The sequence below is a fragment of the Electrona antarctica genome (genome assembly GCF_951216825.1).
Source record: "Electrona antarctica genome assembly, chromosome: 5".
Classification (NCBI taxonomy): Eukaryota; Metazoa; Chordata; class Actinopteri; order Myctophiformes; family Myctophidae; genus Electrona; species Electrona antarctica.
In genome coordinates, this window is record NC_136810.1 from 59,945,998 (window position 1) to 60,018,086 (window position 72,089).

The following is a 72,089-nucleotide window of genomic DNA, read 5'->3' on the forward strand; positions in this document are numbered from 1 at the left end:
GTTTATTCGAACGCACCCTATATTCTGACAACTCATGAAAAGACACACTGATTGGCCAGTAGTCACTTTGAGTGGCAGAGTGCCATCCTCACTTCCGCTCTGTTGTTTTTTACAGGTCGCTCCAATGAACTAGGTTTTTATGTCTATGCCTTTAACCGCATGCCACTATAGTCCCTATTCTGGTGGAACACACAAAAATAGCACATCTACAGTGATGTAAATAGGGTGCGTTTTGCGTCCCAAAACGCACTTTATAGTTTTGGGCCGCACTTCAAAAAAACCTCTGCGTCCACGGGATGCACTACTGTACTCAGCGTACAGTAATAATAATCCACGTGGAAAATAAATCGCGGAGAAAATAAATGCGGTAAAACAAATAATCTACGGACACGATCATTTTGCATGGCCGCATGCGACCTCATCCTACGTTATAAACTATAAAATCCACGTAGGACTCGTTGTAGAACCACTAGTTAACAACAACAGTCTGACGGGCGCCGCCATCTTGCTCAGAGACGAGCGCTGAGCGGAGCGCAGCCTGGAGACCAGAGCCGTTTAGAGAGAGAGAGTGACGACAACATACCGTTCAGTGACTCATGAAGCTCCGTGAATAAACAGTGAACGGGGTTGTCGCAACTCTCTCATCTACACGGCGCTGCCTCCGACAGAAAGACAGGCGAACATTTTTGAGCATGACAAACAGTAGACCCGATTGAATGGGAAACACACATTTTGTGTACTGTAACAAACGCCGATACTGTTGTATGTTGTGGACCGGTGCCACCACACATTAACATGCCCCCCCCACCCCCCCAAAAAATAAGTGCCAAAGCCAACTGCAGGGCAACAAAACATATTAGCAACCCTATTTTCTAAATCTAACATGTGTGCTGCTGTGCACAGCCTACCTCCTCCATGACTGCTTCTACTTAATCTCCAGGTTAGTTTTGTAGCATTCATTTTTATTTTGTATGTATTGTGTAACGTGTCATAAAAACATTATTTACAGTTAAAACTGGCAGAATTATTATAGATTTCATATAGCCAAAATCATATGAAATATGTATGTAGTATGAATGTAGAGCTTTCTTTTTTAAATTCTAATTTATTTTGCTAGCTTTAGTTATAATAATAATTTCTTCTTCGTTTTCTACATGAATATAACCACATTATAACCATATAAGATGAAATGGGAGTTAAATGCTGCAATTTGTAAAAATGGCAAAATATGACTCTTAAACGTCGCTGAAGCGGGACTCATCAAATGTCCCTGGGACTCATCTAAAAGACCACCCCTGCATCCCGGGACTCATTACATTGAAAACCTATTTACATCACTGCATCTACAATCTCACACATGCACCTTTGCGACATGTGAGCTTGTAATTTGGCTATTTTCTGTGAAGATATTTTGTATAACTGATAGTAGAGATCATGGGAATCAGTGGTTAGAAAGTATCTTTGATTATCAGACAGCTGGTTTTTATATTCCTTGCTTTTTTAACAAAAGTAATTACAGATCTATTTCTTGATTGGAATTCCCACATGGTTATCATCAGCACTGTCCTGTCTGGAGTAGATTATCAATGAATAAAGCATGCAATGTTGTGCAGTTATTTGAATCAAATTCTAACTCATGTTCTTTTCTTGGTATGTAGACCACATATATCATAAGACACAGGAGGGTGGTGGCACTCAAAGGACTGCAGTTCTTTCTCAAGGAAAAGGATCCAATTGTTCAGACCTGTCAGGTAAATCAGCATTTCAGCAATCAATGAAAATCCACCTCATTGTCATTTTGGGATATTTCTTAATGTTCATTTTTTGTTAATGTGCTCCAATCTAGAGAGACGATGTGGACATGCACACCAGTGGCGTCCGTATGGCTATTCTGGAGATCGTGGCGCTTCCAGGAGGCCCAGACTCGGCGCTACAAGCTGCGGTGGTATTGGAGGATTAAGTGGTCGTTGACGGCCTTCCAGATGTTCCAAGTGCCTTCGCTGTTCTCTTTGGCCTTATTTATGCGCTCCACATCGAGTATCCACCAGGTTGGAAGTTCTTCTTTGAGGCTGTGCAAAAGCTGTTCCTCTCTCTGGATGCCGAGAAATGTTCAGCACGCGTTGAGACACTGAGAAACTTATTGTCTCAGTAATAGACAATGTTTTAGATCCGATTGTTTTGAAGTTGAATCTCAGACTTCCAACTATGTCTCATCATAGACCTTTTTTTCTTCTTCTTTTTGCCAAATGGATCTGCATAAGGGGTACGGGCGTTGCACAAGATGGGGTCTACATCTAACTATGTCTCAGATATAGACTTTTTTCTTTCTTTTGCCAAATGGATCTGCATAAGGTGTTGCACAAGATTGACTTTAGAACCAAACTGTCTCGAGTATCCACCACGTTGGAAGTTCTTCTTTGAGGCTGTGCAAAAGCGAGAAATGTTCAACACACGTTGAGACACTGAGAAACATATTGTCTCAGTAATACACAATGTTTCAAATCTTAACTATGTCTCTACTAAACTAAAACTAAAGGCCACATTTAACTTTTTTACTTTTTACATATTGTTACAGACTTCAGAACTTTAAGACAGTGGTTCTCAAAATGGGGTCCTGAAGGGAATTCTCAACAATTACTTACAATGGCATAAAAATCAACCTTTATCATATACTTTGGCTGTTTGAAGGTAGCTGATCTACAAGCTCAAAAGGCATTGTGGTGCGTTGTGAGCATGTAGATCGGATATTTTCTAAAACAGTTGAATAATTGTGGGATTTGAACTAATATTGTGAACATTTTAATACAAATGGGGGGGGGGGGGGGGTAATTTGTTTCAATTTGGGATCCTGACTGTCACAAACTAAAAGATCAACTTCCCCTCCACTCCACAAGGAGACTCCACAGTGGTTCAGGAAGTACCTGTGGCAGTGCCTCACTGCCTCCCTCACTTCCTCCCCCTCATTTCCCTTCAATAAAGCAGGCCTGGATGCTCACTTGTCCCTTTATCCCCAACCACACAGCCACCCTTGTTTGCTGTGTGCATGACCAGATGATTGCCTATGCGTCTTTGAACTTGTTTCAATGTAAGTCACCTCCATGATGTGGGTTATATATATATATTGATATTCTTATTATTATTTTTTTTACATGACAAATTGCTTTATTACAAAACACGTTTAAAACCAACAGAACTTAAAACGGAATGAACATTTAAATCAGTAACAGTACAGGCGTTCTCCAGGGCTGCTCAGCGGCGGGAGCCTGATGCTCTAGGCAGACGTGACGCTCGCTCCTCCTCCACAGCAGCCTGCAGAGCCTCCACAGCAGCTTGCAGACTGCTGGAATATTCCTGCACACATCTCGAGTAGTCCAGCAGATCAGGGAGGGCAACCGCCACGTCATACGAGATGTGCCTCATTGGTTCAAGAACCTCACTGGCTCTCTGAGATACTTCCTGAACCACTGTGGAGTCTCCTTGTGGAGTGGAGGGGAAGTTGATCTTTTAGTTTGTGACAGCCGCCCCCGGATTTGTGCAGCAAATACGCTCAGTTGGTTTCTTCTGGGATTTCAGGGAGTGGGATTAGTCTGGATACAGGGCGTATGTATCCTCGGCCTTTGATAATGACTTTAGCACTGCGGACTCTTCCGTCCTTTCCAGGGTAGGTTTCAGTGATCCTTCCAATAGGCCATGATGCTCGGGGCAGTTGAGGGTCAACTAGCATCACAACCTGACCTGAATCCAAATTCACCTTGTCAGTCTCCCATTTTTGCCTGGCTTGAAGGGTCGGTAGGTAGAATTTGATGAAGGCTGACCAAAATTGGTCAGCTAGGATCTGACTGTGACGCCATTTTCTTTTGCCAAGGAGTTCACTTGAACAATAGATTGCCTGGGGAAGAGAGGAATCAGGCCGCCCCATCAACAACATGTTTGGTGTGACAGGGTCAGGGTCAGCAAGGTCAGAGGAGATGTATGCAAGGGGTTTTGAGTTCAGAGTACCTTCCACTTCGATCAGGACGGTGTGTAGGACTGTTTCTGTTGTTGGTTGGTTCCCTAGAACAACACGGAGGGCCATTTTTATTGATTTGATTTCTCGTTCCCAGCTTCCACCGAAATGTGGGGCAGATGGAGGATTGAATTGGAAGTTGACTTGAGTACGGGCCAATTGCTGCTTTAAGTCTGGTGCCATGGCCTGGTAGGCATTTCGCAGCTCTGCCTCTCCTGCTTTGAAATTAGTTCCACAATCAGATAAAAGTTACCTCTGCGTGAGACAAATCTTCTGAAGGCCATTAGGAATGTATCTGCATCCATACTGCTGAGCAGCTCAAGGTGTATACAGCGTGTCGTTAGACATTTAAAGAGCAATCCCCACCTTTTCTCTGTGCGGCGACCGATTTTGACAGTGAAAGGCCCGAAGCAATCTATGCCTGTGGACCAAAAGGGGGGCTTGAACAGTCTAAGACGGGCTGGAGGAAGGTCTGCCATTTTGGGAATTACTGGATTTGCTCTCCATCTCTGACAGTCTCGACATTGGTGCTGATGTTGGCGAATGGCTTGGCGGCCACGCAGGATCCAGTACCTGCGTCTAACTTCTCCCAGAACGCGCTCAGAGCCTGGGTGGAACAGTTTCTCATCATAATGTTTAATAATGAGTTTTGTTATGGGATGTTTAGGATCCAGTATAATTGGATGGATGCTGTCATGGTCGAGGGACTCTGCCCTTCGAAGTCTACCTCCCACTCTAATGAGACCAAGATCAGGGTCATATTCAGGAGACAGGGGGAGTAGTTTGCTACTTTTTGGAATGGGTTTGTTTGTTTTGAGGGCATTGAACTCCTCGGGAAAACGCTCTGTTTGGGCCCTTTGCAGAAGATGCTTCTCTGAGTTTATGTAGTGTTGGGCCACGTTTGAGTTATGATCTGCCGCCCCATGAAGCATATTGTTTGTTTCCTCCATGAGCTCATCCCAGCTGCTGTACTTGTTAGGATCAGGGAGGTTTGTATTGTCAGACAACATCACTGTGCCACAGAACATTGATTGCCTAAGTTCCTCCACAGGTTCTGATTCAGTGAGCACAGCTGGATTGGCTGGCCAGCAGTCGGAAGTCATCAAGAGGAATGGAGGGCCTTGATTCCATCTGTGTGGCTGAGACAGTTCAAGGAGGGTTTTGCCACGTGTTAAGTCATCAGCTGGATTACTTTTTGAGTCGACATATCTCCAGCTCTTTGTGTCAGTCATTGTCTGAATCTCAGCTACTCTTGTGCCGACAAATACCTTGTAGCGACATGAGTCAGATGTTAGCCATGTTAGGACAGTTGTGGAATCTGTCCAAAGGGTCACTGACTGTAGTGGGATAGTGAGTTCAGAACTGAGGAGGTTAGCCAGTTGTGCACCTGATAGGGCTGCACACAATTCGAGGCGGGGGATAGATAACTGGCATTTAGGGGCTATACGAGACCTGGCCATGATGAAGCTGACATGGGTGTGGTGATGTTTGTCTGTAGTCTGGAGGTAGGCGACTGCACCATAGATGCGCTCGGAGGCATCACAGAAAACATGCAGGTGAGATTCTGATGTGGCTGCATTCATAGAGGGGGGTAGATAACAGCGAGGAAAGTGAATGTCAGGGAGATTTTGCAGTTCCATTTCCCATTCTTGCCATTTCTTCAGTAAACTTTCCGTTTTAATGATGTTATCCCATTCTCTTTCCTGCTTCCATAGATCCTGCACTATAATCTTTGCACGAGCTGTGAAAGCGGTCAGATAGCCCAGGGGATCATATTGGCTTGCCAGTACCTTATATATGTTCCTCATTGTAGGCTGATGGTAAATAATGCACTTGTTCTTGTAACTCAGCATGTCGGTAGAGCAGTTCCATTTGAGGCCTAGTGTCAGCTCTTTGGGGTCTCCATTTTCTGATAGCCACAGTTCACTTGTTTTGGATTTAGCGTCTGGTGGGAGATGGTGGATTACAGCTGGGTCATTGCTAGCCCATTGTCTGATGTCAAACCCACCATCAGCAAGCAGGGGTCTCATTTTGTCGATGAGGGCTTTGGCTTCATGAGAGGAAGGGAAACTTTGAAGGCAGTTATCGACATAGAAGCAATGTTGGACAGAGTTAAGGATATCCTCATTGCCCTCGGAATGCTCTTGAACATGTTTTTGAACTGCATAAGTGGCACAGCATGGGCTACATGTTGTTCCAAAAGGCAAAACTTGCCATTCAAAGACAGTGGGTTCCTGGTCCAGCTGCATTCCTCTCCATATGAAACGCAGTAATGGCTTGTCATCATTTAGAAGGCGCACCTGATGGAACATACCTTTAATATCTCCGCAAATGGCAATGGCATGTTGACGGAATCTAAGAAGAACCCCAAGGAGAGAAGGACCCAAAGTTGGGCCGGGCAGGAGACATTTGTTCAGATTTTGGCCCATGTATTCAAAGGAACAGTCGAATACAATTCTGTGCTTGTTATTGTGTTCAACAATGTGATGTGGGAAATACCAGGTTTCATGTGATTGGTCCACCTGGTTACTGGGAATCCTTTGAACATATCCAGCCTGTACAAGCTTATCCAGTTCCTCTTGGTATTTATCAGACAGGTTGGGATCTTTGGACAGGCGTCTTTCTGTAGCGCAGAGACGGGGCAGGACAGCTTCCTTTGGAGCTTTAAAGACAGGAATGTTGGGAGCTCTTAGCAGTGGAGTGGCATAGCGCATTACACCGTCTACCTCTACCCTAACTGTCTTAGAATGGAGGAGATCTAGAGCCAGCGTGTCTTGCTTTGACCTTATTGCTGTCTTTTCATTTGCGTTGGGAAACGTGTCAATCTGCCAGAGTCTCTCCACATTACGAAACAATTCACTTTTGAAACAGGTGGCAGTGAAACACAGAGTTGTAATGGGGCCCCCTGGTGGCCCAATGGCCATACTTAAAAAGAAAGTTTGAGAACCACTACAAGAATTGTTAAGCTTGTCATAAGCCATATAAGTCAGACAATGATTTATTTTACATGCGGTTATAGAATGTATGTTGCCAATGGTTGCACTTGCACTGAACATGGTGACAGTATTTTGATGCCATATGATGGCACATTTGCACTGACGAATATTGTGGAGATATTGAACATTGTTGTTCCCAATGTTATTGGTACTTGCACAGAAGGCATTTGCACTGAACATGGTGACAGTATTTTGATGCCATATGATGGCACTTTTGCACTGAATTTATAGTTTACTGTGACAAGTATTGTGAAGATAGTGAATATGTTCCCAATGTTATTGGTACTTTTAAATAAATAGTACATTTAATTCAATCAATTATGTTGTAATGTAAAATAATTTGTTTTAATGTCTAAATAACCAGTACTAGTTGACTGAGTGTATTACACAAGTGGCGATAACTAAATTGTGTCAATTGGCTGAATTAATAAGCCAACATAGAGTTTTGTTCAGTCAACATTTTAAACTGAAATTGCAATTGGCTGAATTAATGGCCAATGAAAAGTTTTTCGTTATGTCAACATTTTAAAATGGAGAATTGCAATTGACTGAATTAATAGCCAATGAAAGGTTCTTCGTTCTGTCAACATTTTATTCTGGAAAATTGCAATTGGCTGAATTAATGGCCAATAAAGTTCTTCGTTCTGTCAACATTTTAAACTGGAAATTTGCAATTGGCTGAATGAATAAGCCAATGGAAAGTTTTTTGTTCTGTCAACGATTTAAGCTACAACATTGACTCAACTCAAAAAACGAATTGCAACAAGTTGCTATATAATAATCAATTGGATGAATTCTATTTTTTTTCAGTGTATTGTTGGTAGCTCCTTGCTGAAGTGATGAGTGTTGTCTCTGCTGTGATTGAAAGAGAAGTGGAATTTCTGCCGAACTGTATAGCTGGTGTCATAGGGTGATGGTCGACACCCCCCAGGGGTGGGCTCACCAGCATCCCATGCTAGTCACCAGCATCCCATGCTGGTGACCAGCATCCCAGCATCCCATACCAGCATCCCATGCTGTTCCAGCATCCCAGCATCCCATCCCAGCATCCCATGCTGTTCCAGCATCCCAGCATCCCATGCTAGTCACCAGCATACCAGCATCCCAGCATCCCATGCTGGTCATCAGCATACCAGCACCAAAACACAACATATGCTGGTTTTGCTGGTATGCTGGTATGCTGGTTATGCTGGTCATACATGCTGGTTTTTCCAGCAGGGATGCGGATGAATGTCGGACTAATGCCCTGTCTGAAAAGCGTCCACCTCCCATGTCCCCACCTCATACATATGAAATATGTTGGGTGGAGAGATAGTCTCTTCACTCAGAGAACAAAGCTTACAAAGTAAACAAACGTTCTCTATCGTATCGAGACTATCTCTCCATCCAACATATTTCATATGTATGAGGTGGGGACATTCCCCATACATGTATGAAATATATGTATGGGGCAGTAAATAACTGGCAGTACAGCGACAGATGCGCTGGTATGGCCATGTCAAAAGACTCCCCCCCCCCCCCCCCTGAACATCCCACTCACACTATCCTTCACTTTGATCCAAAATCAAGAGTCAAAGTGTAATGCCTCAACTCATACAACTACAAGTACTTTTCAGGGTGGGGTGGGCCCCACTTCAAATACCATTATTTTGAGCAGCTTGACAAAGTTGAGAACCACTGTGTTAGAAGACCTCAAGTTTGTCAAGCTCAATAACCATTTCAATCTCCTAAAACATACCCTTCTTCCTCTTTTGTCCTCCAAACAGGGGTTCAGTGGGTCTTCGAGATGGCAAGTGTCCCATAGACATGCCTGTGTGACGGCTGTTATGTAAATTTAAGGATTATATATTTAATAATGTTAATAAGGACTGTATTACTGTATTACTACTTCGATAGCCAGAGCTGAAACTCCGGAACTATAAAGTAATCAGAGTACAAATAAATACTCAGCACCAAAGATCTAGGCAGAGAGCCTCTAACAATTTACAATTTTGTTTAAACCTTTTAGATTATAAAGTTAATAATTAGCTTTAACAGGAATCTTTTTTTAAGGAGAATGATCAATATCCAAATGTTACCTTAAGCAGGAAATACTGCTTACGTCCAGTCAGGAGCATATATGATTTTAGCCCATTCATTTTAGTTAGGAGAGCACAGAACAGATCCACATACAGCCAATTACAAAATGTCTCTCTTCCGTGCCACAAAATGGACACGGTATATATATCATTTTAATCAAGATTTGAGAACACTACACAGAGCATACGTGTCAAAACCAGAGAAGTTCATACAATCACATCCTGTCAAAACCAAGGAAGCTCTGAGAAGGAAGGGAAGTGGTCACGTGACTGGGCTGCGCCATGACACTTTCATGGACACTTTCATGGGAGCCAAACTCACACCGGAAGTGCAATGAATACATGGCAGTGAATGGAGCCGGCTGGACCAGCTCATAACAAACATTATTTATGAACAATTGAGACGTTTTGTAAAGTAATCACTTCTGGAAAATAACAGAAGACATATCACAGGTTGTTTTCTAATCACTTACTTTTCGATGTGCACAGAGTGCACAGTATATAATTTTATCTGAGGATCTAAACAGCAGCAGGTATCGTTTCTGGCTCCGAGGTATCGCGATATTTGGCTGCCAGGCAGGAAACGGTGGGAAGTCTCGCGATACTTGGTGCGTTCAGAAAGGTACTTTGTGCTCTTTAGATACCATACCTCTATAAAAATTACACAGTGTACACATCGAATAACAACAGCAGACAATAATGTGTTACATGTCTTCTGTTATTTTCCAGAAGTGATTACTTTACAAAAGGTCTCAATTGTTCATAAATAATGTTTGTTCATGAGCTGGTCACTGAGCTCTCATTGACTCCAGTGCATTCTGCCAAACCTCCGGGTAGTTTGGCTCCCATGAAAGGGTCCATGAAAGTGTCATGGCGCAGCCCAGTCAAGTGACCACTTCCCTTCCTTCTCAGAGCTTCCTTGGTCAAAACCAAGGACAGTCTAAGAAGGATGAGACGCGAAGACCGTACGGGCGACGCCATGTTGCTTTGGAAGGAAAGAAACATGCGCAATGGGCTATATGCAGCCAACACTTCCGCGTTCAGCTTCCTTGGTCTCAACTGCGCATGTTTCTTTCCTTCCAAAGCAACATGGCGTCGCCCGTACGGTCTTCGCGTCTCATCCTTCTTAGACTGTCCTTGGTCAAAACCAGGAAGCATAATGCATGGGATATGTAGTTTAAGGGTGACTTTGTAGTCCATAACTGGGTTCTAGTCAAGTTAGTTGGAGACTAGTAAAGTTAAAGGGAGACTGCTTGTCTGCTACGGGAGCATACAAACTCAAGGGCAAAAACATGTTTTCCAAACGGGAGGAGATCAACGGGAATCAACAATTCTATATCTTACTCGCTGACTGGGGGAAGATTTAAAATCAGTAGGACACAGGGCATGAAGATACAAAGGCATAGGACACATGTACCGATTCATAATTATGCAGGGCATGGGGCATAAGATTTATAATTAAGCAGGACACATGTAATACGACATCCGCAAAACAACAAATCTACAAATAAGTCCCAAAAAACCTATCAACGGCCCTGCCTCCTCTGCGTCCCTGTAGGCTAGCCGGCAGCCTGGGTGATTAGGGCAGAGTGGAGCAGGCCGTCAGGCCAACTGTGTACACCTGAGTGGGGTGTGGTTTGGGAGAGTATATAAGGGCCTCTCCTTCCATGCTCTCAAGCGAGCACTCTTTCTTTCCTTTGAACAGTCCACACACTGGATACATGATTGATTTTGGCATGTCATGTATTACCCTAGAGTGCATGACACCTGTGACAGGTTGTACAAACTAAAAATTACCAGAGTGAAGAAGGCTTATAGTGAGCAGGCCACGCAGCGAAAATAGCCAATCTACAATCTTGTAAACAGATCACTCACACAGCATACTCAAACATATCAATTCATAAAAAGCAGAATTTGCCTGACTTGTAACAATGTGCAAGTAGACCCTTTTCATTTTATCAATGAAGACTTTGATTGGATCCTCCGCTCAACTACAAATGTAGGTTAGGATCTCTGCCTCTAAGTTACGTCCTTTGGGTTTCTTTGACACAAACAAAATTGGGTTGTAGCCAATTTGATGAAACGTTTTGAGCTACAAATTCACAAAACAAACAACAAGTTAACACTTACACATTGACAACACAAACAACACACACAAACAACACAAACTTTGCAGCTATTGCTATCCCAAATAAGTTAAAGCTAATGTCCCACTATTTGTCACATACATAGCTGTATGTTTTTTTTTTCCCACATTTGACCCATCTCTTGGAGCAGTGAGCTGCAGCCGTGCCACGCTCGTCGCTCAAGAATAATTTGTTGATCTAACCCCCCAATCCAACCCTTGATGCTGAGTGCCAAGCAGGGAGGCATTGGGTCCCATTCAATATACACTCTTTGCTAGGACCTGGCTGGGAATTGAACCCGACCTCCTAATCTCAGCTGTACACTGCCACAAGGCCACTGACCCTGAGGAAAGGCAGTGTGGCCGAACGTTGGTTATCACCATAGAGTATATAAAAGGATAGAGACTGATCTGGCGCGAAGCTCCGCCCCCTCCGCTATTCATGTCAGTGGAAGTTGCTCAGTGGCGTTTTGAAGCACCCGGAAGACTGCCGGAAGTCCCTCCTCCGGACCTCAACTTTGAGGTCCGGGGTGACGTAGGGCAACCGAGCGCTCAATGTTAAAGCCCAGCTGCACGGGGTTTCCCGGTCATGAATCCACGGGTCCGCCTGTAGTCCCTCCTCCTACCACTAGGACCCAGAGCTTCACCGTTGAATAGCCTCACTGGCCCCTTGGTTATCACTCAGTCAATTAAAAAATCACTTGTGAAGTGAGGGGCGCTCTTACATCATCATTTATCATTCATACCTCACATTCCGTGCTCAGTCAATCAGCTGAGCACATTCCGTGCTCACAGACAGATACACATACAAAGCTGTGCATAGGAGGGTCAAGTTTCCATCGTGGTTACAAGTGTGCGACCTCTCTCCTTTTCATATGTATTGGGCCGTGGCCAGCACCTCAATGCTGGTGTTCTCTCCTACTCCTGTGTTTGCTTATAATTGGAAACTGACCTAGGCTATACTAACCTATGAGTAATTACCTTTCTTCAAGCACCTTAACTATTGTCAAAAGTAACTATTCTCACAAACATGGAGGGGGGAACAGAGGCAAAACAGCCAAATCGTATGATCTTACATCTTCTATATTATGATAAAAACTTAGATAGTAGAGTGAAATAACTAAACCAAGGCTAGAGCAAGTATTTGAATATGACTCCTCCTTAAATCCTCTTAGCAGACCTTGTATTTAACTTTTTTATGCAAAATATTAAAGTAAATTGATAAAGTATTTAATCAATCAATATTAGTTGTCCCTACTTCATCTGTCCCCCAGCTAAGGGGTCCATTGCCTGAAAAACCTTGAAGACACCTGTATAGCATGCTATTGGATTCGGAACGTTCGTTTACTTTGTAACCTTTGTTCTCTGAGTGAAGAGACTATCTCTCCACCCAACATATTTCATATGTATGGGGAATGACCCCACCTCACTTGTGACGTGGATATCTCTTTAAACTCCAGTGGATAAACCTTAATATATATATAACTGAGGGGGACACCTCCGGTTACTTAAATGATACACTGGTTGAGGCGGACAATATGGACTTAATTCCCATCAAAGAATTAGGCTCCGGAGAAGGGATATCTTCAGCAGATGTATTATGCTGCAATGGTGGGAATGGGATACTGTATGTATAGGTATGTGTGTGGTCTGAAATAAACAATAAACAGAAATAAAATACAGAATTAGCATGAACTTGAATCAAATTGAACATCAACTTAAATATCCACAGCAGGATGATGCAATCACTAAACAACAGATATGCACAGTATATTGAAAGGCCATATCAAACACTGGTACACAATTATTTAACCCAAACTATCCAAATCTTGCTGCATGGTAAACCTGAACAATACAAATTGTCTGCACAGTATAGGCACAGGATAAGGAAAACAACACTCCATGTGGTATATAACTATTAAGGCCAAAAACAGTCCAAATGTTGATAAACACATAAATATATCAAATACTGTAACACAGAGTAACATAAACAGAATACAAACGGACTACAGGCAGTAGGGAGCTAAACAAACCAAACAACCATGTGCTGTCAATTAACCAAACAAACTCTCAAAAACATAATATACAAAATATTTGAATAAACAATATAGGAGCATACTTTGTTACAAAGCATAGCAAAATTGCACCATTCTGAAGATCAGAAATCGGAAAGGGAAGGGTGAGGTGGCGGTGAACACAAAGTGTCTTGAAAAAGACAGTTAAGTTTAGGCGGTTGAGTGAAGGCAGAAATCCTGCATGTATCCGTAGATAATAGTACTTCAGTTCTGTCATCCTGAGATGGCATTGACCAAAAGCATGAGCTGTCGGATTGTAAATCGGGTCATGCAGAAAGCGCGTCCGCTGGTGTTGGTCCTTGACAAAAGGCCTTGATGTCGCGAAGAGCACCTGCGTCATGTAATGACGTGAGTACCATTGCGCGGCCGTCGCGGTTTGAGGGATACTCCTTGATTACGAACATATGTTGAAATCTGTTCATAGTGAGAATCCAGCGGGCTACCGTCATCTATAATGGACAGGAGATCCGCGAGTGGCGCGGGACAGGAGATGTTCTGATTGACACGGACATAGTTAGCTGGTCTAACTCGTTTGGCGTCTTCATAAACGCCCTGGGTCCTCTTGAGAATTAATGTCTTCCACATTCGTGTGAACTTATCTTGTGCTATCGGTATATCATTAGCAGTTAGCTGAACCATCTGCTCGTAGGTGGCAGTTGGTATAGTGTCCTGAGCATCAATGCCAACAGTGACATTGTGTACGGAGTAATCCGACTGCAGACGACCAAAATCGAGTGAGTAACGTGGTGGGAGTGCCCACCTGGAAGAACCGCCCTGAGGCTTGGTAAAGCTGTCTCCAAGGGTCGCAGTCGGTAAGTGCGCTGGTGCGCTTGCTTGATCCGACATCTTGTAAGACGGGCAGAATTCTGAGACCTAAGTTCCCTATACACGCACGTGTTAAGTGGGTGTCAATTGAAGGTAATGAACCTGGCAGCTGATGCGACCATCTCTAATGGTGCGTAGGTCTTCACCTGAAGATTATAATTATGTATAGCTCTTAATAGTCGCTAAAGAGGTCAATTGCAACGTAAATATATTGGTTTATATATCCTTAAATGAGGGTAGAACTTAAATGAGGGACCTTGGTGAGTCAGGAGCTTGTCAGAAGTTAAAGTATGTCCAGAAATCCATCACACGTGGGTGAGTGACGTGACACCCCAAAAAAGTGTTTTTTAAAAACCTTTAAATAACAGGAATAAAATGATTTACTTTTGTTCTACTCACTCTCATCTTTATGGAAATATATTTTGTTTTTAGATATTTTATTGGAATCAAAATGTATTCAGTATTTTGTTGTACTTGTGCCTAAAATCGTCAAATGGTGTGACATGAAAATAATTGTTTATACAATTAAAATGGAGTACACCTTTCTTAAGTTACTCACTTTATCAAAGTCCTTTATCATAACTAACCTGTAATCCACTATAGTTTTGTGAAAATGTATTATCTGTATATCATTTTCGTAATCAACACTTAATGTGAGGCCCATGTTGTCAGTCTTTCAACATATTTTGTATTTATTGTGACAAAACTTTCTCTAAAATTACACAAATATTTGTGACTCTTCCTGATACTATTTGCTATGTAATCCATGAACATTAATGGTTTCATCATTAATAAAGGTATGATTTTTTCACTATTTGGAACGTCACACCAAATGATTTAGTGTCACACCGTATGATCATATCTTCATTTTTCAAAGCAAACTGTGTTTTAACCTACCTATTAGTGAGTACTGAACTTTACAGATTGATTAAACAATTACTCAGGAAAAACGGCAACAGGAAAATTGCTTTAACATTGAATAACATGGCAATGACTGAATAAAACTAAATTAAACACATTTTATTGTGGATAGTTGCAGATTTTAGGTGAAGCTGTTTAAAACAAATGTTTAAATGGACAAAAGAAACATGGGTCTTTGTTATGTATTGTTATATCTGTAGGAAAATACAGTTTGTATCATATGGTGAGACAAAAAAGTCATAAGGCGTGACAGGCAGACAGTCACACCATTATGATATAGTGTCACACCATATTATGTTTTCTGCACTTAACATAACCTTGAGGCTACTAGCTACACATTAGCATGCTAACAACATGCTAGCTATAACAAAGCAACATAGATTTACATGTAATTATGACCAAAAAATCTAATAACTTAAATAAAAATCTGCCCTAAAATAGCTTTTTTAATGAAAAAGGTGTCACACCCACAGACACTCGGAAGAGTCACATTGGTCAGTGTTCCAACAAGATCGTATTTCATGAAAATGTTAAAATGATAATTCACCAAAGACACCTGTCATGCTATTGTAATGCAAGTGCTGAACAGCCTTACTGAAGAAGTACCTCTCTATCCCAATGGGTGTCCAAACAATTGCCTGTTGAAATTTCCCAAAATGGTGTCACACAATATGATTTTGGTTTGGGGGACAAAATATTTTTGATCAGAAATGACTGAAAACATTATGCTTGGACTTTGAAAAGATTAGGCTCACAAATAGACATATTATATTTATGGAATTTTTAAAAATAATTTTAGCATTTTTTCCCTTAGTTTTATTCAAGTTCCTATTTTGAGAAACAGGGAGACAGTCGCACCATATGAGTTTTGCTATGTTTGGTTGAAAATTCTGAAGAAATGAGGAATGGAATGTTTTAATCTTGAGTATGTTCACATGAAGCATAATGTCCTGCACAATATTCAGAAGGTTTTTGACAAATATATTTTTTATATTTATTTTATATAGCTCTACTGACTGACCTACACAGAGACAATCAGTGACTATATTGTAAACAGTAAAACCATTCAGTGATTTGGTAACAAGAAGGTGTGTCCTCATTTTGGGCATGTCTTTATCCATTACTACAGTGTGTTTTCACGCACAGTTAAAGTGTGTGTGTGTGTGTGTGTGTGTGTGTGTGTGTGTGTGTAGGACGTTTCAAAAAATCAGGGCAGAAAATCAGGTTCAAACTGCTCAAAATGGCGGAAAATCTGAGGGCGGAGCTTACTTGTCAAAGTGACAGATGTGTTCCCCATGAGTCAAGGAACATGTGGAAACAAATGCCATGAATTTTGGCCAAACGAGACATTGAGTTATGACTGTTCAAAGGTTTCATTTTCATTGGCTCATAAAAACTTCATTTTTTCACTTAACAAAAATGTGCTACGATAGTCAAGGAACATGTGGAAACAAATGCCATGAATTTTGGCCAAACGAGACATTGAGTTATGACTGTTCAAAGGTTTCATTTTCATTGGCTCATAAAAACTTCATTTTTTCACTTAACAAAAATGTGCTACGATTATTTGTCCGTATAGGTCCAAAGTTCACGTGTAGAAGTTTTCATGCATTTTGAGCAAAGATTCTGGGAGGAGTTACATTTGAACTGTTTTTCATATAATTCAAAATGGCGGGTGATCTAAAGGTCAGAGGTCAAAAGTCAGAACACGAAAGTTGTTCGGCATGAGGAGACACATATGTGTATCAAAGTGTCATTGCCAACGGTCAAACGGTTCATGAGATATGCACGTTCAAAGTTTGCAAGTTTGCAAGTTTTGCATCAATTGAGTGCTATAACGCCACCATTTGGCCAATCATGATGGGCTTCGCATAGTCACAGTTTGGCATGGTCCTCTATCACAGGGGTTCTCAACGTTTTTGGCCGGGGACCCCCGGAAATGCTTTGGCAATGTCTCGGGACCCCCGCCCCGCCCCCTCCCGACCCCCAATATAAATTGACTGCTACAATAACCTTAAACCATTTTGGGCGGGAACCCCTTTTGGTGTTTTAAGCATTGTTATAATTTAGCTATTGAAAAAGCTACGAGCTTGTAGGTCTGCTATTTTTGAAAAATCGTGAAAATAAAATGTATTTATTTTTTAAATAATTTGGCGACCCCCCGAGGGGTCGTGACCCACGGGTTGAGAACCCCTGCTCTATCATGTTGACAAGTTTTGCGAAAACCGACTGCACGGTTCAGTCAGAACAGCTATTTTTGGCGGAAGGAGGAGAAGAAGTACTGATCATATAATTCAAAATGGCGGGTGATCTAAAGGTCAGAGGTCAAAAGTCAGAACACGAAAGTTGTTCAGCATGAGGATCATGGGTATCAAAGTGTCATTGCCAACGGTCAAACGGTTCATGAGCTATGCACGTTCAAAGTTAGCATTTTCAATTGAGCGCTATAGCGCCACCATTTGGCCAATCGTCTTGGGCTTCGCATATTCACCGTTTGGCATGGCCCTCTACCAGATTACCGCGTTTCGCGAAAACCGACTGCACCATTCAGTCAGAACAGTGAGGGAAAAAAAGGGGTGGGCGGTGGGGGGGATTCACGTTCAGCTCCGTTCATTTGTTTGTTTTCCTTGGAGGAGCTGCGTTGGGTCCCCAAGTCGGCTCCGTGGCCGTACCTTGAGTTGGCTGTGTGGCCGTGACCGTCTCTTGTGTTGTCCTTGCGTTGGGTCCCCAAGTCGGCTCCGTGGCCGTACCTTGAGTTGGCTGTGTGGCCGTGACCGTCTCTTGTGTTGTCCTTGCGTTGGGTCCCCAAGTCAGCTCAGTAGCCATACCTTGAGTTGGCTGTGTGGCCGCGACCGTCTCTTGTGTTTTCCTTGCGTCCGTGTTTGAGGGATTCCGATTTTACAGGGGCCAGTTTCGAATTGCAGCCGTCCGTAGGTGCCCTTTGAGAGCGGTTTTGAAGGAGTCAAGGGATTTGCATGTCTTAATGACTGTTGGTAGGGCGTTCCACATTTTGGTGGCATAGGAGCGAAAATAATTTAGTCCCTTGTTTGTGCCGAATCTGGGTTGTACATGGTTCGTTGCACTCCCTCTGGTGTTGTGGGTGTGGACTTCGTTAACATTAAGGAAGTATCTAGACAGGTACATGGGTATCTTGGTGGTGTATCGAATCTTGTGGACCAGACCCATTGCAAGATGCTGTACTCTGTCGTCGACCCTAAGCCATTCCAGCCTGTCGAAGTGGGCAGGGGTGAGGTGGGTTCGGGGGGCGAGGTCAAGTAGGAGCCTGACCAGTTTGTTTTGGGAAGTCTGGAGCCTGGTTTTAAGGGCCTTTGAGGTGCTGTGGTACCAGGAGGTGCATGCATAGTCAAAGAAACCCTGTACAAGGGCTCCTGTTAAGGTCTTCAAGGTGTTTTTGTTGACCAGTGAGGAGATCCTGTAAAGGAATCTTGTTCTATGGTTGACCTTTTTGATTACGTTGGTGGCCATTTTATCACCGGAAAGATTAGCCTCCAGGATGGAACCTAGGTAGGTAATTTCATCTTTACGTGTGATAACATTGTCACCCACTCTAACCAAGAAGCCATTTGCCTTGCTGAGATTACTATTAGAGCCAAAGAGAATGGATTCAGTTTTTCCCAGGTGTAAAGATAGTTTGTTATCAGCGAGCCAGGTGCAGATTCTACCGAGTTCAGAGCTGAGGGCCTTTTCAACCTGCAGTTTGTTCCTGTCCGAGACTAGCAGTGCCGAGTCATCTGCGAACAGGAACAAGTTGCAGTCACAAGCTGGTGACAGGAGACACCTTCACAACAATCGCCTACAACTACAGGGTTGGACTTTCCACCGTCTGTGGAGTTGTAGATGAGTGACCGAGGCAATTTGGGAAGCTCTTCAACCACAGTTCATGCCTGTGCCCACAACGGAGGACTGGCTCTCAATTACAGAGGATTTCCAGAGTAAATGGAATTTCCCCAACTGCATAGGAGCACTGGATGGGAAACATGTGGTTCTGCAGGCACCACCAAATGCAGGATCTTCTCATTACAATTACAAAGGCACCCATTCAATTGTATTGATGGCTCTGGTAGATGCCAACTACATGTTCAGAGTCATTGACGAGGGGGCCTATGGTCGGAATAGTGACGGTGGTGTCCTATCCAACTCCCCACTTGGAAGAGGTCTGAGGGAGGGGACACTGGGAATTCCAGAAGACATCCCATTACCGGGAGCTGAACAAATGGGACCAATGCCATTTGTGATTGTGGGAGATGAGGCCGTCCCACTGAAAAGGCATCTGATGCGACCATATCCTGGCCGGTACCTACCCAGAGAGGAGCGCATTTATAATTACAGGCTCTCTCGTGCCCGGCGAATTGTTGGCCGGGCACGCATTTGGCATCCTGACCACCCAGTGGCGCCTCTACCACATGGTCCTGGGAATTACCCCCGACAAGGCAGAGAAAGTGGTGAAAGCTACTACCTGAGGAGGAATGGGGAAGTGGAAGACCCAGACAAGGTCACCATGAGCGCGCCAGGTGCAACAGCTGGCATACAGCTCATTGGCAGGTTCGGCGCCAACAACGGCAGTGAAGAGGCGTTGTACTTTACAGACAATTTATGCGAGTACTTCTCCTCTACAGCTGGACAATTTGCATGGCAACATAATGTAGTTTAGTTATCCAACCCTTGATGCTGAGTGCCAAGCAGGGAGGCACTGTGTCCCATTTTTAGTCTTTGTGACTTCAAACCAAACTTATTCAGATTAGTCAAAGACTACTTAAAACTGTCAGATTGCAACAACAGAGTGGCATTTTTGTATCAGCATTCAGCACACAAACCAGTCTGCCGACAGTCCCCCATGCAAATTGCAAAAAGCAGCCTGCAGTGCTTGTTTGCAGTGTTGCCAGTTCTGCTTAATATAAGCGACTTTGGGCTAGTTTTCCTGTAGTTGCCCGTTGCTTTAGTTTGGGCTTATTTCTGAAGTGTAGTTGCTTATTTGGACTTGCTTTCATGATTATTCTTGACAATAGCTGATGTAATAGGGCTCAAGTGGTGAAACTGGTTGCTTCTTTTGGGTTTGTTTTCATAGACCTGGTCGCTTGTTTCAATCACAGAATCTGGCAACATGGAGCTTTTCACCAAAACAAAACACAGATGAGATTTTGTTTCTGCTAGCTTTGCTTTGGGGTTGATCTGGAGTTGATTGATTGGTATATTAATTGAGAGTTGAGATTGAGAATATATGGTCTAGGTGCCTGAACCACTAGGCTGGCCCGGGCCGGTTCTTAATGTGTTACCAACAGCAGGATGCGTCCACCACATTGTTCCATCCACATTCCACAGGCTGTTGATTTTATGTTTCATTTATGGTATTAATTTGCAGTTTTCCTTACATGTTGGCTGTTGTCTTATCGTTTTTTATGTGGAAAAGGGAGGGGTACATCTCCTTGTGCTGCAGTGAGTGCTGAGTCTGCGTGAATGGTCTGTCTGTCTGTTCTTCCCCCTCGTTTTTTAATTTATTTTTCCTCTTCAAATAACGCAGTATTTTTCTGACTGCTACATGAGGGTACACAGACTGATTTGCCTACATTATAGCCTATTGTAAATGGACTGAAATGACAGTGGGCGATTCACTATTACAATGCAATGTCACTGTAGACTAGTTCTCAAACATTTTGGGTTTAGGTCACCCCTGTAAATAACTTTTCAATCCACGGCTGACAGCAATGTAATTTGACATTGTTACAACTGAATGCACCTTATGTCATTAATGGTATGTAAATATATACATGTTGTTTAGTTATACTATAATAAAACCATTTTCTTTGAAAAGTTATATATTGTATTGGCACGCAAATATTCAAAAATATTTCAAAAATATTCTCGTAGATGTATTACGAAGACCACTCTAAACACACACACACACACACACACACACACACACACACACACACACACACACACACACACACACACACACATTTTAACCATTTATTTATGTCCACACAAAGGATATGCATACAAGGACCCAAATATTATAGGTGCATTAAAGTTACATCTGCAAAGTCATGGCATGTGTTTTCATGATACAACAGGCATGTCACTCAGTACTCTATGGGTATAAGTAACAGCGTCTCTGCCATATATGACGGCTGCCAATTATAGCAGAGACACCACAATACTTTGCCAGCCTTTTTGCCTCCTTTTTGGGCATCCCAAGTTGTTGGAACCCTCTAACAACCAGTCTGTGCGTATGCCCTAGGCTGCCAAATATAAAGACAAATTGTCTGCACCTATAGCCCAGCTCTGAGATCTTAGAAGTGGTTGGTATTTTATGACCTTGGTCATAAAGGCTTCCTCTAGGCTGTGGTCAAAGGTGCAAGCTATCTCTAATACAGACACTTCTCTGGACTCTTCATCAACCACAACAATATCTGGTGTGTTTGTTAGCTGAGTTATCACAGAGTTGGAATGACCATGGAATGTTTGTACATTCTCACTGAAGATGCATGGTATTTTGATATATCCTTTGCTATGAGTTCCACTATTCTATCATGGCGTGCTATGTACATTCCTTTGTATGCATAACATCCATTCAATATGTGTGACAGTGTTTCAGTGATCTGTTCTGTGGTGTGGTGCAAGCAATGAGGGACCTGAGTGGTGGGGAACCAGATGGATAGATTGAGTCTGGTGGGAAGGACTTGTAGTCTGGCCTTAATGCCACAGACGAAAAACAGTCTAAGTCCACACTATTGACCCATAATGTATAAATGATAGATAAGGGTTCAGGACAACGAGGCCTTTTCGTGGAGGGGTCAGAATGAAATTTGGACTTAGACTGTTTTTCGTCTGTGGTAGCCTACTTACTGTGAATGTGATAATGTCCTCATTGAGTGCAGTGTTCTTGATGAATGCGTGTGAGACGGAGTGATCAGCATGGGGAAGACATGCGAGCTTCCCTTGGAGTTTTAGTCCAGTCCAGTGTTGTTGTTGTTGGTGCTGGTGTACATCCATGAGGACTTGTCTGGCACCTGTATCTGTTAGCAGGTGACTGTGTCCAGCATAGGTGACCATTGCCCTGACCTGGGTGAGGGGGTCAGTTATAATGTCCCTCACAGTCTCTGAGTCAGACCGCACCCATATTTCGATTTCTTTATTTGAATCCACAAATTACAATTAATTTTACAAGGAGACAAATATAACGGGGTTGACAGTTCATGTTCACTTAAGGATACACATGGCACCTCCTCCTCCACACAGACAAACAGCCGAAACAGAGCAGTATTTGGCAAGTTGTTTGGCTTTATTTTTTGTCATGCCAGCTATTCTTAGGCCACTCATGGTCACTTTATGCACATGGCCCAGGCTTCCGAATATCAGTATGGCAAATCTACAGCGATACCCCAGGTTTGTTATACTTCCAAGTAATGGTTGATACTTAGTGTTGTGGGGTCTCGCTAGCGACCCCCCGAGACGGTAAGTGCGTTGCCAGGGCAACCAAACACGCTGTCAGACAGAAGACGCCTCGGGGCAGCTAGGCCCGCCCTCGGCCTCGTAGCAGGGCACGTCTACATCCCAAATCTCCTCCTCCGCCAGATTGAGATGACAGAACGACCACACCCAAATCAACAATCAGCCACAGCCGCAGTATAAGAAGAGGATCTCACTTCTGAGTCTGACAGCGGCTGGTTCACACGCTCACAGAGGCACGCACAGAGAGTACCGTCGGGGGGTAAGATTCACACACGCTCCCTCCGCAGCCCATTCATCTATATGTCTCCATTCATGCATGTGTTGACTGTCACTCTCATTCTATCACAGGCTTTCAGAAACGGTCCAGGAAACGTCAGAGGGACGGAGGAAACAACCGGACTATACGAATAGAACAGGGAAGAGGATTCCCAGTCCACGCACCACGCTGCGGGAGGAGCGCAGCCCCGCCACAGCGACGGTGACGTGGAGCAATTAAGGTCGGAAAGAAACCTACAGTATAATTCTTATATATTATCCTGAGCGCTGCCCTGGGCAGTAGCTCATTTGAGTTGCCGAGTTCGGCTCATAGCTATACGCTCTAGCTGAGCTGAACCTCTGTCAACAGGGAGAGAGGGACTGCTAACGATAAAGACTGATGACGTCACCCGAAGAAAGGGAACTCCTGTCAGACTAACTCGCGCCTCCAGTGAGGAGTGCGCTCGGAAACAGACTGTATAACTTTAATACAAAACTAATACCCTGCTCTCATCCTCTCCAGGCAGAGGAAACGCCTGAGGAACAGAGCCGGCATTGTTTGTGGACTGTAACCCTGTGAAGGGGACCTATGTTGGGTTTCTCCTGTATGATTTCCAGTTTGATCAAAATAAACAGCCGTTGAACTGCTGCACTTACCTGTCCTGCCTTGCTTATTGGTCACAGACATTCTACAGTGTTTATCTTGGAATGCCTGGTCCATGTACAAATCAAAGACACAGCCCACCTCCAGAATCAGGACCTCCTTGTGACTGGTGTCAACAAAGACAACATCAGGTGTATTTGGGATGTTAGCAATCTTATGATGAATTCCTGTTCTGTTCTTTGTCTATATAGAAGTGTCTATTTGTACGTCTCTAAATGTTTTTGATGAATTGAACATTGTGGGCCCTATTGGAAACAAGTGTAATGCTTAATTGGGTCGTCCACTCACAGTTAACAGCCTTTGTATTGAGTTTGTGCTTGAAATGTACTGTAATTCTGCAAACTGTTAATACATATTTCAATCAATCAATCAATCAAAACATTGCATGCACAGCTAAACCAATCTGGTAACACTCTTGAATGTTTATAGCTACATTGCTGCACTAGATGGCACATACTTTCGAACTGCATCAGACACTAGGTCAACAATCCGGTCATGGCGAGCAATATACACATTTTTGTATGCACTACATCCGTTTGTTATGTGTGCGATGGATTCTAGGTGTTGTTCAGAATCATGATGGTTTATACAGAGTGGAGTGTGGGTTTCGGGATACCAGATTGACAGATTGTACTTGGTTGGTAATACTTGCAGTCTTGCTTTGATGGTGAATTTTAATACATCCTCCCCAATAACAGCATATTTGTACATCGAATGTGAAACAGAGTGATCAACGCATTGCTGGATTCAAATGTCATTATCAAAGATTGGAAAATAGCAGATCTACAAGCTCAAAGTGTCACAGTGCAACTCACTGTGAGTGAGTCTACTGACTTGAACCCTATAGAAAAAAAGCATAACGCAGACCCTGTTGCATTACATAATATCTATCTATCTATCTATCTATCTATCTATCTATCTATCTATCACCTGGGGCGACGGTGGCTCAAGAGGTAGAGCAGGTCGTCCAATGATCCATGGGTCGGCGGTTCGAATCCCGGCTCCTCCTGGCTACATGTCGAAGTGTCCTTGGGCAAGACACTGAACCCCAAATTGCTCCCGATGTGCTGGTTGGTACCTTGCATGGCTTCCGCCGCAATCGGTGTATGAATGTGTGTGTGAATGGGTGAATGTAATGCACAATCTATGTAAAGCGCCTTGGATAAAGGCGCTATATAAATGCACCATTTACCATTTTATCTATCTATCTATCTATCTATCTATCTATCTATCTATCTATCTATCTATCTATCTATCTATCTATCTATCTATCTATCTATCTATCTATCTAGCAGATAGACTGAATGAGATAGATTCTCTCATTCAGTGACAGTTACATACCTCCACCACCAGGGGGCGAAAGACATTAAGGCCAACAGGGCCTGGATCCTTAAACACTTTGACCCGGAAGTGTACTCGTCTTGATTACTCTATGGTCTTGATTCGTATGTTATGGATATGCATCAGCTTTGTCATCAGTAATTCAACAACAAATACTTGTAACACGCACAAATAAATTGCATTAAACCGTGCTGCATGTCGGGTTTTTGCGCAACCCTATCGGCATTGTGATAGGCATATAGGCTTTTTTTGGGCATGCATAGTTTTCTACGCTGACGTTGTTGAACAAGGAGGGAGCTTGTCGTGCCTCTCGAGAACTGTTAATGTCCGTGCCTTTACACCCTACACATTCTGTATTCCAGTAGGGACATAAATGTCTCATAAAGGAGGTCAAAAGCGTCACATGGAGTCTGTACAGATGAAGATAAATGAACACATGACGTCGGTGGGAGAGGACATATTGTGTGTTTTGGACAAACAGCAGCAGAGTGGTGGTGCTGATGTTTGTTGTGTGAAGCTTGATGTCAGAGTGTTTGTGTTGGAGCGCCTCAGTTTGGCTGCTCAGGTCATGTGCAACCTCTTCCAGAGAGAGATGGCGACACTAGAAACTCTACTGGAGGAACAAGACAAAGTGCTGGACATTGATGTTGATATTATGGACATCGATCTACACACTGCAGGTTGGTAAACTCTGAACAACACCAGCTTAGCTACAAGTAGTATTAAACTAGCTGAACTGAACTACATTTCACAGTAGTTCTTTATTCTGTGTACGAGAGAGAGAGAACAGTTAGGGGGATGGTTAGCTCTGGTCCATAGCTCTAATGCGTTGCATTTAGAGCTATGTTACTCTCGACTTTCGTCGCTCGCATGAATGCAGACCAGCCTCTCGTCTTTAGCGTAAATAAAAATAACGTTTTTGCTACTCACCAAAACAAAGGCGGGTTGTGTCATTAGAAAGCCTACTTTCTTTAGCACTTTGAGCCCCCCACCACATGTATAAACGGTACTTTTTGGCCAGAAAGGATTTTTTTTTCAACGGAGGAAAAATATTCTCTATGAGGCAATTTTCTGGGCAATATCGGTAGAAGACGCAGTGGAGTAACAAAGTATTTTTTTCTCGGTGGAAACAAAATCCCCTTTTGGCCAAAAAGTACCGTTTATACGTGTGGTTTATACGTAGGCTATGTTATTTAGCACACCCACTAGTAACATACTCCATTGAAAAATATCTTCTATCAATTATGTGGGGTTTCAACCATATACTGACATATCTAATAGTGGTTTCCTTGCAAACCGACCACTAGGGGGCGAGCCAAATTAGTTTCCCGCCTCTAGCTGCTGCTGATTGGCCAGGCCGTTTTGTGGCTGGGCATCAAGTCTGCCTGAGAGTTCCCAGATGGGAGCAGGAGGGGGGAACCCAGTGTACTCTCTGCTGCCCAATCTGGCGGAGTCAGGTTAGGGGCAAAGGGGGTTGACCTGCATTTGTCATAACATACAAAGTTGTCCACCAAAAACAATATCTATGACCCAGTAGGATCACAACCTATATGGACAACCCGGTCAATTTTTGGGCGAAAGTCCAATATGGCCGCCCCAATATTAGCCCCTATTAGTTATAATGGGGGGTGAATAGGGAAACATTTTAAACTGAGAGATATTTCCACAAAACTTCTCAGGTTGATCAATGATATGAATATGAACATTTTTTGTATTGCAAGTTTCCATGAAATCCAATATGGCCGCCACAATATTAACACCAAGAAAATAGGTTTTGGCTCTAACTTCTGAACCAGATGAGCTAGAAATGCAAACTTGGTGTCTATTTCATGGTTTCTGACCATGAGAGACTCAATGGAATACATATTTTTATTATTGGGTGTGTCTGGCCCCTTATTGTGCATATATACAAGATGGTGGCTACCCAAAATAATGCTTTACCATGATTTCTACCATGATTGTTGACTGTTTTGGCAAACACAAGCAATATTAATCCATTGGCTAAGATTCATGGCACAGAAGGGACATATATTCTTGAGCTTGCCTATTGTCAAAATGGCTGCAAACATGAATAAGAAAAGAGACATTACATTTCCTGTCAGATCCTATTACCCAGGGGGGCAAACCACCCCTTTTTGGATACCTGCATTTGCCATAACATCAAAGGTTGTCCACCAGAAATATCTATGACCCAATAGAATCACAACCTATATGGACACATCGGTCAATTTCTTTTTCTGGAAATCCAATATGGCCGCCACAATATTAGCCCCCATTAGCCTATAATGCGGGTGAATAGGGCAACGTTTTTAACTGAGGGATATTTCCACGAAACTTCACAGATTGATCAATGATATGTGTTCTGCCCACTGTTAGTTTGCATTATTGCCACCTAGTGGTGGTTTTCTTACAGGTTTAGTTTTGCACCATGTGATGTTTTTTGACCCTTCTAGCTTGCCATAGTTCTGTATGTGTTCAGTGTATGCAAGACAGCAGAGGAGAGAACATGCTAGATCCTGTTCTTTTGACAAGCCTTGGGAAATACATGACTAAGCATATTTCTGTTGGTTTTCTTAAAGTATTATTTTCTTGTAGTCTTCTGTTAGTCTATTTGGTGATGTTTATCCATCCAAATGCTTTGAAACTACACTACATGAAGCAAATGTTGATGTTTATGTTTGAAGCTAACTAAGCTAATCAACCTCACTGTTTGCTACAACTGCATGCCATTTAAGTACATTACATTATATATGGTGGCAGCATTTGTATGTTTTTTCTTTTCTATTGCAATATGTTGTATGTTTTGACATATTCATATTACAGAATGCATATTTTTCTGTATTTTCTTACAACTTCTCCAGTAGCAATAAACAAGACTACTGCAAACCGTTTGTGCTCATTGGAAAGACTGTTCGCTATCTGCCAAACTAGCCTGCTAATTCACCACTAGGGAGGGCAGAATAATATGAATACCATAATTGTTTGTATTGGAAGTTTCCATGATATCCAATATGGCCACCACAATACTATCACCCAGAAAATAGGTTTGGCTCTAAATTCTGAACCAGATTGAGCTATAAATACAAACTCATGGATTCTAACCACGAGAGATATATAAATATTTTAGCCATAATTTCCCTCTATTAAGTATATTATTGTTGTGGGGTGTTTCTTTGCAGAAAGACATCCCTCTGGCTGTATTTTAGTTTTGTTCTACTGTTTCTGTTGGCATCGTCAAGCCGGACATCCCTTCCTTCACTGAGTATGGATGGTCTCTCAGTGATGGGAATGCAGTCCCCTGTCCATCTAGTCAATGAACAAGACAATATCATGTAGCTGTATCAAAGGCTGCCAGAAAATCTGTTCATGTGCGAGGGACATGGAGACAAGATGCAGCAGGAGCTTCACTCCATTCCTGACTGGGGATGCATCACCATTATCTTGGACTCTGGCTGGCATCAATGTCCCTGGACACAGTGGACAGCCAAACTTGCCAGGGATCTGCCATAGGCCCTCACGATAGACTGTGTGAAAGGCCTTGGTGAGGTCAACAGACACCATATAGAGACCCTTCTGCTCTCTGCACTTTTCTTGCAGCTGGCAAATGGAAAAGATCATGTCACAGGTACCTCTGCCTCTGTGGAAACCACATTGGGATCCAGGGACAACATTCTCAGCATGGCTGATTAGCCGGTTGAGGATGATTCTTGCTAAGATCTTTCCTGTGATGTTCAGGACTCAGGAGGGCTATACCATGATGGTTATCGCAGTATCGCAGTATGAAAGGTCCCCTTTCCTCTTGTAAACATTCACTATGGATGCGTCCTTGAAGTCTTGAGGGACTTCCCCCTCTTCCAGATTACCTGGTACAGGTGCCATGCCTCCATTCTTGTAGATGTCTGCAGGCAACCCATCACCTCCTGGTGCCTTTCCAGAAGTGGTTTGTTGGAGTGCTTTCACTGTCCCTGCACTGGTGGGGGGTGTTATGGGAGAACTAAGAGATCATCATTCGTGATCAGCAGACAGGGCGAAGGCACGACACAGCGTCAAAGAGTCAGGCATCTCCATCTTTCTTTATTTGTCATCCCAGTAGGTCATCTCAGTACAGCAAAATGATAGCATGGTTGCTCATCGTAGTACAGTCAAAAGTGATCGCATCACCCCGTTCCTCCCTAAGTTGTTCCTTTCCCTCCCCTTTATTTCCCAACCACACACCCCCAAATTGACAGTCAGTGACAGGTGTTTTATTCAAATACAACAGGACATAGGCAGATAATAACAGGTGGTCTCACTCATCTCCTTTCATGGTAGGAGTTAAGCGAACAGGAAACATCCTATTCCAAGTGATCTAAGATGAGAACACGCTATTAGTAAGTGGACATGGGAACTCCAGCTGTCATTATTGACAGCTGTCGTTAGTGGTTGTTTGGGAGAGGAAGTTAAGGTGTATATAACTATATCTCTATTTGGTAATAGTACCACCTTAACTGCTTGGCTTGGAAACTGATTCAGCTGTCAGGAAGCCATCGGTGCTATTCTGATTGTTGACCAATACCCTCAAATAGGTAATAGTGACATCTTAGCTGACAGTTCATCCTGGCTTAGAAACTAACCAACAGCTGTCAGGTGACAGCTGTCGGTCAGTCCGAATGCGTATTTGTGATAGTCCATCCTATTTGACTGAATGGAAAACAAGGTACTACTTATATATTTAATAGTTATAATTGACATTCTAAAATTGCCACTACAGTTCTACCGCTTTTCATTTGGAAATTGATTCATATTAATTTACATGGCCCAAGAGATTTATAGAATGACAATATTGATGATTAAAATGAGATAAAGAAGGCTTCGCTATTTATTGTTATTTCATTTTCCCACGTCTAAGAACTTTAAAAATTACACTTCTAAGAAATTAAAAATTACTGGACACATCTAGAATCAAGGAAAACACATCTATAGTTAAATTAGAAGATAGTAAACACATCTAGTTAAATTTAGGAAGATAGGCACATCTAGAAAGATCTTGTAGATCTGCTAATTTTAGAAAAGGTAGTTATTCCTTGCTCCATTCCCAATACTATTTGTTGGTAAAGTGTAATTCCACACTACACGTACCTATAATAGTTAGTTAAGAATAAAATTAACTGAAATGATTAAACTTACAATTAAGGTAGGATTTACATTCAAATGGAAAGAATTAAAATGGATTCTATTAGGATAGAATGTAAACACTTCAACAATAAAATAGAATTATAATAATTGAAATGGATTATATTAGGATAGAATTTAAACACTCAACAATTAAAATAATGTAATACTTTAAAACTTTAACCTGGTAAAACGTTAACATTAGGATATTCTCCATTGAAACAAAACTATGGCCACTGTTAGTCCACCTCTCAGGCTGTTTTTCACACCCGAAAATAAATAAATAAACAGACTGACCGTGACCAAATCCTGTAGTTTAGGCTCTCTGCTACTTTTAACTCAGTTACACACAAACACACAAATACCTTTCCTCCCCCCCCCCCCCCTCCTGCCAGCTGGACAGAGAAAGAGAGAGAAAAGGAGGCTGTAAATCAGACATTTATATTTTCCAATATCGAATTAACTCAAATTAAACTGTTGCTAATGTGAACAAGGTGAGGTGTTCTCTGTCTTATATTATCTCCATTCTTCCACATTTTCTGTATTATATTACTTAAGTTAGCCCACGGAGATAAGGACCTATTTTGAAAGCTCACTGGAACGATTTAACTGCAGATCTTACTATTCGAAAATAGGTTTTTTGTCCTTTTTTTTTCTTTCATTCATACATCACGTGGAATTTTAACCGATGAGGGAATGTTACCACTCGGAATAATTAGGCATAAATTCTTGACATGGAATTAGAATTACCGTGGGCTACCTAGTAAACCAGTCTAATTGACAGGAGACAAACTAATATTAGACTTTTAACCTTGTGCCATGCCATCTTAAATGATCGATTTCACATTATTCATTTAACACCTTGAAACACTCACTTTTGAATAATTACTTAGATCCATATTAATTTATTTGCAAAACTATAAATGTATTCCTTTTAACTAACCCACACATAGGCTGTACCAATGACCCCTCCCCGTCTTGCCATTTTGGGGACGGGGTGTTTAGGAGAAATGAGGAGTTGCGTTAGTACAGTATGTGTGTGGAAATGATTCCAATATCTTATCATCCTATTTTAAGATTTTTCTAACATTGTTGTCCTTGCCTACACTTTTACAAATTTTAGATTGGATTCTAGTTAGATTAAAATTTAGACTAGATTTTTAGTAGTTTATCAAAACTTTTGTAGTTCACTACTTGCACATGTAGTAAGACAAAAATAGATTAAATCACATAGGGTAAATTACAAACTAAAGATCTAGTTATTTTCAATTGTATTTACCCTTTCGTAGTTTGTTTTTTCTAGCCAAAATTGATTTGCTGGCCCGTCGTTGCTGTGCGGCGTAGTACAGCAGCATGGTTCAGTGGACACCAACGTTTCATATGATCTGTCTGGCCGCAGTAATAGCACAAGTTCTCTCCCATGTGGCGTGCGTGGTTTAGTTGCCGTCTTCTTCTGTCCTTCCTTTCCTGGAGTACAGCCTCAACCCTGGCTCGGGTATGTACTTCTCCTCTCACTGGTCGGCTGTGGTATGGTCCTGGGTTGCCAGGCTGGTTACGCCAGGTTCCCACGGCGGTGGGTGTTGTCTTGGTCTTGGGGTAGGCTCGCTGATGTGGTCTAGCTGGAAGCCGCTCAGTTGATTGGTTATTTTTTTCCCTCTGTGTTTGGTCATTTGAAAGTCTGGTTCTGGCTGGTCTCTGTTGTGGTTGCGGTCGGCATAATAGTTGTTGTTTGGTAGGGACACGTGGAGTTGTGTGTCTCTTCTTTGGTCGTTGTAGTAGCTATCATCTTCTTCGTCGTTGACAGGAATGGTGTTGGCTGCGCTGGCTTCATCGTTGTAGTTGGTTGTTTTGGCGTGCAAAGTGTAGTTGGCTTGGTCGTTGGTTGTGTTGGCTTGGTCCTGGTCGTTGGTTGTTTTGGCGTGCAAAGTGTAGTTGGCGTGTAAGCCTGTGAGTTGCATTACCGCGGTTTCAAGTTTCTGTTGTAGTAGAGCCACACGTGACTGTGCGTCGTCCATTAGTTTCTTCTGGTCCTCTAGTTGGTGTTGAAGTGCCATCTCTCTTTGCTGTGCGTCGCTCATTTCTTGTCGAAGTCTCTTTCGGCTCTGCTTTGCCCCCATCTTTAAGATTCGTTTTTTACCAAGTACTCATCTATGGTGAAGACGAGATATTGATCCTGTTCACGGCGTCATTTGTTATGGGAGAACTAAGAGATCATCATTCGTGATCAGCAGACAGAGGCGAAGGCACGACACAGCGTCAAAGAGTCAGGCATCTCCATCTTTCTTTATTTGTCATCCCAGTAGGTCATCTCAGTACAGCAAAATGATAGCATGGTTGCTCATCGTAGTACAGTCAAAAGTGATCGCATCACCCCGTTCCTCCCTAAGTTGTTCCTTTCCCTCCCCTTTATTTCCCAACCACACACCCCCAAATTGACAGTCAGTGACAGGTGTTTTATTCAAATACAACAGGACATAGGCAGATAATAACAGGTGGTCTCACTCATCTCCTTTCATGGTAGGAGTTAAGCGAACAGGAAACATCCTATTCCAAGTGATCTAAGATGAGAACACGCTATTAGTAAGTGGACATGGGAACTCCAGCTGTCATTATTGACAGCTGTCGTTAGTGGTTGTTTGGGAGAGGAAGTTAAGGTGTATATAACTATATCTCTATTTGGTAATAGTACCACCTTAACTGCCTGGCTTGGAAACTGATTCAGCTGTCAGGAAGCCATCGGTGCTATTCTGATTGTTGACCAATACCCTCAAATAGGTAATAGTGACATATTAGCTGACAGTTCATTCTGGCTTAGAAACTAACCAACAGCTGTCAGGTGACAGCTGTCGGTCAGTCCGAATGCGTATTTGTGATAGTCCATCCTATTTGACTGAATGGAAAACAAGGTACTACTTATATATTTAATAGTTATAATTGACATTCTAAAATTGCCACTACAGGGGGTCAGCCAGATCAGCTTTGATTGGCAGCTGGGGTATCGTGGCAATATCCTCTTCGGCAATTGAGGACTCTCTGTTTAAGACCTCACTGAAGTGCTCTTCCCAGCGTGCTAGGATGTCACTCTTGTCAGTGAGCAGGACACTTGTCAGAGGAGCGGACTGGAGTTGAGTCAGTGGTTTTGGGCCCATAAAGAGCACACAGAATGGTGATGCATCTGAGCCATTCCCAGTCAGGAATGGAGTGAAGCTCCTGCTGCATCTTGTCTCCAGTCCCTGGCACATGAGCAGATTTTCTGGCAGCCTTTGATACAGCTACATGATATTGTCTTGTTCATTGACATAGGCCAGGCTGGCTCTGTAGATGGACAGGGGACTGCATTCCCGTCACTGAGAGACCATCCAGACTCAGTGAAGGAAGGGATGTCCAGCTTGGCGATGCACGTCCCTGCCAGGGATGATTGTCAACATAAACAGAGGAAATGCCAACAAACAGTAGAACAAAACCAAAATACAGCCTGCAAAGAAACACCCCAGAACAATAATATCTTTCGTGGTTAGAAACCATGAGTTTGTATTTCTAGCTCATCTGGTTCAGAATTTAGAGCCAAACCTATTTTCTGGGTGCTAGTATTGTGGTGGCCATATTGGATATCATGGAAACTTCCAATACAAAACAAATATGGTATTCATATCATTGATCAACCTGTGAAGTTTCGTGGAAATATCCCTCAGTTAAAAATGTTGCCCTATTCACCCGCATTATAGGCTAATATTGTGGCGGCCATATTGGATTTCCAGCAAAGAAATTGACCGGTGTGTCCATATAGGTTGTGATTCTATTGGGTCATAGATATTTCTGGTGGACAACCTTTGATGTTATGGCAAATGCAGGTATCCAAAAAAGGAGTGGTTTGCCCCCCTGGGTAATAGGATCTGACAGGAAATGTAATGTCTCTTTTCTTTTTCATGTTTGCAGCCATTTTGACAATATGCAAGCTCAAGAAAATATGTTCCTTCTGTGCCATGAATCTTAGCCAATGGATTCATATTGCTTGTGTTTGCCAAAACAGTCAACAATCATGGTAGAAATCATGGTAAAGCACTATTTCGGGTAGCCACCATCTTGTAGATATGCACAATAAGGGTCCAGAGACACCCAATAATGAAAATAGGTATTCCATTGAGTCTCTCATGGTCAGAAACCATGAAATAGACACCAAGTTTGCATTTCTAGCTCATCTGGTTCAGAAGTTAGAGCCAAAACCTATTTTCTTGGTGCTAATATTGTGGCGGCCATATTGTGGTGGCCATATTGGATTTCATGGAAACTTAAATACAATACAAAAAATGTTCGTATTCATATCATTGATCAACCTGAGAAGTTTTGTGGAAATATCTCTCCGTTTAAAATGTTGCCCTATTCACCCCCCATTATAACTAATAGGGGCTAATATTGGGTCGGCCATATTGGACTTTCGCCCAAAAAATGACTGGGTTGTCCATATAGGTTGTGATCCTATGGGGTCATAGATATTATTTCTGGTAGACAACTTTGTATGTTATGACAAATGCAGGTTTCCTAAAAAAAAAGGGTGGTTTGCCCCCTGGGTACCATAGGTTTGGGGGAGTGTGAATCACATTGAGTGACAGAATGGGTCTGGTGTCTCTACTTATTCAGCCTTGGCTAAAGTGTGTGTGTGTGTGTGTGTGTGTGTGTGTGTGTGTGTGTGTGTGTGTGTGTGTGTGTGTGTGTGTGTGTGTGTGTGTGTGTGTGTGTGTGTGTGTGTGTGTGTGTGTGTGTGTGTGTGTGTGTGGTGGTAGGGTGTTTGACTGGCTGGTGGGGAGTATATAAATATAGATTAAAGATGTTTGGGGTTTTACTTCCTTGGCCTACTGGGATCGTGAATAAGGAGTGTGAGGCTAATCGCTCCACTGACAAATATGCTGCTGATGCTACCTCTTCTCTCCTCCTTCTGTCTGTGTGTAAAGAGGTTTCATCTGAACATGAGGAGTGGAGATCCAGTCTGGTCCAGGAGGAACCACAACCTCCACACATTAAAGAGGAACAGGAAGAGGAGACTGGTGAGTCAACTTTGACATTTTTACGTAGGAAGATGTGGTGCAATGCTCTCTCTCTCTGTATCGTTCTCTCTCTGTATTCTAACAAGACTAAAAGCCATTCAAGTTTGGTTACTACTTTGTGTGTGTGTGTGTGTGTGTGTGTGTGCGCGTGTGTGTGTGTGTGTGTGTGTGATGGCCTCCATAGAGCACCACAGGGAGAGGTCTACAGTATCTAGAGAGTTGGCCTCCAAAAGACATTCAACGTTGTCAGAGGAACCGCCAGAGAAGGACGAGGGACATGGACTGTTTGATGCAAGGTTGCAACCTGTTGTAAAGTTGTACCCTATAGGTATGTGCCGTTTTATTTACTTACTTACTTACTTACTTACTTACTCATTCATTCACTGCCTGATTTATATTGTTTTTACTCACCTTTAAACACAATGAGATCTTCTTCAAAATAAAGGCGCTGTTGCGGCGGTTTAAAGGCCGCCGCGAGGAGCTAAACATGAGAGTAAATTAGACGCTTGTATGACGTGCACGCAAAGAATTCAGGTCCATTCCAGCTGTCAGTTTGGCCATTTATTCAGTCATCACACATAAACGATACAACTGTTCCTAGGCTTGTAGCTATATCTGAACGTGGATGTTATGATCATAAGGTGCGTTAGATACTGTCAACAGAAATGTCTTCTCCCACGCTCACCTCCTCTCTCTGTCCAACTTCCCTCACCCAAGTGACCGGTAAACGCCATGAATAGGTAGAGTGACAGCGCCCCAGCCCAGGTGACACGCCCACTAACTGTAGGAGACAGTAAGAAAAACATTAAGACGAGGTCTTCTTCTTTAGGCCAAAAACAAAAATCAGCCTAATAAAAGTGATATTTTTCAGTCAAGTTTGGGGGAAAACAAAGTAATTGTTTGTTTGTGCAAAAAATGTCAATCATGTATGACAGTGTGTGCAAAAGTCTGTGAAGGTCAAGGTCCGCTGTAGTGCTCAGGGATCTTCTGCTTCCAGTAGAAGGCAAACCTTGGTGATAGGCCTGTCCAGACAGCTGGTCTTTGCCTTGACCTGCACACGACGCACAAGTCCTCTTCTATCTGGTGTGGTTTGCACAACCCTTCCAGTGAGCCATGAGTTGCGTGGTGCTGAGTCATCAACTATGAGAACAATATCTCCAGGAATTAAGTTGCGCTTGACTCTTGACCACTTCTGGCGTTCCTGAAGTAGAGGTAAGTATTCCTTGATCCATCTCTTCCAAAACAGGTCGGATATATACTGTACTTGTTTCCATCTGCGTCGAGCGTACATATCCTCCTTTTGAAAGAAACCTGGTGGCAAAGATGGCTTGGTTTTAAGCAACAACAGATGGTTAGGAGTTAGTGCTTCCAAATCATTTGGATCTGTTGATGCTCTGGTAATGGGTCGGCTGTTGATGATGGATTCCACTTCGCAAAGAACTGTGTGAAGGCCTTCTTCATCCAGGTTCTGTACTTTCAGGATGGAATTCAGTACCTTTCTCACAGATCTTATCAGCCGTTCCCAGACTCCTCCATGATGTGATCCAGTAGGTGGATTGAACGTCCACTTGATTCCTTTCTGAAGTAGGGTGTCATTGATTTGAGCCAGATTCCAACCTTCTATTGCCTCTCTCAATTCTCGCTCAGATCCAACAAAGTTGGTTCCATTATCTGAGTGCAGTTCCAACACTTGTCCTCGTCTTGAAATGAAGCGTCGAAGGGCATTAATGAATGAATCTGTGTCTAATGACGGTGCTACTTCGATGTGGATGGCTCGTATCGCCAAGTATGTGAAGAGAACTCCATATTTCTTCACCATACTCCTTCTTCGCTTAACCTCGAAAGGTCCGAAGTAATCAACTCCGACGTGAGAGAATGGAGGATCATCTGGTGAGACTCTGTCCTGAGGCAAATCTGCCATCTGCTGGTGCGCAGGAGTTGCATGCAGACGCCTACAGACAATGCACTTGGACAGAACCTTCCTTATAGCCACACTAGCACCAGGGATCCAATATCTTTGGCGCAGACAAGATAGCATGTGGTTACGACCTCCATGTCCTACATCTTGGTGTACTTGCTGCAGAATGATGTCAGAAATGTGAAGATCTTTCGCCAATATGGCTGGATGTTTACTTTCTTCAGGCATAGCCGATCTACTTAGTCATCCTCCAACTCTCAGAATGCCATCTTCGAGTATTGGGTTGAGCTTGTAGATGTGACTAGACCCTTTCACATTTTCTCCTTTTTCCAGACAGCTGAACTCATCAGGAAACCTCTTTCTCTGACAGAAGCGGACAATTTCCATCTCCACTGAAAGAGAACCGCCAGCCTGTTCCTTGACCATCTGCAACTCCTTTTTCAACTCTCTTTCCTGTTGTTCTTTATTCAAGCCCGATTGTGCAAGAGTCACACTCAATTGCTTCCTCTTCTGACTGAGACACAGTAAGTAGCAGGTTCTTAACCTTGAAGATCCACCCAACAGTCTTCTTCAGTTTGTTCCAAGAAGAAAAGTGATCGATCAAGCGGGCTACTGCATCAACTTCCTCTTCAGCCTGTATTGCGTTCACCGAGATACTCGACTTGACCTCAGGGTCATCTGGTGAGATCTTTAAAGAGTCATCAGGGTTTACAGGACATTCCTCTTCTGACCTAGTCAGAAACATAGGTCCAGAACCCCATGTGTCATCCTTCAGGAGTGTTTCCACCTTGACTCCCCTGGAGGCCATGTCAGCAGGATTGCTTGCGGTGTTGACATACCTCTACTGAGATGGATTTGGCACGCTGAGTATCTTTGAGACCCTGTTGGCTACAAAGGACTGAAACCTTGAGGTCTCGTTCCTGATATACTTCAGTACTGAAGTACTATCGGTCCAAAAAAATTGAAGTTGCATTTGCAGCTCCTTCCTCCACAACTTGTCCATTCGACTTGCCACCATGGCAGCCGTCAGCTCCATACGAGGGATGGTAATGGCTTTCAATGGGGTGACTCGAGCTTTCCCCATGAGGAAGGCACAGTGCACTTCTCCGTGGATGTTGTGTAATAACAGGTAAGTAACTGTTCCATACCCGTTTTCACTAGCGTCTGCAAAGTGGTGCAGCTGGGCAGAAGTCACTTCCCCAAAATCCTCTGGTTTCAAGCATCTGGGGACTTTAAAACCTTCAAGCTGACAGAGCTCCTTTAGCCAACTTGTCCAGTCTTCAGCAGCTGTGGCTGGTACAGCATCATCCCAACCCAGATCGTTCCTGCACAGATCTTGGAGGATGATTTTGGCTGACAGCACCACAGGCGCCAAGAATCCTAAGGGGTCATAGATCGAACTGACTGTGGAGACGATCCCTCTTCTGGTCAAGGGTTTGTCACTGAGAGTGAGCTTGAACATGAATGCATCAGACTGAACACACCACTGCACACCCAGTGCCCTTTCAACAGGAAGTTTGTCATTATCCAAGTCCAGATCCTTTACCTCTTTCGCTCTCTCCTTTGATGGTATGGCAGCCAACACTCTCCGTCGGTTGCTTATCCACTTCGTGAGTTTGAAACCCCCTTTAGCACAAAGTGCACGTAGATCTTGATACAGTGTGACTGCCTCTTCTTCAGATGTCACTGAAGCCAGACAATCATCCACGTAGAAGTTGTTGAGGATTGTTTCAGTCACGCTGGTTGCAAACTGTTTTTTATTATCCTCTGCACACTTCCTCAGAGCAACATGCACAACTTGGTGAAGATGTGGCTCCAAACAGATGTGCAACCATTCTGTGCTCTACCAGGTTCTTCCCATGGTCTCCGTCCGGCCACCAGAGAAACCTCAGCAGATCTGAATCCTCAGATGTCACTTTGACCTGATGGCACATGGCCTCGATGTCTGCCATGAGTACAACAGGCTCCTTCCTGAATCTGGCCATCACTCCGATGAGTGTGCCGGTAAGGTCTGGGCCCTGTAGAAGCTGTGCATTCAATGATGTTCCTTGAAATGTAGCTCCACAGTCAAATACGACCCTGATCTTCCTCTTCTTTGGGTGATAAGCACCATGGTGTGGAATATACCATACCCTGCCATCACTCCGTTCCAGATCATCAACAGGCACCCTTTCTGCATAGCCCTTGGAGATGATGTCATTCATGAAAGCAGTGTAGTCAGCATGAAATGAAACATCTTTATGAAACCTCCGTTTGAGGCTCAGAGCACACTGTTCTGCTACTCTCCTGTTGTTGGGCATGTTCACATCCCGTTTCCTCATAGGCAAGCCCATGGTGTAATGGCCGTCAATAAGTTCAGCAGACTTTGTGACGTACTCCATGAACTGACCATATTCTCTTGACAACCCCATCTGCTCATCATCTTGACTGCATTCAGGGAAATCGACTTTCAGCTGCTGCTTCCACAGCTCATCAAGGCTTGCAACTGAGATCCTATTTACTGTGACATCTGGATGTCCACAAGCATTGTTGTTCCTTATGTCTCCTGAGAGGTCCATTTACTGTCCAGCCCAGCATCGTTTTGACTGCATACGGGCCACCATCTGCACTTCGCGCCACTTGCCATGGTTCCAAAGCCTTGGGCATGTTGGTTCCAATCAACAGGTCAATGTCAGAGTTATTTTCACATGTTTCAGATGTGGCCATCGTTGCAGGTCTTTCTGCCGCGGAATGTTGCCTCGATTTACTGGCATGGTCTTCTGTGTGTACATCTCAGGTAGGTCACATGAAGAATCACTATCCAGACCAGACACTTCCAATCCTGTAACAATGTGGCTTTCAATGATTTTCTCCTGGCCCATTGTCCTAAGGAGTATGTTTGTTCTTCTTCCCCTGAGATCCTCAATGATACGGGGCGAGATAAGAATATTCTTATTTTTTTCCTTTTTTTTATTTGTCAGTTCGCCTTTCGGCTACCGTATGCTCCGCTCTGTCCCCATGTTAGCTTATCATTGAGTTAGCCGTTAGCGCGGCGGAAAGAATGACTCGTCTCTCCTAATCCAGGGCGCTTTCCGTGGTGTTGAACGGATCGATATACTGGCGCTTCATTTCTGCTCCTCATCCGTCTCTCCCGCAAAATATGAACGCTTTTTGGATCATATATCGTATAAACTAAAACGATCGCAATGTAAGCTAGCTATGTAAAGTAAAAACAAAAATAATGGATAGTTTCCGGGTCATGGGTTTCCGAGTAAAAGCGGCCATGTTGTTCCGGCACCCCAGAGCTTCTATTTTGAAGGACTTCCGGCACTGATTGTGTTAAGCCACTGGATTGAACAGTAATCAGAGCACTGCCCACTGCAGTCTCCGATCCTCCTGTTGAACTTGGTTCTCTGCCTTTTGAGTAGTGAAGGAGGGTAGGGTGCTTTAGATTGCATACCTTGCATGGAAGGTGCTTCCTACATTTGCGGGATACATGTCCTATACATAGGCATCCAAAGCACACACCATGATCTCTTAAGAAATCAATTTTCTCGTCATGCATCTTCTTCTCCAATAATGGCACAGATCCAAAGTGTGTTTACCTCCACAAAACAGGCAGACTGTGGCTCCATCTGAATTGATTTCTTCCACTGTGTCAATGGTGGTGGCAAAGCTACTCCCCTTTGCCTTTGGACGAGTTTGGGATTTAGCTTTCCACACCTCATTTACTGCTGCTGGAGCATCCTTTATGTCCCCGAAAAGCGGATCGCTTGCAATCTTCACTTCCCTCTCGATGAAGATGACAATGTCAATGAAAGTGGCTCTTTGGTCGCTCATTTCCTGTAATTCACAGGCCTTCGTTCTCCATTTATCCCTCAGTTTGTAGGGCAATTTCTTAATGATGGTCAACATGTTGGTAGGTGTGTTCAACTCATACATATAGTCAACCTCCTCCATGGCGTTGCAACAACCTCTCAGAAATAGACTGTATGCCTGTAGAGCCTTTACGTCTTCAGATTTGATTGCTGGCCATGAAAGTGCTTTCCATGTACTTGGAGGCGATTTTATGTGCATTCCCAAAATGCTCCAATAGCAACGCCTTAGCCTTGGCATATCCTCGATCATGAGCCATGTGCTGACAGCTTCTGACCAGCTCCCTGGGCTGCCCTCTGGTGTACTGCTCAAGATAATACAGGCAGTCTGTAGGGTTGTCATTTCTTGTTTCGATGCTGTGCTCAAACGCCCTTATAAATGAGTGATACTTTACACAGTCACCATCAAAAGCCTCAATTTCTCTTTTCGGCAGGAATTACATAGATTGTTGTTGGACAAGCAAGGCTGTGATTTGGTTTTGTTGCTCCAAAACTGTTGAGTTGATCACTGCTGCTTGTTGAGGGCTGATTCCTTGTTGGGTGAATGTTTTGTGTGGCTGGGTGAGTGCCTTGCTGATGAACTTTCATTTTAGGTTGTGCGCCTAATGCATGTGAAATGGGCTTGCCACCTGTTGGCTTGTTATCAGGCACAAATTACCTCGCATCTGCACTCAGGGGTTTGTTCATTTTCCTTTTTTCTCTCTCCAAGTATGAGTTCATGGCATTAGATGCATGCCTCGATGCTCCACTAGCAACACGAGAAGAGCCTTTCAAGACCTTGACTTTAGCCATGGAGGCTTCAACTGCCACGTCAAGTTCAAGTTGCTGTTTTTTTCTTTTTATCGCTGTCCTGCTCCTCTAACGCATGCATCTCCTTTAAACGTTGCTGTTTTGCAATCAGAGCTGCCATGTCGGCCTCTTCGGCTCTAATGCGGGCTGATGATGTTCTTGAGACAGTGCTGGACAGCCTGGACTTAGCTTTAGCAGAGCTCGGCCTGCCAGACCCCCTGCTTCCAACATTCGACACACTGTCATTTGGACTGATCTCATCTTCTGCACATATATCAACATGTTTTTCCGAGTGGTTTGACACATGAGTCTGACTTTCATGTTGGTCAGTCACAATTGTGGAGGAGACATCATGTACAGTGATATTTAGCATTTTTAAACCAGTTTCACAGAGCCATCTTTTTCCATCTTCAATAAACCCATTGTTGTTTTTGAGCACATTGTTGAACCATTCATTTTGTCTGGTGTGTTCCTCCTCAGGCAGTAAAGGCATCAAGGTTTGGTGTAACTGAGTGCATTCATGAACCATTTTCATTAGCATTTCAAGTTGACATTTCACTTGTGTGGCATTTTCATCACATTGCATTTGGTCTTGCATTGAATTTGTCACATCCTTCATTTTGTGTACCATGACTTTACGTTCCTTTTGTAAAGTTTCAATTTTGTTTGCAAGTGCTTTTGCAGAATCAGAATCAGAATCAGAATCCATTTTTGAACCACTGATGTTTGACATTTTCAACAGCAGCAGCAGTGCTCGGCGGCACACAAAGATTGTTCACTTCCACAGCGCAATACAATTCCAGTCTGTTTGTCAACACCCAATCAATTCACAAAATCCACTTCCTCATAGAAAACACCCAACAAGGCAACACAACACACAAGCAACAACAACACGTCCCCAATGGACAAGCGGCACTGCAGCAGTAACAACAAAAACTACACAGTCAAAGTCAACGTCATGTTAGTTACCGCAGTCAATAGCCTACCGCTTCTGTTGCGCTCTGCTGTTGTTTGCCGACGCCCGATGGGCTGTTGTATGAATGAACGAGGCGGGCCGCGCCGCTATCCAATACAGCGGTGAAGACCGTATTGTGAATGACAGCGTAGTCTTCCGTGTCACAAACAGTGGAGATCGAGTCTCGCTTTCACGATCCAAAGCGAGGAGCTAAACATGAGAGTAAATTAGAGGCTTGTATGACACGCACGCAAAGAATTCAGGTCCATTCCAGCTGTCAGTTTGACCATTTATTCAGTCATCACACACAAACGATACAACTGTTCCTAGGCTTGTAGCTATATCTGAACGTGGATGTTATGATGATAAGGTGCGTTAGATACGGTCAACATAAATGTCTTCTCCCACGCTCACCTCCTCTCTCTGTCCAACGTCCCTCACCCAAGTGACAGGTAAACGCCATGAATAGGTAGAGTGACAGCGCCCACTACCTGTGCAGTGCCCATTAAAGTGACATACCTACGTCCATCATAAGGCACATTAGAATGCAAACACATTACGGCTCCTACAGGCGCTATAGTACCAGAAGATATGGGAGTCAGAAATGAAGACAGAAGTATGCCTGTTTGGTCAAAACCATGGAGAGCTCCCTAGATTAGGAGATACGAGGCATTCTTTCTGAGCCGTAAACAAGGAAGTGAACGGCAGCGCAAATGCGTGAACAGCAAGGAGTATGGTGCAGAAGGAGATGCCAACCCCCTAAAAAAATCTGAATTTTTATTTTTTGTTTGATATCAATAAAAAAGCGCTATGACGTGTGTCCACTGGAACCAACGGTTGGATTAGATATGACGTTTGTACACGTCCTACGGTCTGAATGTGTTAAGTAGTCTCAGAATATTCATCTTCATTATGATCGCACACCGGATCGTTGGTGAGAATAGAGCCGTTCATTGTGCGCACGTGAAAAAAAAAATCTGTTGCATGTGTTCAGTATTTACAGCCCATAGCAGATTGCATGGTGGTGCTTGAGTTTTTCTTTTTTTTTTAAATTGTACACCACCCCCCTGTGCAGCGAGAACAGAGCGAGACACAAGGACACCACATGGTGGCAAAAGTCTCCTCCCACTCACTTCACACGCTAGAAATGTTTCTCTTGCTCATATTTATATGCATGTGCATATTTATGTGCAGCGCACATGTGCAAAACATCTAGGATTGCTGAAGAAGGCATGGCCAAGCAAAAAATAAATAAAATAAAAGATTTCAGCGATCCCATTTTATATCATTTAAAAAAAAAGCTTTAATGACGTATTCCGTCAGAAGCAGCTAATAATGACGCTGTCAAAAAACACCATCAACAACCTGTGTGTTTGTGTCAATTATTGTTTTCATCAGTAGTCTTTATTTTTGTAGCGTTCTTCTTTTTTCTGTTGAACACTTGCTACTTATTTGTTGTCCATCGATCTTCTACTGCTTTTCCGTAATCGGATCGCGTTGCAACAGCTCCACCAGAGAGCTCCACACTTCCCTCTCCAGAGGGTCTGCCCCGAGGTATTTTTCCAACGGGACGTGCATCAAGGTCCTCCCTAGGGAGACGCTTGAGAGGCATCCTAACCAGATGTCCGAACCACCTAAGCTGGCTCATTTCCAAGCAAAGAAGCAGTTACTCTACTCCCAGTCTCTCCCGCGTGACTGAACTTCTCACCCTATCTCTAAGGGAGACGCCAACCAAAATGGTTTTCACTTTTTGTGTTTTTTCCCTAGATGTCCAGTATCTCCCTGTGTGTAAAGAGGAGGTTTTCACTGAACAACCGAAGAGGAGCTCCAGTCTGGTCCAGGAGGAACCACAACCTACCCAGATTAGAGAGGAACATGAGCTACTTCAAAGACAAGGGGAGTCAATGTTGACATTACTAGCAGTGAAAAGTGAAGATGCTCATGATGATGAAAACAGAGAGACAGAGCCTGTAGCCGGAACCTCAACTCAACACCTGACAACACAAGCTGATGTAGAGGACTGTGGAACGTCACAACCAACTAGTGACAACCAGCTCCTCTCTTCAAACTGTTCTGAATCTGACACTGAAGACAGTGATGATTGGGAGGAGACCAGTGAAGGTCAGTCAACTTTAAACACACTGAAATCACACAAGACACAACATGTGGAAGGACAAAGATCGTCTTTGAGCAGCAAGCTGTCCAAGGACCTGAAATCTTCAAAACAAACTCACTCCATGAGGAGTCACACAGGGAAGAAACACTTTAGTTGTACAGAGTGTGGCAGATGTTTTCATATGAAGGTCAATTTGATGACACACACGAGGATTCACACAGGGGAAAGGCCCTTTACTTGTGAAGTTTGTGGCAAAGGCTTTAGTCAAAATGGTAATCTAAAATCACACATGATGACTCATACAGGGGAAAAGCGCTATACTTGTACAGTTTGTGGTAAAGGCTGTAGTCGAAGTGATGACCTAAAACAACACATGAGGACTCATACTGGGGAAAAGCCCTATAATTGTAAAGTTTGTGGTAAAGGCTGTAGTCAAAGTAGTGCGCTAAAAACACACATGATGTCTCATACAGGGGAAAGGCCGTTTACTTGTAACGTGTGTGGTAAAGGCTGGACTCGTCAATGTGAACTAAAAACACACATGAGGACTCATACAGGGGAAAAGCCCTTTACTTGTAATGTGTGTGGTAAAGGCTTTGCTCAGAGTGGTCAACTAAATAGACACACAAGGTCTCATACAGGGGAAAAGCCCTTTACTTGTAATGTGTGTGGTAAAGGCTTTGCTCATTGTGGTCAACTAAATATACACACAAGGACTCATACAGGGGAAAAGCCGTTTACTTGTAATGTGTGTGGTAAAGGCTGTTCTCAACGTTGCGGTCTAAAAACACACATGATGACTCATACAGGGGAAAAGCCCTTCATTTGTAACGTGTGTGGTAAAGGCTTTGCTATGAGTTGTAACCTAAAAACACACATGAGGTCTCATGCAGGGGAAAAGCTGTTTGCATGTAATGTGTGTGGTAAAGGCTGTGCTGATAGTAGTAATCTAAAAAAACACATGAGGACTCATACAAGAGAAAAGCCAATATACACATGAGGACTCATACAGGGGGGAAACCCTTTAGCTGCAGTTGGGGGCAAATACTTGGGTCAAAATGCACATCTGAATATAATGAATATGAATAATATAATATAGGGAAGAAGTGGTTAGTTGTATAGTAAAGGTACATTTTCCCCATGAATCCATTTGAATTGACACATGTTATAACACAGACGATTGAATGATCATTCATTCTAATCCAGGATGACAATGACATGTGATAGAATACTAAAGCAGTGGAATCACAAAATCTGACATGACATGATTAATAGACAATTTAGATCATTGATCTTAATTATCTTTTGTATGTGAAACCTATATAAACATGGCACAAAAGGTTTGGACATTTGTCTTTGGTAGATTATTTAGTCTTTAGGCATTATCCTTATATACTAGAGGTGCTCCGATCAAAATCAGCCGATCATCGATACCATCAATCGGATCGGCCGTCGCAAAATTCACCGATACGCAAATCCGACCAAAAAAGTGAAATGCTGTGCCGTTTACATTTAATTATGTGGCACTCACTCGCCTCGACTCCCCCGCCCACACAGAGAACATTTTCGCCGACTTCATACTTGAAGACAATGTCCATGGAATTTTCCAACTTGCACCTTTGCTTTTCAGCTTCACCTATAAAAACATACATTCACGTACAACTCTTGAGCGTGTCTGCTCTCTCTGTGCTGCTGTGTGGACATTAAGTGCTCTCAGCTGAGAGAACAAAGGGCTGATTAGAAGGAATGTTAAGGAATGCGTGTCACTGTGTGTGTGTGTGTGTGTGTGCGTGCGTGCGTCTCTGTCTCTCACTGTATCTCTCTCTCTCTGTATCGCTCTTGTGAGTTTCAGAATCGTTTTCATATTTTTGAATTTTGGTGTGGTGTTAGGTATGGGTATAAGGTTTTCAAAAAGCTGTGCAAACGTGTTGGGTGCGCCCCCTAGTGGGCTGTTTGCACAGACTCAAATATTAGATACATATCGCTATGGTTGTAAACCAAAATAATTGATAAAATAGATTTTTCAATGGATTATGTTACTATTGGGTGTGCTAAATAACATACTAAAATCTTAGGAAAAACAAACAACCAGAAAGGCATCGTTTTAAAGATGGCGTCCACGGTGGCTAAAATGAGCTAAAATGCCTATAAACTGGGATTTAATATGTAAAAAATCATAATTATGCACTTTGTAACTACTTTTTGAATTTTGGCATGGTTTTTGGTATGTATGGGCATAAGGTTTTCAAAAACCATTGCAAACTAATTTGGCCCGCCCCCTAGTGGTCGGTTTGCAATGAAACCACTATTAGATATGTCAGTATATGGTTGGAACCCCAAATAATTGATAGATCAATTATTCTGTTACCATTGGGTGTGCTAAATAACATACAAATCTTTTACGGAAAACGAACAACTTGAAAGGCGTCGTTTTCAAGATGGCGTCCACGATGGCTGCCGGGAGCTTAAAATGCCTGTTTCATTCCAAATTTGCAAACCGACCACTAGGGGGCGAGCCAAATTAGTTTATGATGGTTTTTGAAGACCATACCTAACAGCATGCCAAAATTCAAAGAGCAGTTACCAAGTGCATAATTGTTTAATAGTGGTTTCATTGCAAACAGACCACTAGGGGCCGGGCCAAATTAGTTTGTGATGGTTTTTGAAAACCTTATGCCCATACCTAACACCATGCCAAAATTCAAAAGGTAGTTACCTATTGCATAATCGTTATGATTTTTTACATGTTAATTCCCCGTTTATAGGCATTTTAGCTCATTTTAGCCACCGTGTACGCCATCTTGAAAACGATGCCTTTCTGGTTGTTCGTTTTTCCTAAGATTTTAGTATGTTATTTAGAACACCCAATAGTAACAGAAAAATATCTTCTATCAATTATTTTGGTTTTCAACCATACCTATAAGTGTCTAATATTTGAGTCTGTGTAAACAGACCACTAGGGGGCGCTCCCAATACGTTTGCACAGCTTTTTGAAATCATTATACCCATACCTAACACCACACCAAAATTCAAAAACTAGTCACCAAAAGCCAAATCTTTACAAGTGCGCCCCCAGCTATATTTAAAATGTTTGCCTCAAAGATCCTCAGTATATGTTTGGCACAACATATCTATGGAAGCAGGCTGTTTCTGTAATGAATATCAATAAATCCATAGTTGAGTTGACACACGGAAACTGCAGATATTTAGCAATTGAAACTAAACGGCCACATGGGTTGCCTGGTTTGTAAAAGTAAAAAGAAAAAAATTATCGGTATCCGATTATGAAAAAAATCGGGATGGGCCCCCAAAAATCAGCACCCCTATTTTATACCGTTGGATGTTTCAGACATTAACACTCTGGCCGGCCAAAACGGAGGTCGCTGTCCTATTAAATAATTATGCCCAACGCCCATGATGGAGAATAATCAAAAGATGAGGGTACTATACCCCTAGGGTAGATACCCTCACAAAAACATGCAGTAATCCTGGTGTCTAAAACTACCTCCCCCTGGCCAGTCGGGGTGCCTGATGGAGGGGAAAGGAACTGGTCGGAATAACGTGTTCCTTCCACGCACTACGTCCGGCCAGGGGAATTCCCCCCTGTCCGGTGAAAAGAAGCAGCTTGGACTCCTCATGTATAGGAGGCATGAGGTCAGTCCGCTGCCCCCCCAGGTTGACAGAGGAAGTGTAGCGCCCAGGATTACATTAGATAATTGGCACTGGGTGAAAACACTGGGTTGCAAAATCGTGGGATAAATATAGCTGCAAGCAGCGATAAGGCGGGACCAAGAAAGAAGACAATACGCAATAAGAACTACATGCACAAATAAGACTGACGAGCTGAGTTGTCGGTACCGGGGTTTGAACACACAACCTTGTGGACTGAAGGTGGGAGCTCTACTGACTGAGCTACACAGAGACAATCAGTTACTATATTGTAAACAGCAAAGACATTCAGTGATTTGGTAACAAGAATGTGTGTCCTCATTTTGGGCATGTCTTTATCCATTACTACAGTGTGTTTTCACGCACAGTTAATGTGTGTGTGTGTGTGTGTGTGTGTGTGTGTGTGTGTGTGCGTGCGTGCGCGTGCGTGGCTGCATGCGTGCGTGGCTGCATGCGTGTGTGTGTTAGGCAGACAATCGTTCAGAATCATGGATTTGGATTGAAGATCATCTCTTTAGTTTTTGTGGTGTTTAACATAAGGTGGCTATTATCACACCAGTCTTTAAAGTTATTGATCTCACTGATATAGCCCACAGGGCGTTCAACAATATGTACAAATAAGACTGACAAGCTGAGTTGTCAGTAGCTGGATTTGAACACACAACCTTGTGGTCCAAAGGTGAGAGCTCTACTGACTGAGCTAAATCTACACGGAGACAATCAGTGACTACAATGTAAACAGAACAATTATTCAGTGTGTTTGATAACAATCGTGTGTCGTCGTTTTGGGGATGTCATTATCCATTACTACAGTGTGTTCGCTGTTCATGTTTTCACGTACAAAGTTCTCTTCAACTGGAATTTCGGATAATGGTCCATACATTGTGTGTAGAATGTTTCACGCAAATTGCTCAAAAAACCAGGCATAAAATCAGGTATTAGCATTCTTCAAACTGCTCAAAATGGAGGGAAAACTGAGGGCGGAGCTTACTTTTCAAAGTGACAGATGTGTTCCCCATGAGTCAAGGAACATATGGAAACAAGTGCCATGAATTGTGGCCAAACGAGGCATGAGTTATGACTGTTCAAAGGTTTCATTTTCAAATAATTGCCATAGCGCCCCCCTTTGACCAATTGGTGTAAGACTGGTTACAGGCCTATTTGGCATAACCCTCTACTATACTGTAAAGTGGCATAAGCAAATTACGCTTCATGTAGTTATTAGGGGCAGAAGAAGAAGTTTCACAACACAGCAATTTCCATTGGCTCATAAAAACTTCATTTTTTCACTTAACAAAAATGTGCTACGATTATTTGTCCGTATAGGTCCAAAGTTCACGTGTACATGTTTTCGTGCATTTTGATCAAAGATCCTGGGAGCAGATACACTTTAACTGTTTTTCATATAATTCAAAATGGCGGGTGATCTAAAGGTGATCTAAAGGTGATCTAAAACCGTAATCATAGCTTCTCAATCTGTCATTGAACTGCTCCAATGTGAAAAGCTTCGCCTCATAGATGAAATGTTTTAGCATCAGTTTTACTTCAACTAGAGCCACACCTTCTAAAATGTCATGCATAATGTCGACACAAATGTTCTCAGTCACATGAAAATAATTGAGCGAGTTTAAACAGGAATCCTCTTTTATACCAGTTAGAGATGGATTGTTAAGCATAACATGTTCATAGTTTGCTTTACTACGAAGCTCCTGGTGATCATCATCAAACTCATGCTGGGCAGCTCGTTTGTCAGTTAAACAGATATGGCAACATTTGTTGGCTGAAAAGCTTTCTAAATACCCTCCAAGTGAATGGCACGCAAGATTATCAGCAGTCAAGAGACAGATAGTTCCATGGAGCCGATTACTCTGTCCCTGAATTTCAACCTCTATCCCTTCCATTTCAAGAATTCGAATGTCATCCAACAACGGCTCTAATATTTTGCCAAAGCCATATACCTCTCGGTCTATAGAATTGAAGAGTAGACAAAGGTGAATGTTTGCAAGGGAGGAGTTGAATTCCGCAGGCAGGTTTCTCAAGCAATAGTAAACCGCTCCCATTTTGTGAACCTTAGTTTTCGACGATAAAGGGTTGACCGTTTCAACATCATCAAAATAAAGCTGGAGTTGTAGGGCATTGGGATGCCTGCTGTATAATTGATGTTGTTCAAAATGTGTGCCATCACAATAATCCCGCATTTTACCATCAACACTTTTGTTCGATTGGTTAGAGAGCCTCTGCATTTTTTCACTTCCAAAGAGAAACTTTATGGTGTCAATAATGGATATATACTGGCAAGTGTCGGCAACCATTACTTGAGTAAATTTCCCCTGCTTTCTTGCTGTGTCAGCTCTGTACCCCAATAAGATTTCTGTGGGCTTGACAAGGGAGTGTTTTTCAGAAAAATATTTGCACATTTTGTAGGGGGTATCAATCTCTGAAAACATGTTGTGTGCATTTTCAAAATCCTGCATCAAAGATTGAACAGCGACATCATCATTTGATATAGAGTAGCTATTAAGCAAAGATGTAGTTTTATGCTTTAAAGAATCCAATGTGTTCTCCAGTAGCTCTTGCGTGCATGTAATGCTTTTTTGAACATCTGTTAAGGTGGAATTCGATGCAGAGTACATTTTGGCAACAAATGCAGCTGCACATTCACGGTGGTCTAACAAACGATCATCCATTTGCGTGTCCATTTCGTAGTCCAAATTAGTTTCTGCAGTGTCCTGGCTAGAGGATGCTTCTGCATCATCTTGTGCCGACTCATTACTGACATGGACCACGTTTTCAGTGTGTTGTGGGTTTGCAACAAGAGAGTGGGCTCTATTAAGATGTTTAGCATAAGAATTTAATTTTTGGTTAAAGTTCTTTGACAGTGATTTTGACTGCATACAATTGTATAATCCAGTCCATCTGAAATTGCATGGACTTGCCTAAGATGTCCGATAAGTGCCCTTACTTGTTCTGAAATGGGTTTCTTGCACTTGGGACAAATGTACATTACAACTTACTTACACTGCCTCAAGCTTTGCGATAAGCTCAACAACCTTTGGTCTCTTTTCCTGGGACGACTATACCGTAAACATGCTCAAAGTACGCATAGACTGAGGCGAGTGGGTCAGGATATGAGACATTGCAAACCCAGAACACTTTGAACAGCTTGTCCAGAGCACAGGCCAAACCTTCATCTTGAAGTGGGATGGTGACTTTGTCGTTCTTAGCCACTATGATGTATTGGGCCGTTGTACTGGGGTGTCCCAAACACACAAGCTTCGGCTGGATGGCTCCCACTTCTGGGAGCCATCAGCAGATTCGACGAGGCTGCGGATGCTTGTTCCAGTCGGAAAACAAGTATGTACATGTAAATATCAAATAGGGCTGGCAATATATCAATATCTATTTTATAATCTCTAAAGTGCACCTGCCAAGTTTGAAGTCGGACAAACTGTTCGAGATAAACCACTTCTATTCGCCAGTAGGTGACGCTATGGTATGTCATGTCTGTGTGCATGGTATTGGTCAGCCGAATTAGTGACTTAAACCACCTAGGCAATTTTATTATAGGATGATCATAATACACACTCAATTCCATAGACGCAAAGCATTGCAAGTTAAGCACAGTGAATGTTTTGTTTCAAGTTAGCTAGCTCTTGCTCTCCTACACACTTCTTTTTCAATTGTACAAAAGCTCGATTTCCAATGCAGATTTATTTTGCACATAATCTCACTCATATCAGAGCGGTGTAAACGGTTTTGCAGACAATCAGAGCGGTGTAAACAGTTTTGCAGACAATCATTTAGTTTGACAGTTAATGTGCACCAGTGATCATTGGTCCACAACTCAAATTCACTCTCAATAACTTAATAAAGGGGTAGTGTCCCTTTAACCCATTTAGACCCGAGGACGATTCTACAAATGTCTTCTAAATCCTGACAGTTTTCTGAAAAATTTGTTTCTATGTCAGTGGTTCTCAAATTGCTTCATGTCAAGGACCCCTGGAATTATATGTATTTGGCCTCCGAACCTCATCTGAAAATATGTAGTTCCATGGACCCCCCGGAAGCAAAGATTTGAGTTAAAAACGTTCGCTCTGAAAGAATATATATTCAAAGATTTGCACCACATTTTCACGATTTTTCAAAAACAGCAGACCTACAAGCTCGTAGCGATGCACTCGGAGCTTGTAGATCTGCTATTTTTCAATAGCTAAAGTATAACATAATGCTTAAAACACCAAAAGGGGTTCCCATTCGGAATGGGTTCATTTAAATACTTATAACATGTGGTGATGTGGTGGGAGATTCATGAGACAAGAGCATCTTTCCTACCGGTTTGATGTTCAATATGTAAGACAGTGCCGATTTCACACTGATTTTTGTGGATCCTTTGGTCCGCCCTGACGCTGTAGGAGGTAGGAGGTGTGTGAGGATCTGAAGGGCTCTGAAGGAACGGGAATCTGAGCAGGACACAAAACAAAAGGGAAAATACACACCATTACTGATGCCACCTCCGCAAAAAGTTATTCGGCAAATTACAACAGAAAAGGCTGTGCTGGGGGAATTCAGAACAATAATGTGTACAGTAACTTACCATCACTCTCCTCACCAACTGGAAGTAAACTGTGGAATTTTTCAAGTTCAGCCACTTTCAGTAGTTTAGGAACGATATTTCCTTCCCATTTTCGAAGGAAGAGGTCTTCCTTCCCCGGGTACATTTTGGTGAACTCTGCATCGAACTGGAAATGTGGCAGACAATACAGCAATTATATTATTATTGCCTGTTGTCTAGGCTCCAGATGTGCATCTGCAATATAACATGCTGTATACTTACCAAGTATGGCATGTCTGTGAACCGAGGGTACTGCTGAAAGATCTCATCCAATGGTGGTGACTCTGCAGTGATCCACCATCTTCGGTGGGCATAGGTTTGCTCCATACCCTTTTTGATAGCTGGGACATTCTCAGGAGTTGGTCTCAGCTTTTTGGTGGCAGTTATATACTCCGTGATGGACTCTTCCCCCATGGACATATCCACTGTTACAGTAACTACAGACAGACCAACTGCAGAAGAACCACTGGACCTCCCCCGCTTGGAATAGCGAAGTTGGTCGTCCAGAAGTGGTCTCCGTAGGTTGCGCAGTTTCTGTTCAATGAATCCACAGTGGCTCACTGGGTCAAAGAAGTGCTCCTGGATCACAGTTAAATAAAATAAATTGTTTAAGCATAACTCCGCCAGTCATATCCTATTCTCACCTTGGTGCATTTTTTTTTAAATGCATCCTTAATACAAAATCATATTTTAGACAGGGTGGGACCATATGAAAACTGTGGGAAAGTTGTACCATTACTCTCCATTCTACGGCGATATTAACTTCAGTGTAGCTCACTGTAAAATGTGCATCCCTCTAAGTGAATATTACAATGCAAATTGTTTTTACTGAAAGACATCCGTTTGCACTTACAAATCCTTCTTTCTCTTCGTCCATCTTGATCGCCAGTGTTGGGAAGACTGTTATGATGCTTTTCGCCAACATCACCTTGTCAAGATTAGCAGGGTAACTGAAAGCAAAATGAAGGATTTTGAAGCAAGAATAATTAGAAAAATATACAAGGATAAATGTACATTTCAGAAGTATGCACTTCTGTATAGTCACTAAACATGTTGCTTTTCTATCAAACCATTCAAATTATTTTACTCTCTAAGGTAGATATTAAGAATTAACTCACTATCCTATTCGCTCCACCAGATGAGAGACAGCTATTCTCACAAGAAGATGTCTGGATATCAGGGAGAGTGTTCCTGATGTCTTATATTCAGCATGGACAGCTGGGGCTTTGCGTTCAATGAGCGCACTCAGACTGGCTGCGTCAAAACTGTGCGCAAGTTGTCCTCGACCGTTCTGGGAAAGAGCACACACACACAAAATATGCCCAAAAACTTTAGGCCGCTATGGGTTGGCGTTAATGTAATATGCAAAACCGCCTTCAAATAAACAATATTTTCTTTAGTGCAAGGAAAGAATATATATTCCAAGATTTGCACCACATTTTCTCAAAAATAGCAGATCTACAAGCTCATAGCGCGGCACTCGGGGACAAGAGCTTGTAGATCTGCGATTTTTCAATAGCTAAAGTATATAACATGTTGTATAAGGACGAGCGCAACGTGCCTGTTGCACTCTATAAACATACCTGCGATTGACCGCTTTCATGGGCTGCACCAGCACTCAGATGTCCAGCCTTTAAAAGAAAGAAATGTCACTGCTTGAACGAGAGCTATGCTAATTGAGATTAGATCTTCAGTCATACCAAGGAAACCTGCACAGTTAAGGTGGCCTTACACTAGCCGATAATCGGTCATTTTTGATGCTCGGGGGGTGCCCGACTCAATCGATCTGCTCGGGGCCGCTCAAAGCGCGATCGGCCCGATCAACATCAAGAATGTTTGATATTTGCTCTGCCCCACTCCGATTATCCTGTAGTGTGTGGTGCATCAGATTTCAGATTGAAAAAATCGGCTAGTGTAAGGCCACCTTTAGTGTTGGTATAGATAGAGTGATGCAATATTGTTTTGCACTAATATCAGCCCAATATGTGACATTACTTTATCTATGCATCTCTCTCAGACACATACCTCCCTTTGACCACTTGGACCAGGCACATCATGAGTCGATGGTTGATCCTTAAAAAGAAAACAGAGCCATGTAAATCACAACGATGTGTAGCTTATCACACTCAAATCCAACATGATGATCATGTAAGTGTATAGACTCAGAGTGAACATTCTTCAATATTTTGCACCGATATTAGCTTAATATCTGATACTAGGTAGTACGGTTTCTATGCATCTCCCAGACACATACATACCCCACTAGGACCAGGTGCATCTGTACTCTGTCTCCGAGTCGATGGTTGAGCCTAAAAAAGAAAGTAATGTCACTGATTAAACATAATGTATTGCTCATGTATTTGATCATGCCTTGGACCACACTGAACTATCCCTTTAGACGTCAGAACGAGGACTACTATTAAATATATGCAATTATACATACATACCAGGTTCTGGTGTTGGTCATCCTCTGGCTTCGTTGACGTGAACAGAATTCTGTATTTGTCCAATTGTGCTACATTGCCATCTATGTCTGTGTCAACGAAGTCATCAAAAGAAGTGTTAAAATGGAGAAATCTGTCTAATTCTGCTGTGCAATGAGATGTCAATGAGAGCTTGGCCGTTTCCAGTATTTCTGCAGTGGTGTTGACGTTCAATACTTTTTTCCAGATCTCCCTGCCATCTAGGAGACAAGTTACCAGTGTCGTAGGCCCACTTGATTCCATTGTCAAAGCTGGAAAAGAGCACAAAGATAGTTAGTGGTTACAAAATATGGAAAAATGCTAGGGATGCGCAATATATCGGCAATCATCTCTATGTCGGCAGATGTTAGTCATGGAGACATGTTTATTTATTGTTTTACATATCGATGTTGCAATGTTAATATCAGTATTACGGCGCGTTCACACACCAAATATTTTGGGAATAAAGAAATACACGACTTTTCTCATATTCACAATGTTTACATGATTTTATATTAGGGCTGCACAATATAACGTTTCAGCATCATCATCGCAATGTGCAATAGTCACATCAGAACATGCAATGTAAAGTAAGGCAAATCAACTCATAACATACAGTAATGGACGCCCTTCTTTTCATAATAATAGTACCTTTAATCACTTTGTATCCTGCAACTCACCTTGGCTGCTGCTAAAACATGTATTAGAGGGAAGTGTCACTGGACACTGGTCAGTACAACCACTGGAGCAGTTGGAGTTTTGCCGTTGCTCAAAGGCACCTCAGTGTGAGGAAGAGGCCCCAGATTTATCCTGCTGGTCCCACTGGGGAGATGGCACAAGAGATGTGATTGTGTGTTATTATACAAATAGTAATCTCACAAAGCACTGTAGATATAATCTGCTATAAAAATAAAATAAAGAGTTGAAAGAAATAGCCATCTACTGTACAAGCTCATATATAATATATAATAGAAATAATAATGTCCCTAGTATGCTTCCTTGGGGCACCCCACAGTTTACTGAGAGGGGGGAGGACAAGGTTCCATTTATGTCCACCATTTGTTCTCTTCCCTCAAGGTAGGATTTCATCCAGCGTACTGATGTACTATCGAATCCTATCGCCTCCAGTTTGTCAAGTAGGATTGAGTGGTTAACAGTGTCAAACGCTTTTTGGAGGTCCAGCATGACCATGCCACAGTACTTGCCCGAATCTACCTCACGCTTGATGTAGTCGTTTAGGTACAATAGGCAGGTGTCAGTGGAGTGGGATGTTCTGAATCCAGACTGGAATTCGAACAGCAGATTGCGTTCATCTAGGTATCTGTTGATCTGTTCATAAATGAATCTCTCCATGACCTTAGATGTGGAACTCAGGATGGATACAGGGCGGTAGTTACCAGTATCTAATTTGATTCCTTTTTTATATAGAGGGATTACTCGTGCCATTTTTAGTTCCTTTGGGACATAGCATTGGCTAATAGATACATTTGTTATGTGGGCTATAATTGGAGCTATGGAGACAGCAGCGTCTCTGAGGAATCTGCTGGGGATATTATCATAGCCAGTGGCTTTGTTTGGGTGAAGGGCCATGAGTTTTTTCAACACATCTTCATTTCCTACTGGTTGTAATGAGAAGGAATCTTGTTGGGCCCCTAATTGTGAATAGTGGGCTTTGATGTGTTCAGCACCGTACAGGCCTGAATGCGGGGGGAGTTTACTAACCAACTGGGTGGCAATGTTTGTAAAGAAATTATTAAAACTGTTTGCTACAATTTGTTTGTCTGTGATAATGGAGCCGCTTGAAATAATGGAGAAGTTTGAGGATTTGGTTTGAAGTTTATTGCTACACCCTAATTTATTTAAAACCTCCCAGAGTTTTTCAGGATGTTTTTTGTTTGATTCAATGTTCTCATTTATGAAGTTTTTTTGGCTTTTGAAATTAGGCTTTTTACTACATTGCGTTGTTTTTTGTATTTTTGATGTGATTGGTCGTTTTTGTTTTTGTTATACTCTGAGTAAAATGTATTTCGTAGTTTGATGGCATTCAATATTTCCCCTTTCATCCATGGCTCTGTACGGGCTTTGACCCTTACCATTTTTGTCGGAGCAATACTGTCCAGAATATCCAAAAAAGTATTTTTGAATCTGGTTAGGGTTAGGGTTGATATTTGACCATTCTATTTTATCAAGAGCTTCTATGAGAGCTTCACTGGTATAATGTTTCATGGATCTGTTTTTGACTGTAGTGTAGGGCTGACCTCGATTAGTCGAATAGCGGAACGGGTCTCAGTCGACTGACAACCTCTCAGTCGATGTTCACCAAAAAAAAACAAAAAAACAGTCGGGACGATTTTTTTCTTTTGGGCCGGGTGGAAAACCCCTCCGTTATAATGGTATGCTCCCAGTCCCCGCACCGCAGCATCGGGGAACACTCTGGCAGCCAGAGTAAAGGCTGGGAGGGACCGAGCCGAGGGAGGCTACTGTACTGTAGCCTACATGTTGTTTATGCTCCGGAGTCCAGACCCATGCAGTTTAATAATATACAGTCACAACAGAATGCACACTGCTGTCTCGTGTCTCATCACAATCCCAATGCGCCACCCGTGAAGTCGGGGGGAAAATAAAAAACAGGCTGCTAGTGTTAGTGTAGGGTCGGGGATTGTTAGTTTAGCGCGTAGCTACTGATTCAACCCACTGATTGAACTTCATCTCCGCCTGTAATCTAGGTTATTTTTTTATTGACAACGTGAACGAACCCCGACACCAGCGCTGCAAAAATAGACAGATCTACAAGCTCTCAACGCGTAGCGAACGGCGCTGCAAAAACAGGCAGGACGCGATGCCTTGAGAGCTTGTGGATCAGCCTCCCCGACGGTGCGGGGAGGCAAGAGTTCTCCGGGGAGGAGGAGAAGTTACCAGGGCAGGCTACATGTTGCTGCGGCTAACAACACTGTCACCAGCCAGTGGTTGTGATGTTAGCTTGTCTTGCAGCTGCTTGTCCGTTCCAACTTCACTTCATCTCCACCTGTAACTTATTTTTTATTTTGTTACCCTGGCTGCGCAGCTGCGCTGCAAAAATAGACGGATCTACAAGCTCTCAACGCGTAGCGAACGGCGCTGCAAAAACAGGCAGGACGTGGCGCCTTGAGAGCTTATCGCCCAACCTTAATGCAAATGTGTTGTTTTTTTTTGGGGGGGGGGTGCAGGGGGGTGTTCAGTCGACTATCAGTCGACTAACAGCAAATTTATTCATATTAATTTCGACTATACAAATCCTTAGTCGGGGACAGCCCTACTGTAGTGTGACAATGAACTGCGGATTTATGAATTTTACGGGTGCAAAATATGATGTTATGGTCGCTTAAGCTACACTCTATTACCCCACTTTGTGTGATTCTGGCCGGGTCTGATGACAGAATCAGGTCAATGGTTGATTGAGAGGCTGGTCTTGTAATGTGTTGTATTAATTGTGTGAGGCTATGCAGGTTACAGAATTTGGTAAATGGTTTGAATGTATTGTTTTTCCGGTGAACACTGGTGTTGAAGTCTCCAAGAATAATTAATTCAGAATGTCCTATTACTTTGATGTCCTGTTCAATTAAATCATAAAAAATATTTTGATCGGGAGGTCTGTATATTGCTCCAATAATTAGGGGTTTGGATTTGGGAAAAAATATTTTGACCCAGACAGATTCTGTGTTTATGCCTGGTTCCAAGAGCACATTCTAGTTAATATTTGATCTTATATATATGCACACCCCACCCCCTGAGCGATCTCGGTCCTTTCTAATGATAGTGTACCCATGTATCTCAATTTCGACATCGTGTACAGAGTCATCCAGTTTTGTTTCAGAGAATGAGAGAATGTCCACTTTCCCATTCCCGAACATGTTTCTAACTTCCGATATTTTGGAGGGACATTTTAAGCTATTTATATTTAGGTGTAAGATATGAAGACCTCTAGTGGAGAAGATTTTATCCATTTCATTCATGAAAAAGGGTCCTTTATCGCCCTCTAGTGTTTCTGCGGGGACGGTGGAGGGAGGAGGAGGGGGGGGAGGAGGGAGAGGGGGTGAATATGGCTGCGGAAGGGCAGTAATCTGTCCCGTGGGTGATAATGACGATGATAATGGTGATGATGGTGAAGTCAGTGACAGTGATGGTACTGTCGACCCGAGCCCTGTGGAAAGAGGTGTAGGAGATGGGGCGGAACGGTTGTGCTGCGGGCTGGGATCGGGGGGAAGTCATACTATAACGGACTGTGACGTACTGGACTGTATGGTGGTCGCCGTGGTCGGGTTTAGTGGGATATAGTGGCTAGAGGCTAGTGGTTATGTTAGCCTCTAGCATTTTTATTCCATGTTTGTTTGGATGGAGCCCGTCTCTACTGTAAAAGGATGTGCGTCCCCAGAACCATTGAAAGTTGTCTATGTAGTTAAAACAAAAACCTTGTGTGCGGCTGAGTCTGTGGAGCCAGGTGTTCAAACTCACGATCCTGCTAAAACTCTCGTTTCTCCGTCGAGGGACTGGAATGGGACCGGAGAGAAAACATGTTAAGCCACTGTCGTTGAGGACGTTAATAAGGCGTAAGAAATCACCTTTCAGCTTTCCTGAACGTCGGAGAGTTGTATCATTAGTTCCTATGTGGACTACGAGTTTGGAGACTGATGGTGGGCGTGACTCAATGAGGCTGGGAATTCGTTCTAATAGGACTGGAATAGTAGCACCAGGGAAACAACATATTATGGAGTGGGGAAAACGGGTATTTTTAATAATTGGGGACAGAAGAGGGGGGCGGGGGGTTGTGGGTCTTGGATCCATGCTGGGAGCAGGAGACTGTGGTGATTGAGACGAGGGGGGCAATGCGAGGCAGGGATGCGTGGCCAGAGGCACAGGCTTCTTCGCCGCCGAGGGATACGGCGAGGATCGACCCCTGGACTGACGTTGGGCCGCTGTCTTCAGCATCATCAGGTGCCGGTCCTTTACCTGCCCGGACACCGATAGCCCAGGGCTGACACCCGGGGTTTTATTTTTGCTCTGGAGCAGTGGAAAGTCGTTGATGGCCAGGAGGGAGAATGTATTGCTAGTGGGGACTGGTGGTGGAGCAGTACGGGGAGAACGAGGACGCGATGCTCTCTGTTTTCCTTTGCCCCGAGAGACAGTTGACCACGGAGCTGGAGTGGAACTGGACGGCAGATGCGTCTTGGGTCTCGCCCCGAGGGACGACCAAGCATCGGCGGGGGGAAAGCCTGGGATCATTGGGACGGTATCATCTAGGGCTCTCGCAGTGGATGTGGTGGCAGCAGTTCCAATGAAGACTTCGGGGTCTGCTAAGGGTAGAAAACAGCTTGGCCAGTAAAAGGTAATAAAAGCTGAATGAGTTGCAGGCTAGCAGGAGCCGTGAGGGGCAACAGCAGCGCAGAAGGGCACTTACCGGCCGGCAGCTACGGCGGCTAGTGGCCAGCTGTTAGCTGTCAAACTAGCAGCAGGCTAGTGGACTGTCACACTAGCAGCAGGCTAGTTTGACAGAGGCTATTAGCCCGTTTGTAGACAGTCCCGCTATGAAACTCATAAATAAGTTAAAAACGGCATATCCTTAAAATCCAATGACCAGATTAAAAGAGTGGATGGATAGTTAGTCATGCTGTATACGCTGGTGTTTAAAAATAAAAACGATAAAAGCAGTCCGTTTGTGGAGGAGCTTCAGCGTCTAGCGTCTAGCAGCGGGGGTTTGTTCCCCCGCTGCTAGTTCCATAGAGGTCTCCTTCCTCCATAGCTCTAACGCCTGGGGGGCACGCTGGTCCATAGCTCTAACGCCCTATGGCGGGGGCATGCTGGTCCATAGCTCTAATGCCCTATGGCGGGGGGCACGCTGGTCCATAGCTCTAACGCCTGGGGGGCACGCTGGTCCATAGCTCTAATTCCCTATGGCGGGGGGCACGCTGGTCCATAGCTCTAATGCCCTATGGTGGGGGGCACGCTGGTCCATAGCCCTAACGCCCAATGGCGGGGGCACGCTGTTCCTTAGCTCTAATGCCCTATGGCGGGGGCACGCTGGTCCATAGCTCTAATGCCCTATGGCGGGGGGCACGCTGGTCCATAGCTCTAACGCCCAATGGCGGGGGCACGCTGTTCCTTAGCTCTAATGCCCTATGGTGGGGGGCACGCTGGTCCATAGCTCTAACGCCCAGGGGGCACGCTGATCCATAGCTCTAATGGACCAGCCATAGGGCGTTAGAGCTATGGACCAGCGTGCCCCCCGCCATAGGGCATTAGAGCTATGGGCCAGCGTGCCCCCCGCCATTGGGCATTAGAGCTATGGATCAGCGTGCCCCCCGCCATTGGGCATTAGAGCTATGGACCAGCGTGCCCCCCACCATAGGGCATTAGAGCTATGGACCAGCATGCCCCCCGCCATTGGGCATTAAAGCTATGGATCAGCGTGCCCCCCGCCATAGGGCATTAGAGCTATGGACCAGTGTGCCCCCCGCCATAGGGCATTAGAGCTATGGACCAGCGTGCCCCCCGGGCATTAGAGCTATGGACCAGCGTGCCCCCCACCATAGGGCATTAGAGCTATGGACCAGCGTGCCCCCCGCCATAGGGCATTAGAGCTATGGGCCAGCGTGCCCCCCGCCATTGGGCATTTGAGCTATGGACCAGCGTGCCCCCGCCATAGGGCGTTAGAGCTATGGACCAGCGTGCCCCCCGCCATAGGGCGCTAGAGCTATGGGCCTGTCAATCAGAATGATTGACAGATTCCCTCAGCCAATGATGACGTTCGTTAACGCCCAATGTCAGAAGAGTCTCATTAGTAGAGCAGCAGAGTTTTAGCACAGTCTCAAAGGTCTCACAGATTTGTAACTCACAAGTTCAAATTTGCAACCCACGTGAGTGAACTCACAGGTTCACATTTGTGTTTTGTATCCACAAGTTCAGATTTGTGTTGTGTATTTTGTATCCGTGTTTCGCATCTGTGTTTTGTATTTGTGTTTTGTATTTGTGTTTTGTATCTGTAATTTGCATCTGTGTTTTGTATCTGTGTTTCACAACTGTGTTTTGTATTTGTGTTTCAAACACAGATGCGAAACACGGATACAAAACACAGATGCAAATTACAGATACAAAACACAAATACAAAACACAAATACAAAACACAGATGCGAAACACGGATACAAAACACAGATGCAAATTACAGATACAAAACACAAATACAAAACACAAATACAAAACACAGATGCGAAACACGGATACAAAACACAGATGCGAAATACAGATGCAAAACACAAATCTGAACTTGTGGATACAAAACACAAATGTGAACCTGTGAGTTCACTCACGTGAGTTGCAAATCTGAACTTGTGAGTTACAAATATGTAAGATTTACCGTGACACTTTTGATACTGTTCTCACTCCATATTCCTCTGTCCTTTATGGAAACAGACCCTGCATTTCCTGAAGGGGTTTGGCTTTTTTTGGGTGGGGGGGATAGTGGTCAGTCCATGGCCGGCAAACTCTACATCGAGCCTGCTCTCAGGGTTTATGCGGGGTCCCCTAGGAGGGTTATCAACAGGCGGGGCATCTGCAGGTGTGTCATCATCACTTTCTGCTTCCTCAGCCACTGGTCTCGCAGTTCTCAACTTGGTCCAGGATGTCGCCACACGTATGAGGAAGTCCAACAGACACCTAATGTATCTTCCATCTGGGAGATCTGGAACAGGTAAATAACAAATTTGCTGGACCATTTGGCGGTTTTTCGGATAAAGGGATAATATGAAATATGCTGATCAAGACGATCAACTCCATTCATATATCGATTATAATCAACCACGCAAGACGGCCTGATTTCTGGTACTTGGGTGCTGTGGCCTTTCTTTTTTGCCAGGACCGTCAACATCTCATCTTTGTGGAATGTGGTGATCATCTTCACAATCCTTTTGTCATGCCACGCCAGGATCAACAATTTGTCAGTGTGACATGAGACTCTCTGACCTACACCTAGGTTGGACTTTGTCTGGTCTCTGATGAGTGGTGGTTCCCCTCTGTGCTTCCTGAGGGTGCCACATGTCTGGATACCCTGCTCAAAGAGGTATTTGGACATGGTCACAGAATTGTAGTAGTTGTCCATGAACAATCTGTACACATACCCCTGGAGGCCATCAATCAGGAAGACCACTGTCGGTGTGAGTTTTTCCTAAAAACAAAGAACACCTATCACTACTAACAACACTACTAACTAACACTAATAAACTACAAACACTACTACTACATATTTACAAAAAACTACACTACTACTACATATTTACAAAAAAATAAAACAAACTTCCTCCACCTCCTCCCTCCCCCCTCCTATTCCTCGGCATCTGCACCTCCCTCTGCCGCTTCCATGGCCTCCTCCTGTCCCTCTTCCTCGCTCTCTTTGTCTTCCCCGTCCTCTTCCTCTGCCTCTTCACCTCCCTCTTCCTCACCATCTTCTCATTCCTAAATAGTGAACGTATGTCGACGTAGACACAGCCTTTCAATCGTTTCTGCTCCAATTTCATCTCTGGACCCCCGCAAGCCCCCATATTGCATATGCGCAATCAAGGCCAATGTTTGCCCAGTTTTTATAGTAGGCCTATTTCTTGATTACTTTTGATGTAGTGATGGTCTTTTTTAATTTTGAGGTCTTAAATAAGCACCACTTTATACATCATGGTTAGGATGCCTCTCGGGCGTCTCCCTATAGGGAGGTCCTCGAGGCACGTCCCACTGGGAGGAGACCCCGGGGCAGACCAAGGATCACGTCCCACTGGGAGGAGACCCCGGGGCAGACCAAGGATCACGTCCCACTGGGAGGAGACCCCTGGGGCAGACCAAGGATCACGTCCCACTGGGAGGAGACCCCAGGGCAGACCAAGGCGAAGTTGGAGGAATCACATCGACTCACTGGCCTTGGAACGTCTCAGGATCCCCCCCAGGAGGAAGTCACTAATGTTGCTCTGGAGAGGAAAGTCTGAAGCTCTCTGGTGGAGCTGTTGCCCCCACGACCTGACTACGGATAAGCGGTTGAAGATGGATGAATGAATCTTGGCATTGCAGTGAAGGAGTTAAGTGCAGCAACGGTGTTATCAGCTCTTCTCCATTCTCTCTGATATAAAACAATAAAGACTGTGGACTTTAGTCCACAATCCTTCCTTACAGCGGTTCAACGATTACACAATGTTCTCCATTTACAGGAATCAGCTGTCAGTCAGTCGTACATGTTGACACTGGAGCAGCAAGCTTAGAGAGAGCTGTTTCTTCAAAGACAAACTGTAGACACTGAGAAGGTAACATATGACTATAATATATGATTGTTATTATTATTATTATTATTATTATTAAGGTAAGCACTGAGCTGCATTGAAGTGTATGATTTCCATGCTATATATTGTTTATAATTGTTTTAAAATGTTCCAGTGTAAAAAACAAAAACCTGAAGTAGCCTAAGTGTTTGACTATAGCCTAATTAGGCGTATACAATTTACAATTTAGGCATTTAACAGACACTCTTAATCCAGAATGATTTACAGTAAGCAAGAAAAAAAAAGACAAAAAAAAACTATTCTCATATACGTTTTTTTCCCCTCCTGTCTAATAAAATGGACGGAGGACGTTTCTATCTACACTTCAGGCCGGTCTAGAGCCCCGCCTACTGTATCCGCTCATTTACTCACATGAACAGTGTTGGGTGTAACGGCGCTATTAATAACGGCGTTATGTAACGGACTACTTTCATTGATAACGGAATAAAGTAACTACTTAGTTTTGCAATTTAGTAGTTAGTTACCTAGCTACATTTCCAAAAAAGTAATCCCGTTACTATAATGTGTCCCTGTTCATTTTGTTGGCAAACCATGTACTATACATCCTGCGTCTACTACATCCTGTAGTTGACTTAAGAAATAAAAGTATTGTTACAAGTAGCTTTTATTTTGAAGAGGAAGTTGTTTCGGTTGTAGCCAGCTGCCATGACAGTCTAGTCGACTAGAAGTGCCGGGTGGTAGTGGAATAATAATAACAACAACATGCTTTTAGCCAAAGTTCATGAAAACCGCATGCGTCTATGACTTAAACAATGTAGGCTAAACACTTTGGAATTACGTTTAACATGGTATATCCTACGTGGCGGCGTCATTAGGTGAGTACTAGTTAATGAATTGTTAAGTTTCATAGTATTATTCATCATCAACAACAGGCTGTTGTTTTTGCCCCCCCAAAATGAACAGGTTACTGCCTACAGGATTCTCATTCTGTTACTGTCACTGCCTGCAAGGATGGCCGCTGTGCCATTGCTTATAAACTATCTAATTCATACGTGGGTCGTCGTGGGTCCACGTGGAGTTGTTGTTGTTGTTGATGCGCCACGGCGTGCGGCGTGGAGAGGGCATCAGAGCGCAGCGCAACAGCCTAGTATGGCATATTGTAGTGTACTCTCTGCACTCTCTTTCTGTCCAGTCCTACGTGCCGATTGTGGCAAATTATATTCATTAATAAAGAGAGAGCTGTAAAGGGGATATTGTCTATGGTCAGTTCATGGTGTGTATCATTCTCGTTTTTAACCGGGCCGTGATAATGCGGCGCAATGACGGTAGGCAGTAGCCTAATACAATGTAACCAACTTGCGCAAGCATTAAAAAATGGGTTTTAATTGTCGGGTAACGGAAAATAACGGAAAATAATCTAACCTTTTACTTTTCTCAGAAGGTAATTTGTAACGGTAAGGGATTATTTTTGTGGGCAGTAATCCAGTAACCTAACGACGTTACTTTCTAAAGTAACGATGCCCAACACTGCACATGAATACATAAGGCTATTTCCGTATCCGCTCTAGAGAGGATATGCAAACCGAAAGCAAATTGGAAAATCTGTTTAGAATCTATATGTTAAAGTACGTTCAGTGACCACAAACATTACATGGGAAACACTCTGGCAAACATTCTGACCAAATGTCGAAATGTCAATTCAACTTTCAGTTCAAAGGAGCTTTATTGGCATGAGAAAACATACGTTTAAATTGCCATAGCAAGTGTCAAAATTAAGGCTGTCAAAGTTAACGCGTTAATCGTGCGTTAACGCAAAGTCCGCGTTAACGGCGTTAATTTAATTAACGCGCAATTAACACACGGTGAAGTTTGACAGAACGGTTGACGCATGCACATTGCATGTGAATGCAGGCAGTCAGAGATTCCAATAGCCCCGCCTCTCTCTCATTCCCCCCTCTCCCCTCTCCGTCAGACAGCCTGTGCAGCCGGGGTGCGGAGTGTACTAGTGTGGCTGGGACGTCAGATAGGCTGAATGCCTCCGTTGGGCTCGTTATTAATTAATTTGCTCCACGATGTGTTAGACTAGAAGCTCTTTGAAGTGGGCATTGGGCAAAAGCAAAACTCTGGCAGTTTTGGTTGACAAACATAGCAGTTAGTTGTGAAAGCTTGGTGCTACACAGACCATGCTAATGATTGCTAATGTGAGCTGCCTGACTGTACATGCGTGCAGCGTGCTTGCAGGGGAGAGAGAGGGTCAGGGGGGGGGGGGGCTCTCGTCTGGGAGTGTGTGTGTGTGTGTGTGTGTGTGTGTGTGTGTGTGTGTGTGTGTGTGTGTGTGTGTGTGTGTGTGTGTGTGTGTGTGTGTGTGTTTGTGTGTTGAGTTGATGATTTTGTTTCCCTCTTCCATGGCATTTGCAATAAAGCAAGCATTCTCCCATGTTGATAAGAGTATTTCAAACTTAAAAAGCAGTGGTTCTGAACCAGTGGTCCCTGAGGGGGTTCCAGGTGGCCCCCAGCTAAATGATGGAGAGTTGGTAACCAAATGAACCCTTATAGATCTTTAACTCTTGAGAGTGTAAAATGAAACCAAGTGGGTCCATTTGGTTTAATTTTACACTCTCAAGAGTTGAATAATTGTTAAACATCTGCATTACTTAAGTTAATTTACAAGAAGTCTACACAATTAGAGAACTTAGAAAACATGTTATTTTGCCCAGGCGGTGGCGTAACCGTCTGGGCACCCGACTGGTAATCCAGTCGCAGTGTGCCGCGGGTTCGACTCCCGAGCCCGACACGGCCTTTACTGCATGTCTTCCCCCATCTCTCTCCCGTTTCCTGTCAGCCTACTGTCTGTCCCTTCAAAAACCAATAAAAGGCGTAAGCCGCAAAAAAAATATCTTAAAAAAAAAAAAAAAACATGTTATTTTGATCAACATTGGCTTGATATCTCTCCTAATGGTACCAACATACAGTTCTTTAGTCATCAAATGGTGGTCCGTGGCTCAAATGCAGAATAAATAATGGACCTTGGTATGAAAAATCTTGAAAACCACTGATTTAAGGTAGAACGGATAAAAAATATGCGATTAATTTGCGATTAATTTGCGATTAATCGGCGATTAACTATGGGCAATCATGCGATTAATCACGATTAAATATTTTAATCGACTGACAGGACTAGTCAAAATATAAAAACAGTTGAAAATGGGCAAAGTATATATAATTGGAGGTGTACAGCATTGTGTAAACAGAGCTATGTCACATTGCATCATTGATTGATTGATTGATGAATTTATTAACAGATTGGAGAATTACAGTAGCCTACATTTCAAGCACAACTCAAAACAAAACTGTTACGTAACTGTGGACGACACCATAAAGCATTACACTTGTTTACAATAGGCCCCACCCTGCTTATGGTTGTCCATCGAATCCGATGATGACGTCCACTTCTATCGGTGAGTAGTACTTTGGTGTCTGAAAAGTCCTATCCTGGACCCACAAGTCCTGTTGCATGTAGGACATGGATATGTGGTGGTAGTGGCAGCAGCAACTATAGGTGTCTTCCTATTGTTTCTCCTCTCCTGCCTGTCCTTTCCTCTTCCAGCATGTTGGTGCCATCTCGGCACAGCTGACGCCAGGTGTTACGGTCAGTAGCCACATCCTCCAGGGCCTCAGGTCTGATCTTGCACTTCCTTAATGCAGTCTTCATCTGGTCTTTGTACCGCTTCTTGGGTCCTCCAGCAGAGCGCCGACCATGGTGTAGTTGACCATAGAGCACTCTGGGAGGCAGGCGATTTGAGGGCATCCTTATTACATGGCCCAGCCATCGTAGCTGGTGCTGGGTGATCGTGGCCTCAATACTCCTGCAGTTGGACTTTGCGAGTATGTCAGAATGAGGCACACAATCACGCCATGTAATGCCTAGGAGAGATGGAGGTTCTTGTTTTGGAAGACCCGTCGCCGGAGTCTCCCAAAAGCAGCCGGTGCCTGCTTGATCCTGTTCTGGACCTCATTGTCAATGGTGGTGTCTTCAGAAAGAATGCTCCCCAGGTATCTGAATGATGGTACAACTGATAGTTGTTGTTGTTTTTCTCCAGAAAAAGCAACGGTAGGTGGTGTAGATGGGATGTCTGAGCTCCACTGGCCATCCTGCTGTACTTCACCGCAGCAGCAAGAACAGACTGGAGGTCCTGTGGACTGTGAGCTACGAGAGCACAGTCGTCTGCATACTGTAGCTCAATAACTCTCTTCCTCTGTAGTTTGGTGGTAGCCTGAAGCCTCCTTATATTAAAGAGGTTGCCAACTAGCCGAAAGACGACTGCCACACCACTGCTGTCCTCAATCTCCTTGTGGAGAAGCTGGGTGACACATAGCAAGAAGATGTTAAAGAGCACTGGCGCTAGTACACACCCCTGCCTTACCCCTGTATGTACAGGGAAGGGGGCAGACTCTTGTCCTCCTATGGTCACCCGAGCAGTCATTCCATCATGAAACTGGCGGAGGATGTTGACGAACTTCCAGGGACAACCAAACATGAGAATGATTTCCCATAGAAGTGCTCTCTGGACTGTGTCGAAGGATTTGGAGAGGTCGACAAAGGCCATGAACAGGTCCTGGAGTTGCTCTCTGCACTTTTCCTGCAGCTGTCTAGCTGTGAAAATCATGTGTGACCTCATTTATGGTTAAATCCAACGACCTTGTGGATTTAAATGTATTTGACTCCATCCTGATAAGAGGTTAGAATGTGACCTTTGTAATGAAGAAAAGGACAAATAAAAGCTTGTTCTTTATGTATCTTGATATGTCAGATGTTACAATGATCCATAATCTATAAATGATACATCATGATGTGAACCACTGTGTGTGTGTGTGTGTGTGTGTGTGTGTGTGTGTGTGTGTGTGTGTGTGTGTGTGTGTGTGTGTGTGTGTGTGTGTGTGTGTGTGTGTGTGCGTGCGTTCGCGTGTGTAATTCCCTCAGTACAGAAGACAGCAACAAGTTCTTGATTTACTGGCAGGATTTATTGAAGTTAGTCCAAACCGTGAGAACTGTAAAAGTAAAAAACATATACACAAATATACAATAATCACTAGTCAAATAATAAACAAAACATATAGTAATTTCTCTAACATTGTCTTGATAATTTAGAAAATAGAGGAATGGAAGCGCTGCAGGATCTGTTAGTGGCTCTTAGATGGGTGCTCTTTGGTGATACAGGTAAGACAATATAGACAAAAGGTATCCTTCCTCCAAGTAGTACTGCTTGTCAGGGTGTAAATTGCAGACTTGAAAAGAAAAGAGTCCAAGGCACTCCGTCTTTAGTGAAGAATTAAATAATTTATTTTATGATGAGCAAGGCAAATAAATAACAGGACCTACGCGTTTCGACCAAAAGGTCTTCGTCAGGGTCTATCTGTCAGCTTGGCTGATAGTCACCTTTAAATACCACCAGGTGGTGGGTGTGATCCAATCATGACATTGCATCGTTATTATTTCATTGGCATATAAATTATTTCATTTTAGTTACATTATTTCGTTGTATAAATATGTTGATTACACATCATTAGTCAAAAAACACCCAAAGTGACCAGCACTAAGTGAAAAGTAAAATAAAATGAATGGGAAAACAAAGGGAAGAGTATAAAGTCAATAATTATATTGACACATTTAAATACACATTTGTGATTATTGATTGTTGATTCCTAATGTAAACTGTGTGTATATTGCTTGCCATTCTGTCTGCTCAACATCCTTTTGTGGCTTCTATAAAGTACCGCAGAGTTAACCCGACGATCCCGCTGATTTTTCCTTTAGCAATAATATTATCCTTTCAATGTAAAAGGCCGATTGTTACAATGTGACAAGAATGCTGTGTACAAGATTGCCAAATAAGTCTTCTTTGGTTTTTTGATTGATTGATTGAAATATTTATTAACAGTTTGCAGAATTACAGTACATTTCAAGCACAAACTCAATACAAAGACTGTTAACTGTGAGTGGACGACCCAATTAAGCATTACACTTGTTTACAAGAGGGTCCACCATGTTCAATTCATCAAAAATTTAACTGGAAAGTGGCAAACGAGCACAAGGTGGCCCCAAAAAGCGCTACAAGGACACTCTGAAATCCTCTTTGAAGAGCTTTAATATCAACCTGAACCACTGGAAACACAAGGATCGACCGGCCTGGAGAAGAAAGGTCCAGGAGGGGGCCGTTCTCTGTGAGAACGGCAGAAGATCCTGTGCCATGTTGAGGAGACAACAGCGCAAAGCCAAGAAAGAAACTGTGCCTGCCCCCCAGGGCTCTGCATCCTCTCTGACCTGTCCTGTGTGCCACAGAGGATTCCAGGCTCAAAGGGGTCTTTCCAGTCATCTGCGCACTCACCAAAAGTCAACAAATTGAGACGTGCCATGGTCATCATCAACTCTGATGGACGATCAAGGAAGACAATTTACAATGTAGGCATTTAGCAGACGCTTTAATCCAAAGCGATTTACATTAAGCAAGAACAAAAAGCATGGCAATACATCACATACATAAAAAGTATTTATCATGAAACATGCGTAAGCTAAGAACGTAACAGTGGAATATCTATATAATGAAACGATACATATAAACTATACACTATGCTATACATATGTACTATGAAGTGCTATGACTACATACAATGCAATTCTCGTGCTGTCTACATAACATGCTATAAGTCTGTATCAAATGCTATCTAAGTCTACAAAAAGTGCTATCTAAGGGGGTAGGGTAAGTGCTACGGGCCATGATGGAGTCTGAAAAGGTGGGTTTTCAGGCTACGGCGGAAGATTGGGAGTGATGCTGCAGTTCTAACTGCAACGGGAAGTGCATTCCACAGTTCTGGAGCCAGAAGGGAGAAGAGTTTGGGATGTGTGGATCGTTGTCCTGGCGTTTTTAGTGAGGGTACTTCCAGCTTCCCTGCGTTGGCTGATCTGAGTGCGCGGGAGGGTTTGTAGGGTTCAATCATACTTGCAAGATATGGGGGAGCCATACCTTTGGTCGCTTTGAATGCCAGCATCAGAGTTTTGTATTCTGTGCGGGCAGCGATCAGGAGCCAGTGGAGGGAGCGGAGAAGGGGGGAGACATGTGAGAATTTTGGCTGGTTGAAGACCAAGCGAGCTGCGGCATTTTGGATCAGTTGGAGAGGTTTAAGTGCACATGCCGGTAGGCCAGTAAGGAGGGAGTTACAATAGTCAAGTTTTGACAAGACTGTTGTCTGGATTAGGAGCTGGGCTGACTCCTGGGTGAGGAACGGTCTAATTCGTTGTATGTTATAGAGCGTGAACCTACAGGATCGAGTGACAGCTGTGATGTGAGTTTTGAACGAGAGCAGACTGTCCAGGACAACACCAAGGTTCCTGGCTGTTGGGACAGACGTTACCAGGACGTTGTCTATGGAAATAGTTAGCTCCTGCATAGGGCAGGAAGGATATAAGGCAAGACTT

General features: G+C 43.3%; 1 long non-coding RNA gene across 1 annotated transcript; it reads left to right on the plus strand.

Moving 5' to 3' along the window:
* The first annotated feature begins 24,976 nt into the window (after window positions 1-24,976).
* On the plus strand, window positions 24,977-46,114 carry LOC306923338. Its single transcript, XR_013790044.1, has 4 exons — window positions 24,977-25,439; window positions 34,860-34,952; window positions 35,137-35,280; window positions 44,236-46,114. It is a non-coding gene; the product is annotated as an uncharacterized lncRNA (long non-coding RNA).
* The last annotated feature ends 25,975 nt before the right edge of the window (window positions 46,115-72,089 follow it).